Source organism: Mus caroli, unplaced genomic scaffold, assembly GCF_978045245.1.
Source record: "Mus caroli unplaced genomic scaffold, Mus_caroli_1 scaffold_15, whole genome shotgun sequence".
Classification (NCBI taxonomy): domain Eukaryota; kingdom Metazoa; phylum Chordata; class Mammalia; order Rodentia; family Muridae; genus Mus; species Mus caroli.
In genome coordinates this window covers 107914287-107977215 of record NW_028227270.1, presented here as the reverse complement: position 1 = coordinate 107977215, position 62929 = coordinate 107914287, and the positions used below count along the sequence as shown (strand labels likewise).

The 62929-nt window shown below is 46.4% G+C and overlaps 1 protein-coding gene across 1 annotated transcript; it reads right to left on the bottom strand.

The window, feature by feature from the left end:
* Nucleotides 1–12201: 12201 nt before the first annotated feature.
* Edaradd (EDAR associated via death domain) lies at nucleotides 12202–61719 on the bottom strand. Its single transcript, XM_021180847.2, has 6 exons — nucleotides 61234–61719; nucleotides 48997–49055; nucleotides 47916–47955; nucleotides 41205–41263; nucleotides 22269–22314; nucleotides 12202–17249 (listed from the first exon to the last, which is right to left on the bottom strand). Exons 1-6 carry the CDS (start codon nucleotides 61262–61264, stop codon nucleotides 16858–16860), a joined length of 627 nt encoding a protein of 208 aa, XP_021036506.1. The 5' UTR covers nucleotides 61265–61719; the 3' UTR covers nucleotides 12202–16857.
* Nucleotides 61720–62929: the final 1210 nt, after the last annotated feature.

The following is a 62929-nucleotide window of genomic DNA, read 5'->3' as shown; positions in this document are numbered from 1 at the left end:
GTGAGCAGTAGCCAGAACATGTGAACACTGGGTGATTGGCCGCTTATTCTGTGCTGGGGTTTACTACAGGGAACGCCTCCTTAGGAAACAGTTTCGACACTGATGCTCGATTCTGAGCAGAGTAGATGGTCAATAAGCACTGAGCTGCATAGTCAGGGGGCTGCACTGCTGACAGTTTCCCCCGTATTTGTACGAACAAACTTAAATAAAACTGTAGGGTGCTGAGAATGGCTGGCTGAGCTACCTAGTTTCGATGTCCTAATGGCCTCAAGGTCATGTTCTTTTCTAGATATTACCCATGTTTGTTTTTAAAGGGCATGTTTGACGTGGCCATTTGGTCTTTTTCTCTGTGTGTTTTATTTTGTTTTGAACTTGTATTTTTTTTTTTTACAAGCCTCTTAGCAGCAACCTCGTGTTCTGATTCGTTGTTACTTTTTCTCCTTCCTCTTGTCCATTTTCTAAATTTGATTAACTCCTCAAGATCCTACTTTAATAGCTGGAGTTAACCCTTGATGTATGTTGTCTAAGCTCTGTTGTTATTACTAGGTGTGGTAGGCTTCTCACTACACTTTCTGGGGTTTGTAAGAGATAGGGTGTGGAGAGCTTTTGGAGCCCGTTTCTAGAAACTTGGCAGGAATTTATCATTGGGCCAGGACATAGAAGTAAACTCAGGCAGGAATTCGGTTTTGGGCTAGAGCAAAGAAGTAGGCTTCAGTCAAGAATTTGACTTTGGGCTAGGACAGGGAAGTAGGCTCAGATATCTTGGTCATCTTGATAAGCCCCTGCCTGGAAACATTGATCACGGGACTTTGTTCCTTGACTGTTTGAGTTTATAGTCCTGCTTGTCCTTGACCCAGAACTGATATTATTTTGCACGTACTTAAAATGGTATAAAAGCAGACTGGAAAAACATAATAAACCTGACTCAGCCTCCGAACTCACTGGGGTCATGCCTCAGTGTTGTCTTATTGTCTTTTTTCTTTGTAATCCCGACTCCCTCCCTGGAGAACCTGTTGACTGACTGAGCTGGCTTGGCCCATAGGGAACTGCCATGCACATTCTCAACCCTACTGTGATGCCTCTACAGAAAGGCTCCCCAGGCTTGGGCTGAGTGCTACATTACTCAAAAGTGAAGAGCAGTTGAGTATCTTCAGTTTTGCCTGAGTTGACCGCTTCTTTACAAAGTTAAAATAATAAATTCACCTCAGTGCTGGATGCATTCCAAGTTGTGGGAATAGCTAGTACAAAATCCTGGAGCTCCTGAGAGCAGTTGTGTGCTCTGAAAATAAAGATCAGCATGCTGAGGCTGATGGGTGGGAGGAAGGTGGGATGACAGCTTGGAAGTGAGGTCCTTTAGGAGTGCAGATAGAAGGAGGAAACAGACTTGGCCAGAGCCTGGGAGAAAAATCAGGAAAAGAGAGAGAGAGAGAGAGAGAGAGAGAGAGAGAGAGAGAGAGAGAGAGAGAGAGAGACTTTTCTGAATGCTCTGAGGGGGTCAAAGAACAGGAACAGGATCAATGTGTGTCGTGTAGCTGTCAGGCTCACTGGAAACTGACTTTAAAGAAGTGTAGAAATGAGAGCTGGAGAAGCTCTGTGAAGAGGACTCATAAACCTCGCAAAACACTTAGCTGGGAAGAATTGAGAATTGAGCAAGTGGAAGAGTAAGGAAAGATTTTCACTGGGGCAGGAGAGATGCCCACCCTTGCATAAGTGTTTCTGCTCTGACTTCATATGTTTCAATGATTATATTATTTGTAAAACTCACTAGTAGGTTGTAGCCAGACATCCATGAACATTTAATGAAGATTAAAGTCAACTCAGACCAGCTAGGAGAGCCAATTTGTGCTGTCTCACTTGTCTTGCTTCTCAGGATTTTTCTCTCTTAAAAGCCAGATGTGAAGCATTTACCATCATGTGACTGACAACCAAATGTGTGTAGAGGCCAGAGGTTAACCTGGGTATCCTTACTGCAGAGTCACCCATCTTCCTTTTTGAGACAGGACATCTCACTGAGACCTGGAGCTTTTGGGTTTGGCTAGACTAGCTGGCCTGCAAACTCTAGGAATCCTCCTGTCTCTGCTTCCCCAGTGCTGGGATTACAAACACACTCTGCCACACCTAGCTTTTTATATGGATACTAAGATCAAACATAGACAGTTATGTGTGGGAAACACTGGACTGACACCTGTCTCCCCGGCCCCAAATTCTTTCACTTTGACCTAATGTCTCTCACACTTGAGCAGCCTCACCCAGGAACATTGAATCTCTTCCTGTTTAGCCAAGCCTCATTCAACATATTCACAAAGCTTACCTCTTATGTTCTACAGGTTTCATGTCCCACGTCTTAATGTTTGGGCTGAGAGAAGCAAGCTTCTAGAACTAGTTATATCATAAAATAGTAGAATCTTAGTAATGGGAGAGATCTTAGGAAAAGAGTAAATGAAAGCAGCATATCTTGAAGGATGACATACTGTCCTATTTATTAAAATATTTTCCGCTGAAGACTACGATGTGCTAATACTAGAAAACATTGAAATATTTATATGTGAAAATGTATCTGAAATTGTGTAATTAAATTAAAGGCCAAATAAGATACTAAAAAGTATATAAAGATTTCTATTCTCTCTATATATATAATTTAAATATTATAAATAAATAATTATATAATATATAATATCAATTCATACAATATATAAATTAATAAACATATTGAAAGAGAAAGGGAGAGAGAGGAAAAGGGAGAGGAAGACCCAACGTGTGTGCCCACTAGAAGGCAGTGTAAGACCCCCCGAAGCTGGGCCTCCGCTCAAGTCCCGGGATGAGCTGGCCTGCACCCCAATGACTCGGAGAGAAAACCACACCTGATGCAAACTGCAAGAGGCTTTATTATCAGCTAGCTGAGGACGAACTCCTTCTGCCATGCAGGGCAGGGGAGAACAGCTAGCTGAGGAATTGGGAGGAGGTGGGAGGAGTTGGGCTACAGCTCTTCCCTGGCAGGTGTCCTTAGTAAAATTACAAGGCATGAGGAGTGGGGAGTGAGTTGTAGCTCTTCTTTGTGAAATTTTTATCTCCTTGTCCTTCGCACAGGGAGCCAGGCAAGCACCTGGCTAGGTCTTTTTACAATTATTGCATCTCTGGCTGTAAGGCACAGAAACAAAAAGGCTTTTTTCTGGTTATAGAGAACAAAGAGCTTCTTTCTGGCTGTATTTTTAGAGATCAGGGAAAACAAGCTTGGGGAAATGTCCAGGGGCTTTACCTTTCAGGCAGAAACGCTTTAAGTCAGGGTCTCACAGCAGAATTGTACAAATAAATTGACGTTCTTGGAGCTTAAAGCCTTTCAGAGTCAGCTGTATTTACGCATATATTCATTTGATTATGCCCAGTCACTGAGACTTACTAAAAGGATTCCCTCAGCAACCCAGTCTTGGTACTGAATCACACCACTAAATTGTTTGTAAACTCACTAGTAGGTTCACCTACCCTGCTCCTAGCTTGTGTTTATACAGCTCATTACAGTGATGAGTGATACATTAATAATCAATTCAGTGGCAGATCAAAGTGGATCAGAACGCAAGGTGATTTTTCAAATACAAAAGCATTTTTTATTTTATATTTCTCTCTCTCTCTCTCTCTCTCTCTCTCTCTCTCTCTCTCTCTCTCTCTCTCTCTCTGTGTGTGTGTGTGTGTGTGTGTGTGTGTGTCTGTGTGTGTGTGTGTGTCTGTGTCTGTGTGTGGGTATGAGTACATGGGTGTAGGTGCCCCCTGAGGCCAGAAGAGGGCATCAGATCCTGTGGAGTTGAAATTACAAATGTTTCTGAGCCCACTACTGTGGATGCTGAAAACCAAACTGTTTTCCAAACTCTGTGAGAGCAACAAGCATTCTTAACCACTGAGCAATCTCCCCAGCTCCCGAGTGTCCGTGCACTCATTGCCCAGCTGTGGCAGCAATCAGTGTTGCCTGTCTGATTTCAGACAGGTCTCACCCGCTGGCAAGCCCCTCCTACTTCATGGCCACTACTGGCCACTTCACAAGCAAATCCACAAAAGCTTCAGAAGCACTTCTTTTGCTCACACGTTCAGTAAGGCTCCATTTTCAACACTCTCTAGACAGAATTCACAGGGGCCGGAACTTGTAATTGCATTTTCTCAGGAGGCGTGTATGTTTCTTCATCTGTCTTGAGAATCAAACCTGAATCTTGCTTCTAGACTGATCCACCTATTACAAAGTGCCCACCAGTTCTGTTTTGTTTTGTTTTGTTTGTTTGTTTACAGTTTTTTGTAGCTCAGGTTGGCCTTGCTTTCTATGTAGCCGAGGATAACCTCGGCATTCTGATCCTCCTGCCTTTATTGAGTTTGAGAGTGCCCAACACCACCCCTGGTTTATGTAGTGCTAAGGATCAGACTCAGGGCTTCATGTATGGTGGGCAGCACTCGACCTATGGAGCGCCGTACACCCCAGCCTCAGTTTCCACTCCAGCTTTTGATCAGATGATTTTAATGTCTAGCTATTGATGGCCACTGCTTAGCATCATTTTCAATAAGAACCAAAACCAAAACAAAACAAAAAACAGTGATATTTTAATGTATCGTTTCTCCCACCCTTACTTGGGTGGAATTCTTCCATGAGGAAACACTGTCACTTCCATCGACTATGTAAAGTTTATCAGGGGGCTACTGTACTGGATTTTGCCTCTTTCATTAGTGGTTTTCAGGAGAAGTTGCCTCCCCCTCAGTCTGCCAACAGTTAAGCAACTTAGTTTCTATTATCATAACAAAGACCTGAAACAATTAACTTGGAAAGAGCCAAGATCTATCTGAGTTTACTGATTTGCAGGGTTGGGACCACAGTAAGTTGCGCCACCACCCACCCGCCCGGCGCCATGTTTTAGGGGTCTGCGTCAAGGCAGCACATTCTGGTGTGAGAGGGAGGAGAGGACAGGCCACTTTTGCCAATTCACTTAAAGACCAGCCGATGGCCAAGTGGGTAAAGACACTTTAGCTACCAAGCTAAATGCACTTGCTGCCAAGCCTGGTGACCTGAGTCCAACTCCTGGGACCCATGTGGGGGAGAGAGACTCTACTTCTGCATGTTGTTGACCTATGATTGCCAGGAGTACACATGCCATACACACTAAATCATTAGGTAACAAGAAATAAATGACTGGAGAGAGGGCTCAGCAGTTAAGAGCCTTAACTGCTCTTCTAGAAGACCAGAGTTCAATTCCCAGCACCCACATGGCAGCTCACAACTGTCTGTAACTCCATTTCCAGGATTTGGACACCCTCTTCTGCTCCACAGGGTCCTGAACTCACATGGAGAAACAACATGCTGTGGTGGTTTGAATATGGTTGTCCCAGGGAATGAATGGCACTATTAAGAGGTGTAGCCTTGTTGGAGTAGGTGTGGCCTTGTCAGAGGAGCTGTGTCACTGTGGATATGGGCTATAAGACCCTCATCCTAGTTGCCTGGAAGCCACTCTTCTACTGTCTGCCTTCGGAACAAGATGCAGAACTCTCAGCTCCTCCTGCCCCATGCCTGCCAAGCTCCTGCCTTGATGATAATTGACTGAACCTCTGAACCTGGAAGCCGGGCCTCAATTAAATGCTGTCCTTTATAAGAGTTGCCTTCATCATGGTGTCTAACTAAGACACATGCATACAAATATATAAAAATAAAAGATAAATAAAAATAAGTAAATTGTCCAGGCTATGGTGGCAGGAAGAATGCTGAGAGAGAGAGAGTGACTTAAAAGGCTGTTACTTGGAAACCACACACTGGAGCTGAGAGAGGATCAAAGCCAAAGATGTGAGCAGGATCCGGAACCACTTTTTGGGAATCAAAAGTCAGGGGTCCAGGAAGGAAGTCTAAGGAATGTAAGGAGGAGATGGGAAAGTTTCCAACCAAGAGCTGGAAGGTTGGAAGGTGGCAATAATGAATCTGTGTAAGTCTGAAGTAATGGGGATGAATGAAACTGCTCCCCATCCTGTCCCATCCCCACCCCACCCCACCCCACCCCACCCCATCCCCACCCCCACCACAACCACCACTCCACTTCTACCCCACCCCACTCCCACCACACCTCACTCCCACCCCTCCACACCCCACTCTCCCCCCCCCAACTCCCCGACCATTTATACCATTACCTTGCTCACACTAGGCGAGCACTCCACCACAGAACTATATCATTAGCAACCCCAGACTTGTTTTCATTTTTTTAAAAGATTTATTTATTTTATGTACATGAGTACACTATAGCTGACTTCAAACATGCCAGAAGAGGGCATCGGATCTCATTACAAATGGTTGTAAGCCACATGTGGTTGCTGGGATTTGAACTCAGGACCTCTGGAAGAGCAATCAGTGCTCTTAACCGCTGAGCCATCTCTCCAGTCCCTTGTTTTCATTTTTTTTTGTTTTTGTTTTTGTTTTTTGGTTTTTCGAGACAGGGTTTCTCTGTGTAGCCCTGGCTATCCTGGCACTCACTTTGTAGACCAGGCTGGCCTCGAACTCAGAAATCCGCCTGCCTCTGCCTCCCGAGTGCTGGGATTAAAGGCGTGCGCCACCACGCCCGGCTTGTTTTCATTTTTATAAACTATTTTGAGACACTCTCAATAAGTTGAACAGACTGGCTTTGAATTCAATCTGTAGCCCAGACTAGCCTTGAATTTGTGATCCTTCTGCCTCAGCTTCCTGAGTAGCTGAAACTATAGGCTCACGCCAGCAAAGCAGCTCTGTTTAAATTTCTGTTTTGTTTTGTTTTTAAACCTGGCTGGTTACCTGGGTCCCCATGACCCAGGAACACAGCTAGCTGAAGGAGGGCATGGCAGCCAGAACCCAGCATGTGCAGCACACACCTTTCCCGTGCTGCTTCCCTGGGCTGGGGTTGGCGTGAGGTCCATCTTCCTCTAATTTCCACAGAGTTACATCTGCGAACACTAGCTGTGCTCGATGGCAAGCATTATCTGCAAGCCTCTTATTGCAGAGGATATATGAATTTGTTTTCTCTGAAGCTTACCTATAGTTTTCTCTGTCTTCAGTTGATACAAACACCCGCTTCATCCAGTGTTTCTTCTACTACGATCTTCTCTCAGACATATATTTTTATGATTGTCTAGTTATTACTCAGAATGGAGTCTGTACAACAGGAGAAACTTTGCCAGTGCTTTGACTGAGTGGATCATCACCAGACTAGTCTGTGTTAGTCTGATGGCGGAGGCACGGCCTCCTGCAACAGTAGCAGAGAGGAAGGTGAATCTCATGACTTGGCAGCAAATCATCTGTGTCCTCATGTGATCTGCATATCCTCATTTTCTTAATCTGTAGACTAAAATGCATCAGAAAGCTGTGACTAATGTTATGGAAAGAAGCTGGCGGCCCAGGTCAGATTGGGATCTAAACTGTCAGACATGGCTGTGTGTCCTGAGGTGGGGCTTCTAGGGAAATGATTGTCTTTTTTGTTTGTTTGACACAGAGTTTCATTCTGTAGCCAAGGCTAGCCTGGAACTCGCTAAGTATCTCCTAAGTGCTGGCTTTATATCTGTGAGCTACTACACCCAGCTAACAGTGAACCTTGCAAAGAATGAAAATCATCCAAATGATTTAGCCCAAGGGTCAGTGTTTTAAAAGGCTGTCTTCTTTTTTAATTACTATCTCTGTGTATGGTGTGTGTGTGTACACACCTGCCAAGGTGCACATGTGGCCCCTCAGGAAAGGTTTGTGGAGTCCGTTCTCTCCTCCCACCTTTACTGGGGTTCCATTGATCAAACACAGATTGCTAGGCTTATTTGTCAAGGACTTTCACCTGCTGAGCCATTTCACTGGCTTTATTTATTCTCCCCCCTCCCTCCCCCTCTCCCTCTTTTCTCTCCTCTCCCTCCTCTCTCTCCTCTCCCCTTCCCCCTCCCCTCTCCCCTTCTCTTCCTGCCCCTCCTCTCCCTGCCCCTCCCTCCTCCTCCCCATCTTCATATTCCTCCTTATCTTTTATTGAAAACCCAAGCCAGCTTTATCAAACACACACCTAACTTTCTAGACATTTAAGGCAGAACTGCGTGTATTTATCACCACCACCTAGAATCAGAGGCTGCATTTGGGCTCTTGCCCCATCAAACTGTGCATCATGAGGGTAGGTCCCAAGAGTTGCCCATCCTGTAGGGATTCCTTAGCCACTGACTGTGGACCTTCTGGAAGTTGAGGCAATGGCTGAAGGTAGCAGAAGCTGCACTGTTTCTGAAAACAGGGCCATTTGTTGGAGTGGGATTTAGGGTAAAGTTCTAGCCTAAGATGACCCTTGGCACTTCCGGCAGTTGGTATGGGTAGCAATCTTAGCAGTTCCTAGTAATGGCTGGATGAATCAGGATCTATTGACTGCATCTATTGAGGGATCCAGACTCATCTCTCCTGTGAGTTCTTTCAGGATGAGAGAAGGTTTGAGAGAGGGGATTACTGCACACGGCTGGCTCCAGCATCTAGAACTAGACTCCTTAATGGGCTGAGGAGATGGCTCCTTTGGTAAAGTGCCTGTCACTCCAAGCTTGAGGGCCTGAGTCACCCACATGAAAGCAAGGCTCAGTGGGAAAGTCATGCAGCTTTAAAAGCTCTCTCTGTCTCTGTCTCTGTCTCTGTCTCTGTCTCTGTCTCTCTCTCCCTCCCTCCCTCCCTCCCTCCTCTCCCCCTCCCCCTCCCCCACGCTTCAAATATGTGTGCCTCTGGGCAGGGTATGTGTGTATGTCAACTTGAAATGGAGGTGCATTAGCTGAATCAAGATCATAGGTGAAAATTGTAAGTTTGCTGTGTTTTGAATGGGACATGTCCCCTAAAAGATGATGTGTTAGGACTCTTGGTCTCCAGGTAGTGGCAATCTTTGGAGAGATTGTGGAGCCTTTGGGAGGCGGAGTCTTCTAGAGAAAGAGTTGCTGGGGGAGGGAGGGTCCTCCAGGATTAATTATTTTTACCCTGTGTACCTGCATGCATTCAGGCACGCTCGAATGTGTGCACACAGTCACACAGTCACACACACACACAGTCACACACACACACACACAGACACATACATGTCATTGGAGGTACAGTTCTGAGGAGTCTTTTTATGAAGTTACTGACATTTTAAGACATTCAGGATAGAGTTAGTATTTTTTAATGACTTTTGCTTATGTATTTCACACCTGCATGCCACAGTACCTATGTGGAGCTCAGAGAACAACTTGTGGGAATTGGCTCTCTCCTCTCACCAACTGGGTCCTGGGGATTGAACTCAGTTTACCCTGCCTGGTGGTGAGTACCTTCACTCACTGAGCCATTTCACTGTCCTTAAAACTCTTTCTAGTGCAAACATGCTGGCATGCATTTTTCAAAGTGTCTCTTTACTGGTTGCAACAGGCGAAACCTGGCTAGGAAAACAAGCTGTGACTTGATAATTCTGGGGAGGCATCACAAGACGGAGAGATCCCAGGTGTGGTGGGGCAGCCCTGGGCCGGGATCCCCCTGGACCAGCTCCTTGGGATCAACAAGGAATTGGCTCTCTAGAGTTGACAGTTGCTTGAATGGTGCGTGAAGGAGTCTGGCCCATCTCCTCTGAAATCTCCCCAAGCTGGTATTTAAGCGTTAACTCACCATCTCCTTGATCCCCCGCTTGCTCCCAGTTCAGAGACTTTGCCAGGAACAGGTAAAACAATGTTGGTTATGTGTTTTCTGTCAAGTGCTGTGTAAAAGAACTGTCTGTTTTCACGAGTAGAACCAGAGGTGGATCATCATGGATCTGAACAGACTTCTGGGCATGTTTAGCTCAGACTGCATTTTTTTTTTCTTGAGTGTTTAGTTTTTGAAATACAATTAAGTAGCCATGATAAGAGTTTATTGCTAATGCTATTTTCAAATGCCATGATAATTTCAAGGTAGAGTCACAAAGAGTCTCCTCGTTTAAACTGACAGAGATGGTTATGTTTGGATGAGATGGCAGAACAAGGAATTCAAGCAGGTAACAACTTGTTTGGTTTTGATTCTGGGTCGCTCGAGCAGTCGCGTGCATGAAAGATGAGATGTGGAGCAAAGTGAATTGAAAGGGGCAGTTTCCAACACGGAGCAGCTAGATACACTTCGTGGAGAGATGTGGGGATCCTAGTGACTGCTAGGCAAACATGGGCATGTGTGTGTGTGTGTGTGTGTGTGTGTGTGTGTGTGTGTGTGTGTGGCTTGCTAGCCAGTCACCTCAGTCCAAAACCTGAGATCCAAGCCAGAGAGAGATCCTGTCTCAAAAAAATCACGGTGGGTGGCACCAGAGGAATGATGCTGGAGAACTGGAGATTGACCTCTAACTTCCACAGGCATGTATACCCCCATACTATGTGCTCACATGTATATCTGTGTTCTTGTACGTACCACACACACACACACACACACACACACCATACACAGAGACAGTGATAACAAAAACAGCCCAAAGAGAGAAATAGACCAGGAAGAAGAGACTTAAGGATGCTGAAGCTGCTGGTAGATGATTGACACAGAAAACTAGCAGGTCACGAAACTGCGAGGATTAGTCATGGAACAGGTGAGTCTGAAGTGTTCCCGTCAGAGAGGGCAACCCCACAGATACCTAGAGGATGGACTGGGTCAGGAGAAGCAGGTAGGAATAGTGAAATGACCCTTCACATACAGACACAGTACACCGGAGACCCTCTCAGAAGGCTAACTGCTCGCTTTTCCTCCTGCTCAGCGCATCTTGGGCCTATTCCTGGACCACCTTTGCCCACATTCCCTAGTCTTGTCAGCCCTTACCTGCAGTGACTGTCTGTCTACAGCTCCTGGAGTGAATGGTTGGGCTGTTTATCTCCGCATCTCCAGGATCTGGGACTCATTTCAGAAAACCACAGAGTACTCAAGTAACAGAAATAGATAATGGGCTAACAGGACCTATGAGCTGATGACCATGCTAGAGTCCATACAAAGTAGGTATTAGGGGATGGCCCAGTCAAGAAAGTGCCTTTTATTCAAGCATGAGGACACATAACCTATGTGAAAATGCTGAGCAAATAACACTTGTTATTTCCACACTGAGGAGCCTGACATAGGAAGACCTCTTGGGCCTCATGGCCAGCTAGCCTGGTGTAATTCACGAGCTCTAGGCCAATGGCAGACCTTGTCTCAAAAACTGTGAATGGTATGTTTGTGTGCCTGACATCCAAGGGTGTCCTCCTGCCTCTACACGCATTCGCGTACGTGCAAAACGCCCCTTCCCAGAAATGCATATACATTTTAAGGAAATGAGGCACCCACTAGAACTGCAGTTGACATCAGTCTTTAATGTTGTAGCACCCATTATTACGGTTATAAAATCTTTCCAAAAACAGAATCACAGAGGAGGTGAAAATGTAGACAGATTCAAAAGGATAGCACCAAGGTGTACGGATGGCATTCCGAGGAAGCAGGGCTTTCGGGAGCTTTGCCTTCCCAGGCTGAAATGTCTGCGTAAGTTCCCAGGGGGATGCTGCAGAGGACAGACTGGACGGTCACACAAAATGCAACATCCTCTTCCATGTCCAAGAGATCTGGGCAATTCCATCATTTCATTTCCAGTTGTATCACTGACCACTCCAGGGCCTTCAGTCCACGTGATCACCCAGGGATTCCCTCCCAGAGTCATACCCCTCCCCAGCCTCAGGAAGGAAGGAAGCCCACCCTGCTCCACCAAGGTCCTTCAAGTCTAGGTCTTGGGAACCCACTGGTGCTCCATCCACTGATGCTGAGACTTCAATAGCCCCAGCACTCGGCCCAGCATCTTGGCTTTGAGGCAAGACTCCCCCTTCCTTGTGCATCTATAACCAAGGGCCCAGGAGTCCCAGGGTGGGGTCTGAGTCCCAGGCAGGCGAGGAAACTGCAAATATCTCTCAGTGTGCTTCCGGAGGTGTGTGCCTCTGCCTTTGGTTTTGTAGCACCCGGAGCAGAGTGGTTTGGCATTGCTAGATTGATGGCATTGTTGTTTCTGTGTGTACACGTGGCAACATGAAGCAGATGTTTGCTGCCAGCTCAGAGAGAGGAATACTGTTGGCCGGGGGAGGAAGATGACTTGAGATATGCATACAGCTCACTCCGAGCAAGTGGTGTAGACAGCAATATCACGGCTTCAAATGGGAGGGAAATTATAAATCAGGGACAATAGGGTTGATTTAAAAAAAAAAAAAAAAAAAAAAAAAAAGGACCTGGAGGAAAGTCTTTGCTCAAAACCAAATGAGATCTGCTTAACTGCCTACATAGGAGAGGCCAGAAGGGAAAAAAATCTCTTTGGCCTCTGTTATTAATCCTGTCTTTAGAAGCACATCTTTTTGTAATGTAGATGAGACTGCTGCATCCTAGCATCCTTGGGTGCTTAACTGGGAGAGGAAGAGACCCAATAGACATGGCAGCACCCTCATCCCCGAGGAGGCAAGTGCGTCAGTGCTGACAGATGAGGACCAGGCCACTGTGCTGGGCACATCCTGGAGACAGGAGCCTCCACCACTGTATAATGCCTTTGTCTGCCAAGTCACAGAGAAAACATACCCTTTCTCATTCTGTCTTAGTGGGGCCGCCTTGGAAGGCGCCTAACCAAGCCAGACTCTGTATCCTCCAGCAGGGGGCAGCATCACATAAATTACTGTTCGGGATGGCCAGATTTTCTGTATTATTACTCAGTGCTACAGAAGTAGGTGGCTACTTTGTACAAAGGAGTTTGTTTGTTTGTTTTAAGAGGCACAAGTTGGACATCCTAGCACAGCTTCAAGACCTAGCTAGTTAAAAAACCTCTCCATGCTAATATTGCATGCCGTGTTTTTGCCTGACACTCTGGTATGGGTCCCCAGGAGTGTGTCATCTGTCCCTGTGTATATGGCTGTCCAGTGTGACTTTGAGACCCTCCCTTTTGTTTGACTCTCCACTACTGCACCCAAATAAAATGCAACCTATATATGGCCTCATCATAGACCTTTACAGATAGAAATTTCTCTTAAAGAAAAATACTTTGGGAGACATAGCTAAGCAGATTTCAACATTTTAATAGGAATCCAACCTCATTCCCGAGCAGTTCACTTTAATATGGGTGTCCAGGACAGAAAGCTCTTAAGGGTTAATGATGATGGGGTGGAGAAATGGCTCATCAGGTAAGATCTCACACTACTCTTATAGAGGACATGAGTTTAGTTCCCAACATCCATGTCTAGCAACTCCATCTCTGGGGGAATCTGACACCTCAGGTCTCTACAAACACCTATACTCATGTGCACACCTCACACAGAGACATGTGATTAAAAATGATCGAATATTTTAAAAGTGACGACTAAGCTTTCAATAATTATTTAATCAGTTGGTCATAAAGTGACCTCCTCCTCCCTGGCCTCACCTCTGTGAAGTTCCAGGGTATCTATGCTTCCGCAGAACCCACTGGCTATGAGCTACCTTTCAATAAGCTGGTTTGTACTGTAGCTGAGAATAATCCTTGGCTTTCTTTGTACAACACAGATCCAAGTCATCTTACACTTATAGTCAGAGTTAATTTCCGGACATCCTTCAGTACTTCTCTGCTGATTTCGCGATCCTATTATAATTAGAAACGCTCACAAGGTAAATGCTGGGGTGACGGTCACGGAGCAGCACACACGGCTTGCATGACATTCTGTTTTCTTTTTGAAGCAGGGTCTCATATATGGAAGGCTAGCCTCAAACTCACTTTGTAGCTAAGGATAACTTTGAATTTCTGATCCTCTACTTCTACCCCTGAGTGCTGGAACTGGGACGTGTATCATCACAGTGGTTTATGCAATGCTGGGGACCAAACTCAGGCCTTTGGCGCACTAAGCAAGGACTCTACCAACTGAGCTGCATTCTCAGGCCAAGCTTGACATTCTTTTAGGGATTTGCGTGTGTGTGTGTGTGTGTGTGTGTGTGTGTGTGTGTGTGTGTAAGTGTATGCCATGTATGTACGAGTGCCCTTGGAGACTAGAAGAGGGTGTCAGATCCCCAGGAGCTAGTCATGACTCACCCCATGTGGGTACTTGAAACTTAGCTCAAGAGCAGCAAGTGCTCTTAAGTGCTGAGCCATCCCCCTAGCCCTGCTTCACAGTTTTGACCCGATGCTAGGAAGGTGAATTCAGTGAACACTTACAAGCACCGCTGTGTTCTGGAGCTGCATCCTGACCAGTTCAGTTTAGAGGCTGAAGTACTGGCAACACTTCCTGTGAAACACTTCCTGTGAAAGTGATGGCTGAGAGGATTGGCTGCCCCAGGCCAGTCATGAGCAGTATTCACTCTGGATGTTTGTAATGTACGGAACTCAAGGGCTGGCATTTCCCAATGCTCCATCATCCCTCTATCTCTGAGCCTCACCTTCTGAGTTCCTTCCTGTAAAGTGATTTCCAAAGCCCCTCTCGTTTCCCTACAGTCACCTCTGCTCTAAGAAGTGAGAGCTAAACCACGTGTGGGGGCCCAGCACTTGGAAGGCAGAAGCAGGCAATCGGAAATTCTGGGCCATCCTCTGCTACAGAAGGAGAGTGAGAGCACCTTGGGCTAGGAGACCCTGTGAAAACAGCCAGATCACGCCATGGAGAGCTTAATGAGAAAGCAGGCAACCAATCACATCTTCGCAATGTTTAGAGCTCCCCACAACACCCCCACAGGTTCTGCAGGAAGCCTAGATCACGCTCATGATGCTCACAACATCTGACTTTCCTGAGAAGCTATTTATAAAAATATCTGCGTTTAGGGGCTAGAGGGATGGGTTCTGCCGTTGAGCGCACTAGCTGCTCTTGCAGATGTGTTCCCAGCACCCACATGGAGATTGATGAACAGGCATTTGCAACTCCAGTTCTAGGGTATCCGACGCCTTTCGACCACTGCAGGTACCATACACACAGGGAAAATATTCATACAAATAAATCTAAAAAACACTAGGATGTCTGCATTTAATCATTAGCTCCCACTTTAAATATATCTGGCAATAAAGTGGTGTCGATGTGATTAACAGTGAACCAGAACTGATGGGCAAGTCTCACTGTAGATGTGGTTGATTGGAGCTCACGATGGGTGGGAAGCTGGCTTTACCTACCAACAGCCTAAGGGGAAATCTAATTGTTATGAGGAAAGAAAAGTGGTTTAGAAAATCACCTTCTTTTGTGTCCATCTTACTATCTCTGTGCTATACAGTCAGTATACATTCTTCCTTTCTGCTTACTTTAATTGGTATATATGTACACGGGCCTGCGAGCTTGTGTGCATGTGCATGGGGAAGCCAGAGAACAACCCTGATGTTGCTCCTCAGGATACTACTGTTCATCTTGGTCTTTTGAGACAGGATCTCTCATCAGCTTGTAGCTCAGCACATAGGCTAGGCTGGCTGGCAGAGGAGCCCCAGGGATTCACCTGTCTCCTAGTCAGAGTTAAAAGTATAAACCACCATGCCCAGCTTTTTTTTTTTTTTTGTGGGATCTCATAAAAATAAAACCCATTAATAACAGAGGTACAGGTGTAGCTCGGTGGTAGAGTCCTGGCCCTGCTTTTTTTTTTTTTTTTTTAAGGCATGCATAACAAGCAAGTGTGTGTGTGTGTGTGTGTGTGTGTGTGTGTGTTTAAGTCAAAGATTGTCCCTCAGGTATCTTCCTTAGTTATTCTTCACTTTCCTTTTTTGAGACAGGCTCTCTCCCTGAACACAAAGCTTGCCAATTTGGCTATCTGGCTGGCCAGGGAGTTCCTGGACTTTGCTCCCCCAGTGCTGGGGTTACAGGCACATGCTGCCATGTCTGGCTATTATGTGTGTGCTCATTGGCCCATGTCCTCAGCCTTCCCAAAGGGCATTTTAAAAGATGTGTGTGTGTATGTGTGTGTTTGTTGTTGTTGCTGTTGCACATGTATGCAGATGTGCATGTATATTTGTGTGCATATAGACTCCCAAAGTTGATGTTGAAAGTTTTCCTCACTCTCTCTGCACATTGTTCATGGAGAAAGAGTCTCTCAGTTGAACCCAGAGTTCATCCATGTGCCAGGTGTAGCTGGCCAGCTTGCACTGGGATCGCCATCTCTGCCTTCTGAGTGCTGGGATCACAGGTGGGCTACCACAGCCTCCCCTCACTTATGTGGGTTCTGGGGACCCAGACTCTAGTCCCCATGCTTTATGTGGAGGGCACCGTAACCACTGAGCTATCTCCCTAGCTTCCCAAAGGCCGAACTGAGCACTATTCTTTGTCAATGCCATTCCCAAGACACTCTCTTCTCCTACAAACCATATATTTTGTATTTCTTTTTTAAAAAATGCTAAATTCAATGACAGTATTGATAGCCTATAGATTACAAAAGTATTTGATTTAAAAAAAAAAAGAGCCTATACACCTGGGCCACATTATACAGTAGTATCCTTTTGCTCTCCTGAGCCTTTTTCAACAGAAACAGTGACAGTGAACGGGCCGGGGTGACTTCTCCCTGCCCTCTTCTGGCCAGGACTGCAGAGATTCTCTATGGGATGATGCGGACATGTCCAAAGACATTGATATTTTGGGATCCCGCTGCAATCTTTGGCAGTATTTAAGGAGGGTGTCATTTTCTTTCCATGTTGGCATGACTCTGTCCACAGGCTTTGGCCCTATGTGACCTACCAAATATTCTTCCCCAATCCCAGGCTCAAATATTAAATTAAAACAAATGTGCAAAAGGAAACGGATACCTGCCATCAAAACAAAGTGTCTTTCCACAAGCTGCCAGCTTCGGGGATGACCACTGCCACACCTTATCCTGAAAACCTTAGGAGCAGGTACGTTCTCCTCAGGAGCCATGCTGGTCCAATGAGCAGTAGGGCCAATGCCAGAGGAGAGGGGATTCTAGATGCCAGAGGAGAGGGGATTCTAGAAGTGCATAGAGCTGTCCGAGTGTCCCCGGTGGGGCCACTCCTCATCCACCCACCTGCGCAGGATCTTCTCCACATCAGCCCTGTGGTACAGCCGGCAGAGCTCCATCAGTTGGCCCACAGTCCTCTGGCTGTTTCGGAATAAGAACTCCAGTGTGGGGCTCTGGGGCCTCTGTTCCAGGAAGCATAGTTCATCATAGGGCATGCCCCATTTGCTGGCAAAATTCCTCCAGTTCTTCACGGTTGGGTGACATGGATCCAGCTTTATCCTGATCGTATCTAGCAAGTCCTGATCGTTGAGCAAGTCGCTGATGGTGGGGGCCCGGGGGGAGCAGGAAGGGCAAGGGCAGCTGCCCTTCCCTTCCTTACAGGGCTGGTTTCTGCTGACACCTGCAGGATGACAGAGAGGCCACAGGTTACCCAGGGGCCACGTGCACCTCCTGCACGCACGCACACACGCGCGCACACACACACACACACACACACACACACGCACACACACGAGCAATATTCCTTTTATTTTCCTACCATTTTGGTGACATCATCTAAGTGTCACACACACACACACACACACACACACACACACGATTCCTTCCTTGGAATCATGCAGAACAGTCATTTCTCATTGTTCACACGATATTCTTCTTCTCTGTGTATGTAACTGTACACATATGTGTGGAGGCCAGGGAACACCCTTGGGTGTCACCCTCCCGACCACCTCTCTTCGAAGGCAGGGCCTTTCACTGGCTTAGAGTCGACAGATCAGGCTAAAGTGGATGGTCAGGAAGCCTCAGGGATCGACCTGAATCTGGATTCCACTGGTCAGGTTACGGGTATCCCTTGTCTCTGAGGTACCCAGCTTTTACTTTTATCCACTGAGCCTGTTTTTGTTTTTTTGTTTATTTGTCTAAGACAGTATCTCTCCCTGGCCTGGAGCTTACTTAGTAGGGTAGCAAGGCCCAGGGACCTCACCCCCCTAGCACTGGGGTCACTGACATGAGCATGACCACTTGGCTTCAGAGTCGTTCCGCAAGGCAAGCAATTTGCTAACTGAGCCATCTCTCTCGACCCCACGGTGTTCCTCTTTACGACAGTGGGCTCTCAACCTTCCTAATGCTGCCACCCCTTAGTATAGTTCCTCACGCTATGGTGACCACAGTCATACAATTATTTCTGTCGCTACATTATAAACTATAATTTTGCTATTGTAATGTAAATATCTGATATGTGACCCCTGTGAAGGGGTTATTTGACCCATAGGTGGGTCACAACCCGCAGGTTGAGGACATCTGCTTTACAAGATAAGAAAGGTTGTTGAGCTGGGAGCAGTAGCAAGAGTTGGCAGTCCCATCTTGCCTCTTCACCTCCCTGGTTTGCTCTGCTTGAGCCCGCATTTGTGGGCCCATTGGCCAGACGGAGGGTTCCACAACCAGCTCGTGCTTGTGCATAGATCCACCTCCTGCTCCTGATAGCTTTTAAAAAGTTACATTTATCGTTGCTATTGGGGTGTGTGTGTGTGTGTCCTGGTGCATGTGTGAAGGTTAGAGAACAGACAGCTGCAGGAGTCAAATTTCTCTTGTCTACCATGTGGATGTGGGAGCACCTTCCCTACTAAGCCATTTCACTGGCCTCCCTGACAGCTTTTGACACAAAACTTAGCATGCGACAATGTCATTGTGACTGCCTAACCCCTCAGAAGTGCTGGAAGAGAGGGAGCACCGGGCTCCCTGCTTGTGCGCATGCGCATATTTGAAAGCATGTTGGCAGAACGCTTCCATTCAGAATTTATAGTCTCCTTATCGGTCCTCTGCTCTATCTGTTTTCTTTGCTCACACAGGCTCTGTCTGAAGTGTGGCCTACAGCTCTCGGGGTATACAGAGAGCTGGAGGCAGGCTGAGGAGCCTGAGCCACACCCAAAAAACTGGTTCCTTCCCCAGGAGGGCAGCCTCCCCTCTACAGTCCTCCAGCATTGTTTATTACGAGAAGGTAGAAGCGTGATTGGGAGGTGAGGTTTGAGGAGACGAGGTCTCAGGAAGTCACTCACTGAAGCCCATGGTGGTGCCACACTGCGGGCACAGCCACTGAGCAGCAGCAATTATACAACACTGTCTCTGGAGTCTGAATTCGGGATTAAAGATCACAGGCTTGGGAGGTTGTGGGGACGCGACCTTTACTATAAGATGACATGTTACTACACATGATGTCACTGAGTGGTGGCACTGAGTGAGGAATCTGAACAGAGGCAGGCTAGGGCAATGTTTCAGGTGGTAAAGATTTGCCACTGCTAGCCTGAGTACCAGGGCAGTGAGGGCTACAAAGCATGACTTGTCTTAAAAATAAATAATGGAGGGGCGTAGGATGTACAGTAGGCATTAGATACAGTGGCTAAAGCACTTGCTGAATAAGTACGAGGACTGAAGTTCAGACCACCAGACCCCTGCAAATGCTCTGTGATAGCCCAACTGTAACTGCAGCCTCAGAAGGTAGAGGCAGGATCCACAGAGCAAGCTGGCTGGAAAGGTTAGAGTTTGGATGAGAGACTTGCCTCTGAATAAGGTGGAAAAGCAATAGTGGGATCCACAAGCGTTGCTTACTGAGAAGATTTCAAACGGCCTATGAAAATCACAAGCTAAGCCTGCCATGGTGGCACACACCTTTAGTCCCAGCACTTAGAGACAAAGACAAGTCTCTGTGAGTTCTAGGCTAGCCTGGTCTACATAGGGAGTTCCAGGACAGCTAAGACTAGATAGAAAGACCCTGTTAAGGAATTGAAAAGAAAATCAGAAAATTTAACTACTGGGGTTCCTTTCTATGAAATATTTACCCCCTTCCATACCTTAAATATTTCTCATATTTCATGCAATATTATACCACAAAGGGTAAACTTTGAGATATCTTTCTAGAAAAAGATATCTTTCCCCAGAGAGCATCTGTTCTCTTGAGAACAAAGCAAACATCAGACACGAGGGAAGAGTAGATCAAGACCCCGTACCTCTAAGTGATAAGCCCTGGGCATACAGGAGGCTTTGGTAAACGACAGTTACTGTAATGACCATGTGCTAGCCCTTCTTCCAATGCCAAATTCTCTCTGGACATTAAAAATGTAGGGGCTGGTGAGTTGGCTCAGCGGTTAAGAGTATTCACAGACACCTGTAACTCTAGCTCCAGGGAATCTCATGCCCTCTCCTGTCTCCTGGGACACTCTCATTCACGTGCACATAGCTCCACACTGCCACAAGTAGCCACGTAATTAAAAATAAATGATATTTTAGAAAAGAAATTAAAGGTGCATTTGACAAATAGGTAGATACACGAGGACTCTCCTTCTCCAGGGAAGAAGGTCAACTCTCCCAACTGCACTTCAGAAATGGCAGGGAGGATTGATTCCCAGTGAGGGAAGGGGAAGGCAGCCGCCATCCACAGAAAGTACACGGTGATGGGAAACAGTGCAGACTTGGTCTCCAAACACTAAACTGTGGGCCCATTCTAGATCTATAAAGAGAGGAGTTGGTTGAGAAGCAGCTGGCCCTCTATAAAAATCCACTTAGATGCCTTAATAACTCTTGTCCTATCGGTCACTTCTAAGCAAGGGGATGCAGATGTGGCTCAGTGGGTAGAATGCTCACACAGCATGTACCAAGGCCTGGATGCAAACTCCTAGCACTGCATAAAACTTGTGTACACCTGTCAACCCCAGTGCTTGGGTGCAGATAAGAGGGTCAGACCTTCATGGGCCTGTTCAGTTCACCGCTAGCTCAAGAGGAGAAAGCCTTGCTATGGAGAAGGCTCCCTGCGGTGAGGCAGGTCACCTTCTGCAAAGGGGGTGTGGTTTGGATGGTTACTGAGTATGCTAAGCCCCCATCTCACTCCGTGAGCACAGGTAATGACACTGATCTCAGGATTAAGGACACCCATCAAAGCCTCCTTCTACTGCCCAGCCAGCACACAGTGGACAGCATACCATGGCTCTTAAGAAGCAATGGTTCGGGCTAGAGAGATGGCTCAGTGGTTAAGAGCACTGACTGCTCTTCCAGAGGTTCTGAGTTCAACTCCCAGCAACCACATGGTGGATCACAACCATCTGTAATGGGATCAGATGCCCCCTTCTGGTGTGTCTGAATACAGCAACAACGTACTCACATATATTAAATAAATAAATCTTTAAAAAAAAAAAAGAAGCAATTGTTCTTCAACTTCACTAGGGATGGAACCCACTGATCCCCTCCAACTCCTAGGGGAAAAAACCCTCCTCACATCTGGGCCAGTCACCAAGGTCCTATTTTAATCACTGTGGAGTGACAGCAGGGCATGGGGTTTTTTCACAGTTCCCTCGGGGATTTTAGATGTTCAGCTGAGATGGAAACTGTCTCAGGATATAGGAATAGCCGCCAACACAAGAAGGATGCAGGGTTCTGATGGTGGCCTTCACAGACAAAGGGGATGAGGTCAGGTCAGAGAAAAGCCTCTCTAAACTTTTTCAGGACAAGGGATGCGGCTCAATGGCAGAGCACTGCTCTGATACTTGATGAAGGCCCTGGGTCCCTTTCCCAGTGCTGCCCTGGGTGGGTGGGGAGACTTGGAGGAAGACATACTTGACTGTGTACTTGGCCATGCCAAGTTAGGATGGAAAGTTACTCTGTTCTGCATGCAGGTTTGTAAACAGTTCCCTCCCACGATCCCTTGTCCTCTACTGTGTAACTTGGGCCTTTCAGAAGGGATTATATGAAAGTGACAGGGAATTCAACATCACAACACACTCAATAAGCGAACTTCTCTGGCACTCATAAAGATTGGGATCTGTTCATGAAAAAGATGGGGTTCCAAGTGTATGTATTGATACCAGGCTCCACAGAGGTGTTTGAGTCCCCTACTCTACCCAGAAAACATAGCAAAGATGAAGGTCACTGAGCAAGCTCTAGGCTTTGGTTATGTAAGCATGTGCTATTGTTTAAAAATAAGATTACAATTGAGGGGGAGAGACAGCTCAGTCAGTGAAGCACTTGGATGTGCAAGCACAAGCATTCAAAGTTCCTCCCAGAGCCCACATCAAAAACTCAGATGTGGTAGCACACACCTGTGGCCCCAGTCTTGGGAAGGCAAAGAGAGGAGACCTGGCCAGCTGTATTAGCCTTATCAGAGACCTCCAGGTCCTGGTGAGAGTTACCTAAAAAAATTAAGGTATCCCTGCCCCCCTGTTTCTCTCTCTCTCTTGCACGTGTGTGCGTGCACGAACACACACACACATACACACACACACACACATGCTCTCATCAACATGGATAAAAGCTAACTACTGATTGTCAAATAGCTATGAAGCCACACACACAACACATTCACGACACACACACATTCACTGAAAAGCTTTAATGTGTCTGCCCAGCTGCTGCTGATGCAAGGCCAACCCTTTACCTGAAAGGGGATCTCTGGTGCTGTCTGGAAAGTCATTTTCTTCTCCCTAAAATAAATAAATAAATAAATAAATAAATAAATAAATAAATAAAGCGACCTTCATCAAAATCATGGCCACAAGTAAATGACAATATCGATTTTCTTCATTGGCTAATTTTCCACCAAGTGTGAGGGGTTGACTGATGCTCAGGGATGTTTCTGCAATGGTGGTAAGGTAGGAGACTCAACCTCGAATATCGCAGAGGTCCAGAACGCAGCTACGTGAGGAGACACTGGACAAAGGTGAAACAGAACAGGGTCCTCATCAAACATCCGAGGGCATGCAACCATGGCGCCTGTTTTATGTTATCCTTATAACAAGCTATTTCCTTTGGTTTGTTTCCACATTGCCTTGGATTAGACTTGCCAGTCTAGGCTAAAATTCTGGGTGTGTGTGCGCGCGCATGTGTGCATGTATGTGTGCATGTGATGTGTTTGTATATGCATATGGAGGCCAGAGGTTGGTAATTGGATGTCTCCCACCATCCCTCTACATCTTCCTTATCTTTTGAGACAAGTCTCTTACTACTAGCTAGACTGGCTCATTACTCCCGGCTCCATACTCCCACCCCTAGCCAGTGTCAGCGTTACAGATGTGCCAACCACATCAACTTTTGTGTGGGTGCTAGGGATCTGGGCTCAGGTTCTAGTGCTTATGTGGCAGGCACTTGACCCAAGGATCCATCTCCCTAGCCCCCACTTCAGGCCACAATTCTTTGCCTTGCCTATAGATTTCTTTATTCTTTTTAATTCATTTTTTATTTTGTGTGTAATTTGCATGCATGTATGTCTGTGCACAACATGTATGCCTGGTGCCTGCAGAGGCCAGAATAGGGCATTGAATCCCATGGAAATGGGGTGACAGATAGTTATAAGCCACCTTATGGATGCTGGGAGTTGAACCCCAGTTCTCAGCAAGTTTAGCCAGTGCTCTTAATTGCTGAGCCATCTCTCCAGCCTCCCTATGTATTTCTTTTATATTTTATTGCAAAGCAGCTAAAAACCAACTGTGAAAAAGTAGGAGCAAGCCCTGGATGAGTGGAGTGGACTGGTGTTCTGTTTCTACCACCAGAGACGCACTGTCTTAGATGGCAGTGACCATCATCTCCTTGGAGGGAAGAGCATGTGCTGTCCACAAAGCTGTCAGGGAGGGCCAATCCCAGCATGCTTTGCCTTTGGGAGCTGCATCTTTATCCAGTTATAGTCATAACTCCCAGCGTTACCCCTCAGTCCATCACTGGAATAAACCTGCAGTTAGGGCTTTGTCAGTCCAGGCAGACACTGCCTATAGTGGCCTCCCATGTGCATGAAACTTCTGCTAGAGTCCTATAGCTCTACAGGGCTTTTAATTACTAGGCGTCTGAATTTTGTTTCTAAAGAAGTGATAACTTAGCCAGGCACTGTGGCACATGCCTGTAATACCAGCATTCGGGAGGCAGAGGCAGGAAGACTATAGGTTCAAGGCCAAGGAGGGCTTTACAACAAGCAACATATGTTTTAGGAACAACAACAACAACAACAACAACAACAAGAAGCACTAACTCCCTGGTATTTAGTACATTTTGTGTAGTTGCTATTTTCTCTTAGTCCTCTAAGAAGCCATTTTCCTTGCCCCAAACTCACCAATCCTAGCTCTCTACAGTGTATATAAATCTATTAATCCCACGACTTTCCACCTACCACAAAAGCATTCCTATTCTTACCAGCCAGGCCTTCCCCTAGGAACTGAGCCAAGTCCTGCTCTGGTTGTCTGCTTTCTTGCCTGTCCCTGCCTCTTCAGGACTGCAACAAAGCCAGCCTGCTTGGGAGCCACTGGATTTCTGCAGGGCCTTTTTCAGGCTTCTATTAGTTGTGGGAGGGGGCAAGGGTGGGAAGAGAATATGAAAAAGGAGAGACTGAAGAAAGGAAAAAGATAGCGTTTGTGTATTGAGATGTATATGTGTTTGTTGTGTGTGTGCATGTATGCATGTATGTGTGTGTGTGTGTGTGTGTGCATGTGTATATGTGTCTAAGAATTCTAAGAAGTCCCCGAAGGGGCCTGAATGTCTGTCTCTGCACAGCTTCACACAGTCACAAGGTAGTGCCTGAGAGTCCCATCCCCCACAAGGCCACACTCACCACCTTGTGGAGACCTGCCCTTTCCTATCTGCAGAGTTTGCACAGGCCTGGGCAGGCCTGCTCACTCTTACATCAGCACAGTCAATTCTGTTCACTGAATCGGAAGCGTGGGCCACGGGGACAGAACAGAAACTCCAAGTCAGAGAGAGAGAGAGAGACAGGAATGTTAAAGGTTTATAGGTTTCATGGTATACAGGACCCTTCTGAAACACAGTGTTTCCCAGAAGTCAAAGCTGTGTTGCTTAGTTCAGTCTATGTGATTTCTCATTATCTAAAGATTAACAGACCAGTAGTTGGTGAGACTCGCCCTCAGGATATTGGCAGGGAGCTCGATGCACAGTTACTGTGAAATGGATGAAAACAGCAGAGTACTAGTGGCCAAGTCCTATCACTGTGAGGACAGCCTGGGCTCATAGGGAGTTCCAGGCTAGCCCAGGCTACCTAGCAAGCACCTCAATGAAGAAAATGAAACAAAAAATAAGCCAAGATTTTTGTTTCTAGGTCTGACAATTGTGCCACTTGAATGTAAATTTCCCAACAGTGAAATATGAAAAGGACTTATTATATGCTTTATGTATTTTGATCTTGTTGAAACAACGCTCTGGCCTTTGTTTCACATTTGTTTACTGGGCAGTTAATGTGCAGAAGCTGCATGTAGGAACTTATATCCACAGGTCCAAGGACCTGAACCTTTGGCCTGATTATTAGCACTCAGGGAGGTGCTGATAGAGTCCCCTGTAGACTGAAAGACCAGAGAGGGTTGGGGATGGAGCTCAGTGAGGGAATGCTTACCTAGTATGTGTGGGCCCTGGGTTTGATCCCCAGCAATCACAAAATAAAATAAAATAAAATAAACGAAGCCCCAAACTGGATGTGGTGGTTCACAGCTGTGATCCCTGCACTGGGGAAAGCTGAAATAGGAAGATTTGCTGATTGTAGACATCAGTCTGGGCTACAGTGAGAACTTACGTCAACACATACAAACACAAATTGCGTGTGATGGTGCATATCTGTATAATCCCAGCACTTGGGAGGCGAAGGTGAGAGGTTCAGGAGTTCAAAGCCAGTCTGGGCCGCATGAGAGCTTGTCTGTAGGGGAGAGAGTGGGGATATAGCTTAGCTGGCAGAGGGCTTTTCTAGCATGTATGAAGCTCTGGGTTGAATCCCCAACACCGCATAACCCAGGAGCACTGGTACACGCTTGTTACCCCAATACTTGGGGGGTAGGTGAATGCTGGAAGAGGCCAGCCTGGGCTACATGAGACCCTGACTCCAAAATACACACACCAAACACCAAAACCACAACAATACCACCAGAAAACTATAAATAAGATAAACTAAATCACAGATCATTTCCTGGGCACGAAGATGGTTGAGAGTGGTCCTACTGAGGGTCTGGAAAGTGGACGTGTGCAGAAGAGGGCATTTTCCCAGAGCCTCCAGCAGCTGACAAAGACACAGGAAAGCAGGAAATCCTTGAGTGTCACTGAATCACACAGATGACGAGCAAGATGGCAAAGAGACAGGAATGGTCCATGCCCTTGTAGGAGCTGCACTCTGTCTATAGACATTAGGGCTCACTACAGACCCTCACTGGAAGCAGGGCGTGTCCAGGACAGTGTTAGCAGGTACAGGACATGTGGAAGGCAGGGGATACAAACTCTCTCCATCTGGGAGGGGAGAGTGGAGTGAGAGGACTAGAGGTGAAGATGTCACTAGGAGATGAGCAAAGGAGATGAGGAGAGGGCAGGGCAGACTCTGAAGAGGCTATGGAAAAGGAAAGAGGACAGGTCCATGTACAATAGCCCTGAGATGCTGAGAGCAGTGGGAAAGACTGGCTCCTAGGAAAGACAACAGCAAGTGAGAGAAGCAAGTATGCTGAACAGGTTCTGGGAGGAAGATGTGCAATAGGGAGCCAGCTGGGAGGTCCCTGCCTCCAGCATCACCCAAATACCCAGGTGGGAGGGGAACAGAGACAGGGTCAGATAGAAGGTGACGACCCTCCTGAGTTGCTGGGAAAACACCCGGTCTGAGGATCAGGTGAGGGTAAGACCTGGTGAGAGGCCTTATGTCAGTGGAAGTAAAAACCTCTCTGGGTGGGCGGAGCCACCACACTCATGAGGCCTCAGCTGACGCATCACTTCTGCTTGGGGGCTTTCTCCAAATGTCCCGTGTGGGTTCTGTGACCTGGGTCCTACCACTGCATCCTGTAGCATCACCCACAGTGCCCGAGGCTTTGGGATTGGAATCTGTCTTCTCCAGTAAACTACATGCTGCATGGCAAGTACATTGTGTGCAGTGCAGTGCAGTGCAGTGCAGTGCAGTGCAGTGCAGTGCAGTGCAGTGCGTGCGTGCGTGCGTGTGTGTGTGTGTGTGTGTGTGTGTGCGCGCGTGTGCGTGCACGCATGCACTTGTTGTGGGGAAGTGTCATTGGGGTCTGGAACGTCTGTGGATAAAGGGAAAGAAGTGAGCAGGAAACTGTAGACACAGAGTGGAGTCCATGTTTTCCAGACCATTCCACAAGCTGCCCTTTAACACGAGTCTCCTTACTTCTCCATTCCTGCCTGCTCTGGGGCCTCAAATATATAAGCCCTCCTTGGGTCTAGCCTCCATTCCTATTCTCTTAGTCACTGCTAAGCACCTGAGAGTGCTACGTTTTCTCTTGCCTCAAATATGAGGTCATCTTGTCTCAGCTTCTTGATGCCAAGATTACAGGTGAATCACTGTTATAGAAAGCAGTCTTGGAGCCGGGCGGTGGTGGCGTACACCTTTAATCCTTTAATCCCAACACTTGGGAGGCAGAGGCAGGCAGATTTCTGAGTTTGAGGCCAGCCTGGTCTACAAAGTGAGTTCCAGGACAGCCAGGACTACACAGAGAAACCCTGTCTTGAAAAAAAACAACAACAACAACAAAAATAGCTATATAGCTATGAGGATGTTGTCATTCATGTTGGGGTGAGACTTTTCAGTGGTCAGAAGCTCTGAGGCCACCCATACTCCTGCCAGCCACCTCTTGTCCATGCTCCCATGGGGAAGTCCTGTCACCCCTTGGAAAGGATTGTGGCTTTGGTGCCCTGACTGGGGTTAGCAGATGTTGTTTACGTCTCCCCAGGACGAGTTCACATAACAGCCTTCATTCCTGGTTGTGTGCAGATTTTGTCTGATAACTGTGGGCCCCTGGCCAATCCCTGGAGTCTCCCAAACTCCAACCCATCTTGCTCTAAACCGCAAAACCTCACACATTCATGTCAGCTGATCTCCCTGCTCCCTGCTCATCCTAGGGTCCTCCTGATGGTTAATGCTGTCAATTTGGCAGACTCTCGATCACCCTTGAGCCAAGCCTCTGGGCATGCCTGTAAGGGATTTTCTTGTGGGAAGACTCACATAAGGTCCATAAAAATGGGCAGGACCTTCCGCCTGCGGATAGATGGAAGGTTAAGGGAACCACTTTTGCTTTTTGCCTGCTGGCTTCATGCCTTGTTAGCAAGTTCATCTACTGTGCTGTTGCTGCCACTGTTCCTGCTGCCTCTGTTGCCATCTTCCCTGAGGTCGATAAAACAGCTTCTGGACCTCTCCAAGAACCCTTCAGGTGGTAGATTGGGACTGCTGAGGCCTGCAGTCATTGCTGGACTACTCAGACCACATCCTGCAAGCCAGTCTACTAAATCCCTTTTTGCTATGTACTCATTCTGCCAGTTACATTCCTCCAGAGAACCCCATCAAATACACCCACTGTCTATCTTGAGTTTTATCAGGTTCTGATGCAGGTCCCCATTCTGTTCCCTTACTTCACAAAATACAGGCTGAGTCAGTGGACTACCCCCATCCTCAGGGCTCTCTGCATTGGCCTTAAGCCATCATCTTCTTCACTCCTGTGTCTAGAGAGATGGTATCACCATCTCTGATACCTTCCTTTGCTCCTTTGCGCCTCTGTCACAGCTCTGTTTATTCATTTTCTCATCTCTAGTGCTGAACACAAAGGCTGTGCTCAAAATAGGTTTATCTCAGGGTTGAGGATGTACCTCAGTTGGCAGAGTGCTCTCCTTAGCCCCAGGGTTTGATCCCCAAGCGTTGCATAAAATGGGCATTAGTAACACAAGTCTGTAATCCTAGCCCTCAGGAAGTGGAAGAAGGAGGTGAGAGGCGCATACGTGGAAGAGATCCTCAGCAGAGCAGAAAGGTTAAGCAAGTGTGGATGTCACCCAATAAAGCATGAAAGAGGAAAGAGGGGAAGCCAAGAAAGGAGCCCAGCTGGGTTCAGACAGTGAAAGACAAAAGGGATGAAGATGTGTTCAGTAAAAGGATTAAGTAAATGTATTGACAAATTAAACACTATAAACCTAGTTCCATCCTTACGCTGGTGGAGGGTCAGTCTTACCAATGGCATTTATGAAATACGCTATCCCCCCACCCCCCACTGTGTATTTATGCTTCCCTTGGCAAGATTTATGTGGCATAGCTTTGTTGGTTTGCTTCCAGGTCCTCTCTTCTGTTCCATCGCTCTGTCTGTTCTCAGGCTAGTTCCAGGCTGACTTTGTCACTCTGGCTCTACAGTCTGAGGTATTGTGATGTCTCCTGTTGTATTCTTACTCTTTGAAATTGCTGTGGGTATCTGTAGTCTTTGTTGTCCCATGTTAATTCTTGAATTGTTTTTTTCCCCCCTAGGTCTGTGAAATGTGACATCATAAATTTGATAAGTATGCACTAAATCTGTATGCTAATTTTGGTAATAGAGTCATTTTCATAATATGAATTCTGCCAGTCTATGAGCATGGAAAGTCTTCCTACTGTCTAGTAGCTTGATTTCCTTTTTCAGTGTCAAGAAATTTTCATTGTACAGGCCTTTTTCTTTAGCTAGGTGTGTGTTCCTACCTACATTTTTTAAATGTACATTTGGTGTTTGGCCTACATGTATGTCTATATGTTGGATCCTCTGGAAATGAAATTACAGACAGCTGTGAGCTGCCATGTGGGTGCTGGGAACTGAACCCACGACCTCTGGATGAGCAGTTTACGCTCTTAACCACCGAGCCATGTCTCCAGCCCTGCTAGGTACTTTTTTAAAAAGCTGCCTAGAATGGAATATATTTTCCTAGTTTCTTTCTCTGTAGTATATTGTTGGTATATATGAAAGAAATATTGCTTTTTAAAAAAGATTTATTTATTGTTATATGTAAGTACACTGTAGCTATTTTCAGACACACCAGAAGAAGGCGTTAGATTTCATTACCGATGGTTGTGAGCCACCATGTGGTTGCTGGGATTTGAACTCAGGACCTTCGGAAGAACAGTCAGTGCTCTTAACCGCTGAGCCATCTCACCAGCCCAAAATTGCTTTTATATGTTATAGTGATTTTGTATCTTGCAACTTTAGCTAAAGGAGCTTTCTAGTAGACATTATAGGGCCATTCAGATAATGCCATGTCATCTATAAGTAGGGATAGTTTGACTTCTTTGTCTCACATTTTTATTCCCTTTATACCTTTCTTGTGTATAACTGCTAAGACTTCAAACACTGAATTAAATAAGAGAGGGGAGAATAGATGTCTTGATCCTGAGTTTAAAGGAAATGCTTTCAGTTTGTTTCCATTTAATATGATGTTGGCTGTACACATAAATATCAAGAGCTCAGGAGTCCTGTGTTAAAAGCCCAGAGAGAAAAAAGACAACATAAAAGTGGGCAGGGACTCAAGTGAGGCTGAGCACAGGGATTTCTTCACTGAGGATAAAAATCTACAGAAGAACAAAAAATTGGAAGAAACGCCACGGCCATTGCTCAGATGAGAACAAATCTGCAGGTCCGTGTTCACTTAGCTCTTTCTTTTCCTCTGCAGGTTTTCTATACAATGACACAAGCCTGCCACAGCTGGCGTTGAAGTGTGGGTCAAAACCCTTAGCTGTTGCTGGAACCGGGAGGCCAGGGTGCTGAGTGTAATTCCAAACTCACAGATGCAGAGATGAAAGATCACGGGTTTTCTCTTTGTGTATGGAGTAGAGTTGGTTATTGTTCAGGAATATCACAGAACACTTCACAGGAGATTACAGTCGGTGCATGCAAACACAGGTAGACCACAGGACATGGATATTAAAGAGGGGTGGCGATGTCTCTTTAGATCTATTTCATTCACAAACTCCAGGCTTGTAATACCAGTGATGCTGGTAACATGCTGGTAACAGAGACTTGTCGACCATGTAGTGAAGTGTATAACAGCGCACACTGGTTGCTCCGAGATTTTCCTGAGCTGCATGGTAGTGTGTGAGGCCAAGACAGACTACTTTATTCACATGTTAATATGTAAAAAAGTTCACATTTAGATGACTATTCCAGTGTATTTTAAATATTTTATTTATTATTTAAAACTATTATCCTTTAAAAATATTTTTGGAGCCGGGCATGGTGGCACATGCCTTTAATCCCAGCACTTGGTAGGCAGAGGCAGGCGGATCTCTGAGTTCGAGGCCAGCCTGGTCTACAGAGTGAGTTCCAGGACAGCCAGGGCTACACAGAGAAACTCTGTCTCGAAAAAAAAAAAAAAAAAAAGGATTTATTTTAATCTTCATTTACACATACACATTGTATATGTGTGTACACTTGAGTGCAGCGCTCTTGGAGGCCAGAGGCATCAAATCCCCCAGACCTTGAGTGTTAGGCAGTTGTGAGATACACAAAATGGGTACTGGAAGTTGAATGTGGGTCATTTTAACTACTGAGTCATCTCTCCAGTTCTATTTTTGATGTGTGTGTGTGTGTGTGTGTGTCTATGTACACATGTGAGTATGTGCAGGTACCCCAGGAGGCCAGCAGAGGGTGTTGGATCCCTGGAGCTGGTGTTACAGCTGGCTATGAGCTGCCCAACATGGGTGCTAGGAACCAAAACTCTGGTCTCTGCAAGAGCAGCAAGTGCTCTTAACTACTGAGCGAGCTCTCCTGTAGCCCTATAGCTAGAACTATGGTTTGCAGACCTGGCAGTTGGCACCCTTACTTCCTGAGCCAACTCATAGCCTTGAATTTATTTTAAAGTCGGTTGTTGATCAGTCTGTCTGTCTGTCTACCTGTCTGTCTACCTGGCTGCCTGCTTATCTGCCATCTTGGGCTGGACTTGAACTCCTGGTTTTCTGGCTACTGGGGTTATAGGCATGAGACTCCATATCTGGCTTTCTCCCTTCTTTTTAATAGTTTAACACAGTACAAATGTACAACTACTTACTCAGCAAGTCCCAACCAGGAGACCTAGAAACATTGTAACTCCTTAGTTCCCAGCGTACAGTGTGTGTCTTACACTCTGCCTTCTCTGGGGTCCTGCCGGTAGAGCAAGCTTGCTCATTCAACTAGCAATAGGTACAGCTTGACAATTCTCTATAAAATTACATTTCCACTCTCCACAGCATCCGTGTATGAGGGTAGTTTTACTAGACACCTAGAAGAACTGAAACCCAACCGAAATGTGTTGTGACAGTCAACAGAGCTCCGAAGTGACAAGATAGAAGCTTTGACATTGATCAATTAGAAAATCATCCAACTTCATTATTAATTAAGGAAAACTTTTAGATTATCATAGGAAAACACTAAGTTCTAGACACAGTTGACTTATCCATGCCTTTCCACGAATATACATGTATATATATAGGTGTATATGCACACACACACGTATGTTTGTGTATATGTACATGTACAACATATATGTGTATATACATATGTGTGATTGTGTACATGTAAAAATACACACACACACATATATGTATATACTGTGATGATTTGAATAAATGGCCCCCATAGGGAGTGGCACTATTAGGAAGTGTGGCCTTGCTGGAGTGGGTGAGGCTTTGTTGGAGGAAGTGTGTCACTAGGGGCTGTCTTTAAGGTTTTAGAAGCTTAAGCCAGGCCCAGTGGCTCGCTGTCTCTTCCTGCTGCCCGTGGCTCCTTATGTAGAACTCCTTCTCCAGCACCATGTCTGCCTGCATGCTGCCATGCTTCCTACCATGATGGTAATGGACTAAACCTCTGAACTGTAAGCCAGTCCTAATTAAATGTTTTCATTTATTATAAGAGTTGCAGTAGTCATGATAGCAATAGAAACCCTTCATAGCAATAGAAACCCTAAGACATATACATATATGTATGTGCACATATAATTTTTTGTACAAAGGATTGAACCTAGGGCCTCATACATGCTAGATAAGTGCTCTACCATTGAGAAATATCCTTAGTCCTATTTCTGTCCTTTATTAAAAATTTTTTGAGGGAGAGGCTCACCAAGTTGCCTAGGCTGGCTTTGAACTCATCCTGTAGCCCAGGCCAACCTCTAACCTTTGATCCTCCTGTAGTAGTCTCCCAAGTAGTTAGGGTTACAGGCTCTAACAAGGCCTGGCTAACCACAAATATTTGATCTTGACTTGGTCCAAAAAATAGTAATAAGTCAAAGCCGTTGGCCTTAATGAGCCGTATCAAGTCAGAATACCACAGTTTTCTTTTAGATGTTTATTTCTGGGAAGCTTCATTACAGGAAAAAAAGCACCCCTGCTCTGAAACAGTGAGTGACACTGGGGACTGTGGGTTTATTGTGGCACCAATGGGAACCAAGGTTGGTATTCCATTATTCTCAGGAATCAAAAATAGGGACAGTGAGCCTCAGAATTGACAAGGCAGGTTCCCCAAACTTATCAAAATGCCTGACCAGGACATTCACCTGGATCAGCATCAGGCCCCAGAGGGCTGTTGGCCTGGGGATAACAAGAACAACTTTCTATAGCTACGGGCAAGTTCAGAAGGGCAAACAAGGGAGGTGCGGGGAGTGACAAAAAGCAATGGGGCCCGCAGAGAGAGGCAATGCTGGGCAGAAAGAAAAACTGCAGAGTGTTGACTGTAGGACTTCTTTCCTGTAAGGCCATGAACTCTGTAGGACCAGACCACCAGATGGACAGTGCAAAGGCCATTGCAAGTTCAAGGTCTGGGTACACAACTGTAGTCTAGAAAGAGTAAACTGATGTTCTCTAAGGAAGTTAGACACCAGTAGGAGATAAAATCTGATGGCCATTGGGTTAGGACAGAATTATCTTGCTTATCAAAAGATGGAAAGAGCAATTCTATTGTTCACTTCTTGTTGTTTTGGTTTTTTTTTTAAAACATAGATCATTTCATTGTTTTTTATATGTATGTGTGTCTGTGAATATATGCCACATGTGCAGGCTCACAGAAACCAGAAGAGGTCATTAGATCTGTGTAAATGGAGTTACAGATGGATCTGAGGCACCATGTGGGTGCTGAGAATCAAATCAAGACCTCTGTAAGAGGCCACAGCGCTCCTAACCACTGAGCCATCTCTCCAGCCTCTATTTTTTCTCTTGCTTTGCTTTTCTTTGTTTTTTAAAGACAAGGGCTCATGTAGCTCAGGCTAGCCTTGAACGAGCTATAGCTGAGGATGGCCTTGGACTGATTGTCCTTCCTTTACCTCCCAAGTGCTAAGATGCCAGGTGTGAACCATTTTACCAGGCTTGCGTATTTTCATTTATTTAATTAATTTTTTAAAGTTTAATTCTATCCCTCTGTGTGTATCTGTCTGTGTGTGTCCATGTGTATGCAAATGCCATGAGAGTGGATGTCAGAGGACAGTGTCTGGATTCTCTCCTACCTTGTGGCTCCTGCGGATTGAATTCAAGTCACCAGAGTTGGTGGCAAGTGCTCTGCCTACTGAGCCATCCTGCCGTGCAGATTAAGTATTTTTAACACCAAGCCTAAGTTCAAAGGTAGCATCTTCAATTTGACACGAGATGCTTGTCAACTATGAACAACTGAGGTAGAGAGATGGAAAGGCTCTGTAGGGCTGAGCAGGTGATTTCCAACCCCTTGAAATTCTTTGTCTCTTCCAAGATGCCCAGACAACTGTGTCTCAAGAGACCTTTTTGGCCCACCTTAAGGGAAAGTATGGATTATCTGGACTGGCAGGCAACAGAATGCATCTATTATTAGGGTTAGAAATACCGTGTATATAGTCTAAGGAGACCTGCAGTCTTACCTGGTAGCGCTGGTTCCTTGCTCTATAAACTCCATGCTAAAGTAAGCAATTACCAAACAAACTAGAGCTGTCTGATTTCTCCCTCAGAGAAAAAAAAGCCCAAGGACCCGCCAATCTATGAAACAGATCTTGTTGGAGCTTGAAAGGATTGTTGCGTGTCCAGGATTGCAGGCAGGGGCCTGGCAGGCTGAGTAATGGCAGATAGCATCTGCAGCCTGGCTGGTCCCTGCCGTGCCCTGTTATTACCATGCACTTAATGGCTCCGGATCTGCATATCTTCTAGTGAGCCCATGGCTCTGCCAAGGCAATGAGGCTGCTGGCTAGAGTTCTACCCAGTGCCTTACAACCCAGTGCAAAGAAAGGAACAAGCCCTGTGTAAGGGTTTGAGTCTGAAGTGTTGCCTCCCGACTCACGTGTTTAAACACTTGGTTCCTAGATGCTGGGAGCCAAGTTTGAGGGGGCCATGGAACCTCTGGGATGTAAGGCCTAGCTTGGAGGACTTAGGTTACTAGGGCAGGCCTTTGTACACTGTCACCCACCTGGGCTGCTAGCTCTTTGCTTTCTGATCTACCGTGATGTAAAGAGCTGCCCCCAGACACTCCCACCACCAGGAAGTCCAAGTCTTCACGGACTGCATCTCTGAAACTATGAGACAAAACAAATTCTCTCTCCCCTAAGATGTTTCTGTTAGGTTTTTGGTAACAACAAGAAAAGAAAGTAATACACCCTATATTACCAGGTGAGTCCCAGTAGCACCCACACGGGACTGGGCTGTTCTTTCAGCCCAGTGCCCTTCAGAGAAGTGGGGGAGGCTTACAGTCTCTCTAGGTTTGTGTGGACTGGTACACCAACAGCTACCAACTGAGAAATGTCAGGTGGCTGCGGGCAGTGTGGGAATGGCAAAACCAAGCAAGATGGCCTGTCTCTAAAGAGTACTACTCAGCTATTAAAAAGAATGAATTTATGAAATTCCTAGGCAAATGGATGGACCTGGAGGGCATCATCCTGAGTGAGGTAACCCAATCACAAAGGAACTCTCACAATATGTACTCACTGATAAGTGGATATTAGCCCAGAAACTTAGGATACCCAAGATATAAGATACAATTTGCTAAACGCATTAAACTCAAGAGAACGAAGACCAAAGTGTGGACACTTTGCCCCTTCTTAGAATTGGGAACAAAACACCCATGGAAGGAGTCACAAAGACAAAATTTGGAGCTGTGACGAAAGGATGGACCATCTAGTGATTTCCATATCCAGAGATCCATCCCATGATCAGCTTCCAAACGCTGACACCATTGCATACACTAGCAAGATTTTGCTGAAAGGACCCAGATATAGCTGTCTCTTGTGAGACTATGCCGGGGCCTAGCAAACACAGAAGTGGATGCTCACAGTCAGCTATTGGATGGATCACAGGGCCCCCAATGGAGGAGCTAGAGAAAGCACCCAAGGAACTAAAGGGAACTGCGACCCTATAGGTGGAACAATATGAACTAACCAGTACCCTGGAGCTCTTGTCTCTAGCTGCATATGTATCAAAAGATGGCCTAATAGGCCATCACTTGAAAGAGAGGCCCATTGGACTTGCAAACTTTATATGCCCCAGTACAGGGGAACGCCAGGGCCAAAAGTGGGGAGTGGGTGGGTGGGGGAGTGGGGGGGGAGTGGGTATGGGGGACTTGTGGTATAGCATTGGAAATGTAAATGAGCTAAATACCTAATTAAAAAAATGGAAAAAAAAAGAGCTTGGGTCAACCACAGGCCATTACTAACTCTTTAGGTCAAATTTACAATAGGTGATGCCACCTTGTATATGTATATGAGTCTAGAATAATGTATAATTGAAGTAAAATTAGATTTTCATTTACTAGAAAGTACTACATGGGTATCAGTGGAATAATCTCATGGATAGCCCATTTTTCTATTCTGTTATACTGTATTTTTGTCATTAGTAGAAAATCTGGTAAAGATTTAATAAATCCATGTGGCCTTCATCCCAGGGTCATCATGTAGAGTTTGCAAAACATACTGGACTATATAGCCAGGACTGTAAGAAGTCAGGCCACACACAGGAGTGTAGAGGAGGTCTCTAAAGAGCATGGTGTCTACCATTTATAAAAAAATCACAAGCAGCAATGATTGACACAGGCTGTCAGTTCTTCCCAAGGTGATCTACAGAGTCAATTCAATCCAACACAAAGCCCTTGCGAGCGTTTTTGAATCCTGATCAGTTGATACAGAAAGTGTACTTCTCCCCATTCAGAATAATCAGTTGGAGGAAAGGAGTGGGCTGCGATTGCCTAGCTCTAAAACTCACTGTCAAGCTACAGTTATCAAGACAGCGTGGTATTTCCAGGAATCTCATCTGAGGCCAGGCTTCAGCATCGTGGCCTTATAAAACCAGGAACGGGAACTGCAAGGTTCCAATCATGCGTCAGAAAACGGGGATTTGAATGATCTCTAGACCTGGGTAGAGCCTCGATGTTCTAAACAGTCAAGAGGATTATAGGATGTATCCCCCACGCACCCACCCACCAAAGCAGACAGGGTCTTGAGTTTTTCAGGGTCTCCCCAACCTCACTTTGCAGTTGACAATGACCTTGAGCTTCCAGGTCCTCCAGTCTCCATCTCCCAGGGGAAGCGATTACAGGTGAGTGCCACCATGCTGGTTTTCCTGTGGTTGTGGGATGGGGCCCAGAGATTTCTACATGGCACAAAGGGCTCTACCAGTGGGATCCCAGCCCCAACCCAAGGTCATTGCCTTTCTGGAGGTTTTCAGGTAAAGAACAAATAGGTACCACTGTCCTTTCCCTTATGAAAGAGAGGAGGGTAAGAGAACACAGGTGATTTGAAAGTAGAAAAAGAAAGATGGGGGTGGGGAGGCACAAGGGGGGACGGGGAGAAGGAAGGACGATTAACAAAAACAAATTATATTTTGAAATGTCTTTCTGGTCCTATCATTTTGTAGGATTCATTAATTAAAAGAAATAAACAAAATAGTGATTCAAATGGCCTGCCAAACACCTAGATAGGTAAATGCCCTCCAGGAAAGCTGTGTGCTCTAGAGGCTTTTAAATAAGAGCATAAAGTTTACGTCAACATGTAGGCTGGCACAGTGGTGGCCTGTCCTGTGGTCACTTGTAAGAGCATATCCATGTTCAGTGGCCCCTGAGGCCACTGTTCCTTTATACCCTTAAGCATGGCCCACTTCATTCTATAGTAAACCCGACCTGTCTTCTACACTATGTTCTGTGGGTCTCAGATGAATTGTTTCAGTGGAAATCACGAGGTGCGGGGAGCTGGAAAGAGGGGGCAAAAGAGATCTCAGTGGCTGCCCTGACAAGCTACTCAGGAAGAGAGTGCGGTGACAGAAATACACATATGTAAACACTGTCAACTAATGACCGAGGATGTGAAACGTTGACCTTATATGTTCCACAAACCTGGAACAGATTACAGACCACCAGGTAAAACATGCAACTGTAAAACTCTTAGAAGAAAATCTGCACGATCGAGGTGTGCTGACGGCTTTTTCTGTGCAACTCTAAAGGCGCAATGCTTAGAAGAAAGACCCTACAGACTGGATTCATTAATCATACTGTCTGCTCAATGTCTGTAAAGGACCATCTCAAAAAAAAGGGGGAGGGGGCCAGAAGACCACTCACACACCAGCAGAGAATATTTGCAAAAGATACTTTGAATAATGAACTATCTAAAATATTCAGAGAACCCTGAAAACCCAACAACGATAAGGACAAAGAACCAATATAAAAACAGTCAAACTAGGGCTCGAGAAATGGATCAACAGCTCAGAATTGTAATTTCAGCTCCAGGGAATCCTAAGCTATTTTCTGGCCTCTGCAGGGACCAGGCATGCTCTTGGTATATTTACACCCATGTAGGCAAAACACACATAAAATACAAAACACACACATCAGTACGTCTTTAAAATATAAACAAAATCCCTAAACACTCCATATAAAATAAAATGTACAAACAGAAAATTCGCATATTAAACAACTCCACCCACATCACTGTCCTCACAGAAACGCAAATCCTGAGAGGCAATTGCTAGAGAACGTGAGGCAGCTGGACTGTATTGGCTTCTGGTGAGAGCTCAGAAGGAAGCTGTCACTCTGCAAGCCACACTGTGGCTTCTTACAAAGCTGAACTTTCGGGCGTGGTGCACGCCTTTAATCCCAGCACTCCACTCGGGGGTGGGGCTGGGAGGCAGAGGCAGGTGGATTTCTGAGTTCGAGGCCAGCCTGGTCTACAAAGTGAATTCCAGGACATCCAGGGCTACACAGAGAAACCCTGTCTCAAAACAAAACAAAACAAAACAAAAAACTAAAAAAACAAAACAAAAAAACCCCCTGAACTTTCTCGCCCTGTGAACCAGCAGGCACCCTCCTGGACACTTACTCCCAAATCTTCACAAGGACGCTCAGAGCCAATTTTTCCTAAGTGGCAGAATTTCGAGGCATCCACTGTGGGACCCAAGACCTTCACTCTGACCTGACAAATGTGAGAGACTAAAGACAGTGAAGTAGTTTTTATTTTGCAAGTTCTGTAGAAACTGCCATCAGCCCAGAGAAAAGGCAAAAATGGCTAGCACCACTGACTTAGGGCAGAACAGTCCTTTTTAAAGACTCTGACCTCCAAAAAGCTCTGTCTCCTTTGTTCCATAGTCTGGCACTCCGGAGAACGACAGTCTCAGTACTCATTTAGCAGAGCATCCCCCCACCCTACCCCAATTTCCCATCCTATTGGTTCTGGATGCAAAGGTTTATCTAATATATAACCCGAGGGTTGAAATTCCTTCCTTTTTTGATTATGGCTCATCCATGTACCAGGATCCCTGTAACCTTTCAACCCAGGATAAACTGCCATCATCTGGACAAGCTGGTACCAGTGACCAGCTAGAGGAAGCAAGGGCCTAGTGCCTCCTATGTATCTATGACTCTTTGACAAGCTCTAAACACATCCCATACTTAAAATGGAGCAAAATGATTTACTTCTTTCAACCATGATATCCTTTAGTAGGAAAATAGATGATTAGTGGTATATCCAGATACTGGAATATTACACAGCACACACACACACACACACACACACATATACACACACATACACACACACAGCACACACACACAGCACACAGCACACACACACACAAAGAAAGCAATGGAATATGAACCAACAAGAGACAGAGACGATTAAATGCATATTACTAAGGGCGAGAATTCCTATGGTATAATCTCATCTTTAACATTCTGAGGAAGACAAGACATAGAAAGGAGGAAAAGGTCAGAGGTTGCCAGGGGAGAGCAGCTGAGCACCAAGGATTTCCAGTGCACCTACCCCCTGTGAGCGTTCAATGGTGGGTGCCTGGCATTAGTGATTTGGTCAAAGCCACAGGATGCACACCACCCAGAATGAACTTAACGAGCACACTGGCCTGCAGCTATGACGTGTCAGTGTGGGTGCACTGGCAGTGACAACTGTGCCACCGTGGCAGAGGATGTTGGGGTGTGGGAGGCTGCGTATGTGGGCAAGGTGTTAGGTGGGAAATCTCTGTACTTCCAACTCCATTCTCCTGTGCACCTAAGTTCAATTCTAGGAAAATAATTGATTGTGGGTTGTTATTTCCCTGAATGAAAAATAGCCAGAGTTAGTCAGCCCAACAATTAGACCCTCTGTTCTCAAAGTGCAGGAGGCCTTAAAGTCTTCAATACCTGCTAACACTTCTTTTTCCCCACTACCAAGAGAAGCTACTTTCCTGTTTATCAGTCCAACCTCCAACACACTTCAGCCCACCTTAATCTTCAGTCCTTTGCCCGACAAGGCCTTTTCTAGCTCTTCCTTAAAACGCTGTGTTGGGTTTTTGTTTGTTTGTTTGTTTGTTTGCTTGTTTTTTCGAGACAGGGTTTCTCTGTGTAGCCCTGGCTGTCCTGGAACTCACTTTGTAGACCAGGCTGGCCTTGAACTCAGAAATCCACCTGCCTCTGCCTCCCAAGTGCTGGAATTAAAGGTGTGTGCCACCACCACCTGGCTGGCTGTTGTGTTGTTTTTTAAAGCATCGCCAAGCAAAACTTGCTAGGGCTCAGCTTGGTGTGAGAAGGCACAGGCCTTAACATGTCTTAAACGTGTGCACCCTGACATACACAATGCTGTAACTGCAGCTCAGGAGGCTCGCTGTAAGCAACTCTGCTAGTGAGCGTGGAGAACACGAGCAGGTGTGAGCAAGGGACCAGGCACTCCCCACCTTTATTTTTTGAGACAGGGCCTGAGCTTGACATTCAGGGTCCTGTCCCTTTCCCCTGCCACCTCCCTTCATCCTGTGTATCAAAGGCTTCTCACTTGCTCTCAGAGCAATCCCACTAGTCCTGGGACCTGGTGTTCCTGGGACTACAGGCAGCCCACCACATCTACCTGCATTAACACGGCGGGGGGTGTGGGTGGGGGGTGTGGCTGGGATCTAAACTCTGTCTCCCATGCTTGTGAAGCAAAGCAAGCACATTACTCAAGAGGCCACCATCCCAGCTCACTTTCTGTTTTTTGAGAAGGATCTCTCATAGCATGGTTTGATCTTCAAGCCCGGATGCTTTCGTCTCTGTACTCTGAATGCAGGGATTAGGGCCTGCTCCCCCCCCCCCCCCCCCGTACACCCATCCTCGGTTTTATCTTTAATGCTTTTCAGTTCATTCTTATAAAAGTCCTAGGTAGTTACAGTTTAACAAATAGTTAAAATGCTTCTTACCTGAGGTTGGTCATCAGGATTTGGTGGACAGTTGGAATTGACTGTATCACACTCTTTAGCTGGGGTGGGGGAGGGGTGTGAAGGAAGAACAATAGACAGTTTAGTAAGGAACACACACACTCCGCTCTAAGACATACAATTAAAACTCAGCAGTATAAGAGCTGCCTCGATGGTGGTAAAATTGAGATGGATTTGAACAAGGACAAATTCAGGTCTCAACTCTTCACCCAGCTACGTAATGCTCCTCTTGGGAGGAGTGAGCATGACTCTGTTGGTGTTGGAGAGGGAGGATTCCAGTCACTACCAGCATGAAGAGTTATTCAAACAAGGCAATAGCCTTTTCAGGGAGCTAGAGACACCCCACTGTGGAGATTCCACAGAACTTGACTCTCACAGCCCATACTCCAAGTGTCCCATGTTCCTAAGTGCAGTCTGGTATGGCTCTATATACTCTGAGATGTCCTTGTTCCCCAGGTTACAGACATATGAGGCTCTACTACATCCCATTTCCTCTGTCCAACCAGGTACCATGTGTTTGGCTAGCCCCATCAACCCACCTTCATCAATGGGGTACAGAGAAGGCAGTCAATAGATGCCTGATCAATAGAATCAGATTCCTGATCAATAGAATAGACCAGACCATGACCAAGGACATTTGCTGAGAATAGATTATCCACTCTTGACTAACTAACTTCACTGGTGAAGGCTGTCTGGGGCCGACTTGAACTTATGTGGGACAATGAGGCTTTCTCTTGTCCCAGGATGAAAACTATCGTTGAGTAGCTAGAGAGGGGGCCTGGCAGGTTAGTCTCTGGATACCCACTTGTTATAGGAGTCAGCATAGTACCTTGACTGGCCACTGCTTGGGTTCTACAGGATCCTCTGGTTTGTCCAGTGCCTGTTGGTCACATGAGCCATCTGTACGTGGGTTTGTTCTAGATGTGATCTGTGACTGTGCAGCAATGTCCCCGATGAGGTGCAGCTTTTAGGAAGCTCACAGAAGGGAAGGCTTTCTCAAGCCACCTTGGTCAATGTGATTCAGTGAAGAGTAATGACCTGCCTGTCCCTTCATGGCTGTTTCCATCACCACAGCCTAGGCAGTCTGAGGACCCTGCGCTGATCCAAAAAGCAAAGAGGCAGAGCATTGGCTACCAATGCTATCCCAGCCAGTACACCTGCCCTTGGTTCAGCATTGTGGCTTCCATACCCAAAGAGCAAGTCTTACCCTTGAGGAGTCGGATGGCCCCACCCAAGCTACAAACAAAAGTACTCAACTGGATGGAGGCCAGACCGAGGAGACCCATGACTAGTCCCTGGAGGAAGGACCATTGAGGGTTTGTTCCTTACAGCGGCTACATGTGGGGGATGCTGAGGTTGTAAAATGAACGTCCCAGAGGCTGGGAGGAAGTGGCTCAGCAGCATAGTGTTTGCCTAGCATAGCATGCCTAAGGGTCCCCAGCATCACAGTAAAAAAAGAAAAAAAAATTAAATGAAATGTGTATGCTGGGAGCCTTAGCAAAGTTCAAATTCCCTGGGCTAGGGATGCAATGTCAGCAGTAAGTGTTTCCCTACATGCACGTACACTCAGATTCATAAATAAATAAAATAAATAAAATAAAAGGCTCAATCTACCTCATTTTCTTTGCGTTTTACATTTTAAAAAAGATTTTATTGAATTTTTATTTGCATGTGTGTGTGTGTGTGTGTCTCTGTCTGTGTAAATGTGGGTGTCCTCAGAGGGCAGAAGGGTGTGTCAGATCCCCTGGAGCTGAAGTTACAGACAGTTGTTAGCCGCCTGATGTGGGTGTTGGGAAGCAAACTCAGGTCCTCTGGAAGAGCAGCAAGCATCCCTAACCACTGAGCCATCAGCCCTTGCATCTTTAATTTACTATGACTTTTTTTTTTTTTTCGAGACAGGGTTTCTCTGTATAACCCTGGCTGTCCTGGAACTCACTCTGTAGACCAGGCTGGCCTCGAACTCAGAAATCCACCTGCCTCTGCCTCCCGATTGCTGGGATTAAAGGTGTGCACCACCACGCCCGGCAACATTTTTTGAACAGTAAAAGAGAGGCACTCCAAAGAAAATAATCAGGGTTTTTTGTTTGTTTGGGGCTGTGGGTTAAACCAAGTAAGGTCCTCAAACACACTTAGCAAATGCTGGGCCACTGAGCTTGTCTCTAGGCTCCTTTGTTTACTGTGTTTGTGACAGCATCTTACTAAGTTGCCCACAATAGCCTTGACCTCATTATCTAACCTAAGCAGGCCCTGAACCCTCCCTCCTCCTGCTTCAGCCTCCTAAGTAACTTGTATGCAGGCCTGTACCAACAAGCCAGCCAAAATTTCCTTGATTTATATGAGGGCTTATCTGTGTGCAGGTGTCTTCTGCTGTGAACACTCATTGAAAAATAGGAACTATTTTTCCCAAACACATTTCAAATGTGACAGGAAGACACGTTCTCATCAGGATGCTCAAGTTGGCAGTTTCTGTGAGAAGTCAGGAGGTTCCTGAAGAGCTTCTTTGTCAACTTGACTGAATTGTAATCTCATGTAAACACACCTCTGAGTGTGCTCATGAGAATTTGTCGGGAAAGGTCTGCGGATGAAGAAGGGCCCTAAATGACTGCAGTACCACCCCATGGGCTGCTGTCCTGGACAGAAACCAGAGGAGAAACAGGCTAAGTGCCAGATGTTTTCTCTCTCCGCTTCCTGACTACAGATGCAATGTGGCCAGCTGTGCCACACCCCTGTGCTGTGCCTTCTCCACCGTGAATAACTGGATCCTGACACTTTAAGCAAATTAAAGCCTTCTTTTGTCAGGGATTTGGTCTTCGCAACAAGAAAAGTAGCTAACCCAGTCCCCAGTTTCGTGGAAGTCAAGCAGAGCTGCTGGAGAAGAGACCCAGCAGAACACACTGCAGAAACCTGTGGACCCAGAGCGAGGGGCTGACTCTGGAGGGAGCCGTGCCTTTGTCCCAGATGAGAAAGCAGGTGTGATAAATCATATACTGATCGCTGAAATTACCCTAGATTTCCACATGACTTACAGCTAAACCACAGCATTCAAAAGCACTGGAGCTTGGCCTGCATGAAAGAATAGCTCTAAGCCACTCTCGAATAATGTAGGTCTCGTAAGCCTCTCTCTCGTGACAGGATAACAGATGCTAGGAAGCTTGCCTAACCTATTTAGGAAAATGAGTTTTGAGGCCTTTTTCAACCGTAGGGAAATTGTTAAAGCTAATTACCCATGACTCTAGTATTAAGTAAACTAGACACCCCCAATTTACTGGAATGCCAGAATCCTAGCTGATACTTAATATAATTAGATTGCAGTTTAGATTATTTTTAGGTCCACAAATTAGTCTCTTAAATTATTTTATATGGATTTTATATTTCTAAAAATAACCCTCTTTCTAAAAAATTATTTGTCTGTCTGTTTATTTCTTCATTTGAGGAAGCCCAAGGTTAACATGAGGTGTCTTCTTTCTGCTTTATTGCTCTCGAGGCAGGGTCTCTCACTGGACCAGAACTCAGTATTTCAATGAGGCTGGCTTCTCCGCTCCACCAGCTGGTATTAGGTTAGCAGGTTCAAATCCCTACGGCGGTCTTTTATGAGTACTAGGGATGTGAACTCTGGTCCTTATACTTGTTCAGCAGGCACTTTGTGCACGGAACCTTCTCTCCAAACCCTTTATTAACTCTTTTAGTCAGCGTACAAAGTAGGAGCTGTCACCATAGCACATTTTCCTGCATAAGCCTCGTCACACTGCATTCTACATAGTATCATTATACTTCATTTTTACTCCCCCTCAGGCTGTCCTCGTCCACTCCCCTCTCTTCAAAAAAACCAAATTCCATGAGAAAACTATTAGAAACCTCTAACGGTCGTGGTGTCCTCATTCGAGAAATGAAGGGAAACCCTAGCAGAAATTGAATTGCCTTATTATTGAATTGAAACTTTAATAAAGCTTCTAACCAAGATTCATTTACCTCCAAATCGTGCACTTATTTGGAGTATTTAAAAATTATGCACTTTATATTATTTCCTGTGGCACAGAACAAAGGGAAGGTCTGTTGTGTGCCTTCAAAGTCATGCTTCCTGTGAAGGCACAAGGCGGGGCTCAAATGAAAGTGGTATAGAGCTCAGATTCTAGGAGCAACCTGACCATATTTCAGGTGTAGGATCGGGTTGCTAAGCAGTGATCTTTTCCTTTCAAAACAGGAAATCACATTCAAGGGCAAAGAAGAAAAGATCTTTATAACACATATCCAAGTGTACCCTCTAGGCCATTCTGCTTGACAATGCTAACCTGATTTCTGCGGGGTTTTGGCCAGCGCTCCCTCCACCCCTGTCCCATGCTCATGCTCCTTAGAACAGGCTCCAGAAACCTGGATCTCCTTTGTTGAATTCTTTTTTAAAAAGTGTGTATCTGTGCATCCACATGTGTGTGCGTGTGTGTGCTGGGTGGGCTAGACTGGCTGGCCAGCAAGACAAGAAAGATATGCTTGTCTCCATTTCCTCAGCAATGGAATATAAGCATATGATACCACATTCAACTCTTTGGGAAAAAAATTTAGCTATGTATCTATGTATCTGTGTGTGTGTATGTATGTATGTATCTACCTATCTATCTATGTTGAGGGTGAGTGCCACAGGTGTGCGTGGGGTATACGGAGGAGGTTAATAAAATATATGTGACGTGAAATTGAGAGGGAATATCTTGGGCGGGGGGGAAGCCAATTAACTAGAGGAAGCATGGGGTGAGACAGCAAGGGAGGAGAAAAATTAGATTAAAGTATAATGACACATATGTAAGGCATTGCCATGATGAAACTCATCACTTTGTGTGTTGACTTTAACAATTAATTAAGCTAGAAAATTCAAGCACTAGATGAGGAACAGGTTATCAGTGGAGAGGGTGCAGGGCAAGGGAGCTTGCTGAAAACCTGCCAAACACAGCCATAGTTTGTGGTCAAGCCAGGCTTTGGCCTCTCCCCCATTCCCACAGTCACTTAGAAAAGGACTGACATGTTAATGGTATCACACCAAGGGACAGGAGAGTCTGATGCCAGAGAGGGGAGAGAGCAGTGCCTTGGCTGAAACCTGGACTTACCCACTGGGGGCCCTGGGGGGAAGCTCTCCTCTGTTCTCACTATCAGAGTCATATCAGGAAGGCCACCTGGGCAGGGGTTCCATAGGCTGCCTCTGCACAAAGACGAAGCAGCCAGGTGCCCTCCCTGCCTCCTCTGGAGCTGGGATGATCTGATTGTCCCTGTGCCCTTATCTCTGCATTGTCCACAGGTACAAGGTCAGTGTTCTGATATACAAGCATGATGGCTTTGCACTCACCCCATGGGACTGAGCCACAAAAGGCTAGGGTCTGTCCACTTTCTGATCCTTACCATGTTTGAATTTGAGGCTGTGGATTACAAAAGATAACCTTGGGGGTGACTTTCTAGCCTGACAAGAATCTCTTAGTGTTTGTCTGGCCACAGAACATTACTGGGGTTTCAATAAAATCTACTGTAAGCCTTTCCTAGTTGGAGCTTGAGCTAACTCACATTCTCCTTCCTCCCCCTCCCCCTCTCTTCCTCTTCTTTTTCTTCATCTTTCTCCTCCTCCTCCTCCCCCTCTTCTTTTTCTTTTTCTTTTTCTTCTTCTTCTTCTTCTTCTTCTTCTTCTTCTTCTTCTTCTTCTTCTTCTTCTTCTTCTTCTTCTTCTTCTTCTTCTCCTTCTCCTTCTCCTCCTCCTCCTCCTCCTCCTCCTCCTCCTCCTCCTCCTCCTTCTCCTCCTTCTCCTTCTTCTTCTTCTTCGCAGGGTTTCTCTATGTAGCCCTGGGTGTCCTGGAACTCACTAGCCCTGAACTCATAGAGAACTGCCTGCCTCTGCCTCTTAAGGGCTGGGATTAAAGGTGTGCACCACCACCACCTGCTTCCCTATCTTCTTGATGGTAATACTGGTTCAGAGATGGGACTATGACCCCCACTGCCTGCCTGCATCACGGTTCTGGAGAGGCTCTCTGCCCACCACCGTCTTGAACAGTATGATGGTGTGCTGGTGATGCTGAGGTCCTCTTTCTTTCCTCAGCAGAAAATCCTGCCCAAGAGCAAGACAGCAGAGTCACGAGGCCCAGGGCTGAGCCAGGAGCTCCTGTAAATGTGTGGCTCCAAAAGCCCCTTGAAACCCCTGAACTAATAAGTCTTTTCCTTCAATATCTTCTCCTCTCCCTCCTCCTTCTCCTCCCCTCCCCTTTGTTTTTCCTTTTGGTTTTTAGAAAAAGTCTCACTCTATAGCTCAGGCTGGCCTAGAACTCATTACGTAGCCCAGGCTGACCTCAAACTCCTAGCAGTCTCTTGTCTCAGCCTTCCAAATGCTAGGATTACAGGTATAAGTCACCTCACCCAACTCCTCCCCTTCTCCTTCTTAAACAAATTTGAGTCCCTTACATTATTTGAACATAGAACCTGGCAGCTTTGTGGAGAGCTTGTTGATTACACCATATGAAGTTCAAATGTATAATCTGGTATAAAACGATTGATCCATCTTAATTAGAAAGTTCATTTCTAAGGATAACTGTGTAGCTAGTCTCAACCTAAGTTACTGGTCCATTTCTGTTTTACTATCTTCAGTAAGGGAAACTGCACTTTGAGTAGCGCTTTGTTCCTGATACTCAATTAGTCACAAGTAGACGTCCTTATGTTAACTGTTCTTACCTTTAGGGAGGCCGGTGTCTTGAATGGGATACTTGTCTGACTGCAGAAACGGACAAAAGCAGAGAGTTATTTTTAAATGTCAGTTTTGAGATCAAAGTGAACAGAGAGCTTTGTGTTGGGTTTCAGAGGCAGGCTGGGGTAAAGCTAGCTCATCGGCTTGCCTCACATGCATAAGGCCCCAGGAGCTGTCCCCAGGATTGCAGCATGAAGCAAAATTAAACCTTCCAGGGCTTTAGCCTCAGACTTATCAGCAGGCCTGACTCACTGTTTTTCTTCTGAGCTGATGTCAGAGTCTACAGGTTAATGTTGGAACATGAAACAGAATAATCCCCCTCTTAACTTCCTTGGCTCTAACCACTAAACCACACTTCCTCTCTTCTCTGCTGTGCTATTCTTCCTCCCAACTTCCTGCAGCGTTATGCTCAGAGTTTGTCTTGGTACATTCTTAGAGTGTATGCTTCTTCTTGCACTTCTGTGATGGTCATGTCACACACACGTGTTTGGGCAATAATTACTACTGTAGACTCCCTGTCCTGGGTTTGAATCCTGGGACAGGATTTCATGTTAGATATTTTCAGTGTTTAAAGGAAGTTAACTAAAAATAGACAGTATTAAAAGTTAACACCAAAGACCTAGGAACATCTAGGAAGATCACTTGGTTTGCGTGAAGCAAGAAAGGGACCTAACACGATTTTGCTGCTGTTTCAGAGCAGGTATCATATAGCCCAGGCTGGCTTCAAGCTTGCTATCTAGCTGAAGATGACTGTGGACTACTGATCGCCTGCCTCCACCTACAGAGTGCTAGGATTGCACGTATGCAGCATCTTACTGAGTTTAGGTCATGCCGGGATTAAGCCCAGGGTTCCACACATGCTGGGTGGGCACTCTGCTCATGGAATCGCATCCCCAACAGAAGACCTAACACTGCTCTTTGGCCTGGAAATGCTGACGCCACAGTGGATGCCATATATAAGATGTATCTTTGGAAAACCTCACTTTGGAGTTTCTGATCTCCCTTGGAAATCCTTGGTGAGCACCGTGTGACCTAGCAAGGCATAAAGAGTCAGGACTTGCCACCTACCATGGCAAAGGATAAAGTGCTGGGGTCCGTGTCTTCCACTGGCTCCTTTGCCATGTGATCTGGGAAGATACAAAGGGACAGGATGGTCGCTGAGACAAAAACACAAATGAGGCCTTCCCTGTCATTTTCCCATCAGCATGAGCTGCCTTTTCTGAGCAATATAAATGGACTCTCAGTCATGTGCATGGTCAAGAGAGACCTGCTCATGTTACTTCAAGGAAGAGAGCAAGGAGAAGAAACAGAAAAAAACAAAACCACAATGCCCAGGACTTCTAAACAAACAAACACAAGTTACTTATAAACATGTTCAAATACTGGGACTTAGAACCAATGACAAATTATACAAATATCATACCAATCCCTGCAAGTCTGTGCATATGTGTTTAGGCCAAAGGACAACCTGAGGTGTAGTTTGTAGCAATCATCTGCCTTCTTATTTTATAAGCTGGGTTTTCTCAGGAGCCTGGAACTCACCGATTAGGCCCCTCCCTAGTGCTTGGGTTGCAAGTAGGCACTACCACAGTTGGCTTTTGTACATTGGTTCTAGGGTTCAAAGTTAGGGCCTCAAAGCATTTACTGACCAAATGTCTCCCCAAAATGTCTCCCCAGGTACCAACGCCTCTACTTGTTTAATTGGATGTAACTTTATTTAAGGATTTTATTCTGAATTTTGAATTTACTAGTCTCTGTGACTTGCTTTTTGATTTGTTGTTGTTGTTGGGGTTTTTTGTATTTAAAGAAAAAAGTCCTTTTAGGAGGCTGGAGTGATGGCTCAGTAGCTGAGGAACACTTGAGCCTCTTGCAGTTTGGTTCCCAGCACCCAATTGGAAGCTCAAAACCATGTATAGCTCCAGTTCAAGGGGATCTAATACCCTCTTCTGGCTTCTGCAGGTACCAGGCATAGACACACACACACACACACACACACGCCTTAAAAACACACATACACATAAACAAATCTAATTAAAAAATATTTTTAAACATTAAGCTTTCTTAGACTGGAGAGGCGGCTCAGCAGATAAATCATTTGCCATGGAAGCACGAGGATGGAAGTTTAAGTCCCTCAGAACTCTCATAAAAACCACTCAGTATAGCTGCTGTCACCCCAATCAGTAGAGGCTTGACGTCCCATCCCTGAAAGGGCAGAGACAGAGGATCCTCAGAGCAAGCTGGCTAACCAGACTAACTCAGCGAATGAAGGGAAGGCCCTTCCTCAGTGACTAACATGGAAGAACAATAGAGGGCAGTTCTCAGCATTAACCATAGGCCCCTACCTGCACATGGGGGAAAACGGCCTGTTTCTGAGACAGACTGAAATGGTCTTGAACGGCTTTTCTCAACTTTCCCAATGCTGCGACCCTTCAATACAGTCCCTCGTTGTCGTGGTGACCCCCAACTGTAAAATTTGTAATTTTGCTACTGTTATGAGTCGTAAGTAAATGTCTGTGTTTTCTAATGGTCTCGGGCAGCCCCTGTGAAAGGATTATTGACACCCCCAAATGGGTAGTGACCCACGAGTTGAGAACTGCTTGTCTAGAAGCATGCATTAGCATCTGCACAAGGGTTCTCCTATAATTAAACTTCTGGGATTGGTGGCATGTGGCTGATGCCAGCATTTGGGATCTGAGTTAGGAGGATGTGAGTTTGAGGCTAGTCTCAAAAGTAAATAAATAAATAAAGGTATGAGGAAAGAAGGACACAAGAGGAGGGAGTGACTCTGACAGCTGGGGAAAGGAACAATGTCACCCACAGCTGCCAGCAGCCACCATGAGAAGCAAGCAGGGCAATAGTGCACAGCCCTGTGTCTGAGGCCTGGAGCCTCATCTACACTCCTGTTGACTTTGGGTAAGCCTTGTGGTGTGCCTTGGGGGAGACTCTAACTAACCTTAGATGAAGCCTACAGCGTGATGTTGGCATTGGATGGGCTTTAAGCTGCCTACGCCTTAGACTCTTCCTCTGGGACATAAAATTCAATTCAGGTCCTCCACTTCCTTGATGCCACAAGACCGGTCCAGACATTGGAGGTCACACGGGGCAGCTGACCTCCTGCTCCTCAGAACCTCACTTGAGGACAGAGATAGGAGAAGGCTGGTCTGGGAGACTTGAGGCCTATTGCGGGTTTGCTCTCTGAAGCTCAAGAAGTTCCCAGAAAACTCAGGAGAGGTGCACTGTGAACTGGTACAAGAGGTATGTTCAGGGGCTGGTGAGATGGCTCAGCGGGTAAGGGCACTGACTGCTCTTCTGAAGGTCCAGAGTTCAAATCCCAGCAACCACATGGTGGCTCAAAAAATCACCCATAATGAGATCTGACACCCTCTCCTGGTGTGTCTGAAGTGAGCTACAGTGAATCTATGTGTAGCCGGGCATGGTGGCACATGCCTTTAATCCCAGCACTTGGAAGGCAGAGGCAGGCGGGTTTCTGAGTTCGAGGCCAGCCTGTTATGTATAATAATAAATAAATCTTTTTTTAAAAAAGAGGTATGTTCAGGTCTTTGTTGTTATTTTTGGTTTGGTTTGGTTTGGGGTCCAAGCTGGCCTTGAACTTTTGATGTAGGGGAGAATGACCTTGAACTTCGATCCTCCTGTTTCTACCTCCTCAGTGCTGGGATGACATTAGTTTGTTATTTCTCCTGGTTTGGGGGTTGCTGGGGATGAAACCAGGGTCTTTGAGCCCAGCACTCACTCTCCCGGCTGAGCCACACCCTCAGCCTCTATGGCTTGTCTCATTTTCATTCTAAATGCTCTGACTGCCTTGGCCTTCGCTGTACATTAGTCAGCTCGAGTTCTTTTTCCTATGTCTGTCAAACATGTTCACAGACCTGGGTCCATGGTGGTGCCCCACATGCTACCTCTGATCTAGTGCCTTCTCCCCCCACTCCCACCCCAACACCCCACCCCGCCCGCCGCAGCTGTTTTAGGTCAGGCTCTGCTGCTTTTGTTCTCACAGGCCCAGAGCTGTGTGTGCCAAGGAGGTTGTGTGGGGGAGGGCTGTTCCTGGTTACTTGAGACGGATCTAGAAGTAGAAAGTCTTCTGAAAAGCCTTACCTGGAGGCCTTGAAGTTGAATGTTTACAATATGATTAAGTATAAAATCAAATCGTTTATCTAAAGCTTGAAAATGTTTGTTTTTACAAGCCCGGGGTATCAGCAGGTTGAACCCACAGGCAACACTCCAGTGCCAGATGGGATGTGGGGCACCAAGGGGCCTGAAACAGAAAGGGGGGATATGTGAGCCCCAAAGAGGGCATAGCTAGTTTCTTTTCTGGGGTGATAGGGACATTCCGCTGCCCCAGCTGTCACCCACTGTCTGGCCAAGTTTCCTTCCCAGAGTTGCCTCAACCACTCCAAACAAGCTGAGATCACCCATCAGCCTGCGGCAGCTGCCCGATACACTAGCTGATGTTCTTCCCTCACAAGTTCCTTCTAGAGAGTTCTACCTGACAAACCCATGCGTGTATGTGTGTGTGTGTGTGTGTGTGTGTGTGTGTGTGTGGTACCTGGAAGGGTACCCGTAGACCCTCAACACCCTGATTCAGTCCACACCACATTCAGAATCTCTGGACCACTTGTCCATTACCTGTTATATTAGGAGTTAAAGAGAGCCAGCCAAAAATGGAGGCAGGAGGCTCATGAGTTCAAAGCCAACTTGGGCCACATAGCGAGCTACAGACCACCCTGAGCTATATATAACAGATTCTATCTCAACAAAGAGTGACAATGAAAGAATAGTCCCTGGCAGTGACTATGGGACCCCCAGAGGGAAAGGCACCTTCAAGCTAAAAGTGCCCAGCCCTGCAACCTGAAGAAATAGCTGGAAATTCTCCTTCCCTCACGTCTGCTCTGCACCACACTAATGTGTACAGTCTCTGTGATGTCTTGACATATATGTATCGTTTTCTCCCCTTAGATCCTGGTTGAGAGTCCCTTCCCCAAGGCAGGCCACCCAAAGCCAACGTCTTCCACCTCTGTCTGGGAGCTGCACAAAAACTCTCTGACCTTGTGTTTGAGAAAGTCCCTTACTGGGGGAGGGGTTAGGAAAGGGCCAGGACGATGTGAGCTGAGGCCTTCCTGCGGAAACCTCAGGTTATCAGCTTTAGAGTAGCCTCTTTGTCAGCTCATGTTTTCAACATACAGGGGTTTTTTGTTTTTGGTTTTGGTTTTGGTTTTGGTTTTGGTTTTGGTTTTGGTTTTGGTTTTTTTTGGCTTCATTCAAGCTCCTACAATGAAATTTCCCCATAAACTCAAAAAGAAGCATTTGGGGTGGATGGAATGGCTCAGTTGGCTCAGCCCTGGCTGTCCTGGAACTCACTTTGTAGACCAGGCTGGCCTCAAAATCCACCTGCCTCTGCCTCCCGAGTGCTGGGATTCAAGGTGTGTGCCACCACGCCCTCTTTATCCATCTCATATCAAGGGTTGAAGGGATGGATAGTTCTGTATAGAGCAATAAGTCCCATCCTCAGTGCCACAAAAACAAACAGAAAAAATAGTAAAGGTGAGTACTAAGCTGACTGGTCAAGCATCATGCAATTGTCAGAGGCCCAAGCTCACCAGTATGGGGCAGGGGATCTTAGGGGAGGTGGCAGTCTTAGGGACAAGCCCTCAATCTATGCAATCTTCTAATGTCTCCATGTAGTATCAGAATTAAACTGGATGAGAGGAACCCCTGCTTTCTCTCTTTCTCTGATTTATTTATTTTTATTTATATGAGTACATTGTAGCTGTCTTCAGACACACCAGAAGGGGGCATCAGAAGGCATTACAGATGGTTGTGAGCCACCATGTGGTTGCTGGGAATTGAATTCGGGACCTCTGGAAGAACAGTCAGTGCTTGCTTGCTTGCTTTCTTTCTTTCTTTCTTTCTTTCTTTCTTTCTTTCTTTCTTTCTTTCTTTCTTTCTTTCTTTCTTTCTTTTTTTCTGAGACAAGTTTTCTCTGTGTAGCCCTGGCTGTCCTGGAACTCACTTTGTAGACCAGACTGGCCTCTAACTCAGAAATCTACCTGCCTCTGCCTCCCAAGTGCCACCGCCCTGCCAGTCAGTGCTCTTAACCTCTGAGCCATCTCTCCTGCCCTGACACCATACCTTTCATGGTCACATAAGTGGCTTGTGAGACAGAACCTCAGCTAAGCCTGAGAAAGGTATGAGAACCCTCTTCTGCAGTGTGTGTGCTCTCCCCAGTGTGCACTCTCCCCAGTGTGAACTCTCCACAGTGTGCACTCTCCCCAGTGTGCACTCTCCCCAGTATGAGCTCTCCACAGTGTGAGCTCTCCCCAGTGTGCACTCTCGCCAGTATGAGCTCTCCACAGTGTGCACTCTCCACAGTGTGAGGTCTCCCCAGTGTGCACTCTCCCCAGTGTGAACTCTCCCCAGTGTGCACTCTCCCCAGTGTGCATTCTCCCCAGTATGAGCTCTCCCCAGTGTGAGCTCTCCCCAGTGTGAGCTCTCCCCAGTGTGAGCTCTCCACAGTGTGCACTCTCCCCAGTGTGCACTCTCCCCAGTGTGAGTTCTCCACAGTGTGCACTCTCCCCAGTGTGCACTCTCCCCAGTGTGCACTCTCCCCAGTGTGCACTCTCCACAGTGTGCACTCTCCCCAGTGTGCACTCTCCCCATTGTGAGCTCTCCACAGTGTGCACTCTCCACAGTGTGCACTCTCCCCAGTGTGCACTCTCCCCAGTGTGAGCTCTCCCCAGTGTGCACTCTCCACAGTGTGCACTCTCCCCAGTGTGCACTCTCCCCAGTGTGCACTCTCCCCAGTGTGAGCTCTCCCCAGTGTGAGCTCTCCCCATTGTGAGCTCTCCCCAGTGTGAGCTCTCCACAGTGTGCACTCTCCCCAGTGTGCACTCTCCCCAGTGTGCACTCTCCACAGTGTGCACTCTCCCCAGTGTGCACTCTCCCCAGTATGAGCTCTCCACAGTGTGCACTCTCCACAGTGTGAGCTCTCCCCAGTGTGAGCTCTCCCCAGTGTGAGCTCTCCCCAGTGTGCACTCTCCCCAGTGTGAGCTCTCCCCAGTGTGCACTCTCCACAGTGTGCACTCTCCCCAGTGTGCACTCTCCCCAGTGTGCACTCTCCCCAGTGTGAGCTCTCCCCAGTGTGAGCTCTCCCCAGTGTGAGCTCTCCCCAGTGTGAGCTCTCCCCAGTGTGCACTCTCCACAGTGTGCACTCTCCCCAGTGTGCACTCTCCCCAGTGTGCACTCTCCCCAGTGTGAGCTCTCCCCAGTGTGAGCTCTCCCCATTGTGAGCTCTCCCCAGTGTGAGCTCTCCCCATATGCGGAAGAGGCAGGCTTTGAATCTAAGACCTCTAGGTTGTCTGATTTGTTTGTTTGTTTGTTTGTTTGTTTGTTTTTGCACCAGAACATTTTAGAAGGGGCTTAGACCTAGTTTACCAGACAGACTCAGCTGGAGTCATCATGCCCAGACTTGTCTTATTAATTTTCAATAAAGCTTTTCATTTTTAATATGTATTTATTATTTATTGTGTGAGCATTCACATACCATCATACACATGTGGAGAGTGGAGGTCAACTTTATGGAGCTGGTTCCCTCCTTCCATCTTTACCTGGGTTTAGGGGATCAAACTCAGGTCACCAGGCTTGCGCAGCAAGTGCCTTTACCTGTGAGTGAGCTATCTCACTGGCCCCATATTGGCAAATGATCTACTCTTAGGACTCCAGTTCCACTAGATTGCCTTGGTAAAAACTCTGTGCTCAAAAACGGTTGTGTTCTGAGGTACCAGTGTTGAAGTCAGTATCTCATCTCCTGACATGATGGGGTTAGGACTTTGACATGCCTTTTCAAGGGTCACAGTTCAGTTCACATCCTACTCCCCATTCCAATCCTGCCTCCCTCCCCCTCTCCCCAAGGACTTAATCATTGTAACATCAGCTCTTATCTACTCATCCTCAACTTGGGGCTCTGACCTCACATCCAGAGTCATCCTGAGAATGGGGGGGGGTACTTAGCACCCCAAAGCCTCTTTATGAGGAACCCAGCTGCAGTGTCCAAAACAAGAACAAAGTGACATCTCCCTTTACCTACCACATTCTGGTCTCAGGAACTTTAAATATCCCCCAAAGATGTCTGTTTGGAGAAAATAAGCAGGAATCATGTTCAGTTCCCAGTTCCCCAGGCAAGAGTGGGGCCCTTTGTGCCGAACTGAGGGCAACTCTTTGAACTTGGGATTTTAAGAGCAAGTTTATTTTTTTTCTTCTTTTCTATCTTTCTTTTTATTCCCCCTTAAGCTTTCGCTCACCCACAGCTGTTGTCATCCCTGCTTGTAAAGATTCCGGATCACAGACACGCTCAAAGCCGCAGAAGGTGCTGACAGCTCCCTTCTCTTCTGTCTGACTGAACCAGCCAGGGAAGGGGCCTGTGTCAAGCCAGTGTGTTCCTAGGGGGTCCTTGGAGAATGGCCTTCCCTACTGACCCAGTGACAAGAATCCAACCAATCAGGGAAGAGATGAAAGGCTGTGGCAGGGAAATTCAGAAGTGGGAGAGTTATGAAAAGTTAGGAAGCATTGTAAATAAAAGAAGCAGGCCTAGGAGTGCTGGCTTGTCATTCTGAATTCAAGATCGGTGTGCCACTTAAAGAGACCCTGCCTCACAAAAAGTAAACTGAGGGCTGGGGATGTAGCTCAGAGATAAACTACTTGCCCAGCATGTGCAAGGCCACAACATCCATTTCTAGTACACACACACACACACACACACACACACACACACCAGGACTGGAACAAAAGGAAAATAAGATGAAGGACACATTAGGAAACTCCACAGAGTGAGAGACAGGAAAATCTCAGATGCCCACTCACTACACACTTGCTTCTTGTGGTGGGGCTGGAGAAAGTAGCAGGCAGAACCAGCTTTGTACACACAGCTGATTATGGAAGTGGTTCACCCTGGATTCGACCAGAACCCGTGCATACATATAGGAGGCTGAAGAAGGGCTGAGGACAGGTGAGACACCTCCTGGCTGATGGCCAGGACCAGGACTAGAGTTCCACAGAATATGCACAGGGACAGTGGGACCTTGAACAAAGGGAAATCTACATGACTGTACTCTGCTACCATGATGCTTATGTAAGAAGGTGTCCTCAGCTGGACATTCTGCCTTGATAGCCACATAACATGAACGGCCAGATTTTAGTCCATTTGACAGACAATGGTCGATGAGTGATGGCGGTTGAGGTTGACAGCTACGCCTCACCATCACTGCCATCGTCTTTCCCTGGGACCTCAAGCACCTTGTGAAGCTCTTCAAAATGGAGGTTGATTTGTTTGTTTGTTTGTGTTAAATTTACTTCATGGGGACTGGAGAGATGGCTCTGTGGTTAAGAGCACCCTCTCCTCTTCCAAAGGACTTGGGTTCAGTTCTCAGCACTCACACGGCAGCCCACAATCATCTGTAACTCCAGTTCCAGAGGATTCATTGCTGTCCTCTGCTTCTGAGCATACCAAGCACACAAGTAGTATGCATAAATAGGAGCAAAACACCCGTGCACATACACATAAAATAATTTAAAAAGTTAACGTCACGCCCTGGGAAGATGGTTCAGTGGTTCAGTCTTTTGCAGAGAACCCAGCTTCAGTTCCCAGCATCCACACAGGGGCTCACAATTATCCATAACTCCAGCTCCAAGGGAACTGACAATTTCTTATGATCTCCACAGGTACATATGTTCATACAGGGAAAACATTCATACACATAAAGTAAAATAAATAAATCTTTTAAAAGCTTAGTTAACTTCACAATACAACATAATAACATTTCTCTTTCTTTCTGTGTCTGTATATGTCTGTGTCTGTGTTAGAGAGAGAGACAGAGAGAGAGAGACAGAAACAGATGAAGAATTGTACCTAGGGCCACATGCACACCAAGCAAGTGCACTCTACCACTGAGCTATACATCTCAACTATGTAAGTGAAGAAACAGGGTTGGTTGGTTGGTTTGTTTTTTCCCTTTGCAAGATAAACTCAGTTGACACGTTTTACTTGATGAATACGTTCCTCAGGGACAAATATAGAAAGACAACACCCCGCCCCACGGTTTGAAGCAATTGCCATAAATTCTGTTTCATCATCCATCCATTCGTAGCTCCACTCAGGGGAGTGAAATGTGTTTACACAGGGCATTGTGTGTACTCAGTAGTGTGGTGGGAGTCAGGGAAGAGATATAGGCAAGACAGACATGGGTTCTAGATAGAGCTCACTTTCCAATGGAGATAGTAACAGTGGCCAAGCAGAATCTTGTAATAGTGAAAGGAAGGTTTCAGAAGAGTTGAGAGTGATCTTGGGCTGAGTCCAGGTCATCTCTGAGAAGCAGGGGGTAGTGGGCAGCCAAGGATGCAGAGAGCTTTCCAGGAAGTGGAAACAATCTTCCCAGGATCAGAGGCCAGGAAGCACATGGAGCCTTTCAAAGGAAAGACAGAAGGCAGTGTGACTGTCACACCTAAGCAAGTGACAAAAGGTATTGATGGGATGAGTAAGGATGTGCTAGGATGGGTGGTCTGAGAACTCGTCCAGAACTGAGTCTAAGTAGGATGGACGAATATGACCATTGACAGGAAGCATGCATCAATGTATAAATGTAGATATAGGTGTAGAGCATGGTTTGAGGTAGAGAGGTGAAATCTTCAATTGGCCTTTGAACTCCTTAGCACTGGCTGTGTTTGCACTTGAGAAATGGAAGAGCCAGGTAGAAGGAAGTACACATGTGTCAAGATCTGTGTAACATGGAGAAACCTTTTTGATTGATAGATTCCCAGAATGGGATGGAATATTCTTAGCATCTCCCAGGCCTGAATTATGTTCTTCACCATTCTCTGCCAAAGGGATCCCCTAAAGGAAGCCTCCTACCTCTTTGTGGGGAGCCCCATTCCATCTTACCCTGAAGAGTTCACCTAGATAGAGGTTTGGGTTGTACTTAGTGAAGTGAGAGATAGATTGCCTACAGGACACCCTCTGTGGACATCAGTTCACACATAGAGATTTGATTTGATGCTCCCTTTACTACAGGTTGTGAGCATTTGTTCTAGATGGGCCAAGCTAATTAAGATCGTAGCTGCAATTCTAGTCCTATAATGCTGTAACTGTCTCCTAAGTTCATATATCTACCAGCACATACACATGGCTTTGTGTGTGTGTGCTTATGTGTATATGATCACATAGGTACAGTGCACACATGTGCAGGTGCTCATGCACATGTGTGTACAGACGGGAAGTCAACTTTGGGTGTCTTTCTCAATTACTGTGTGTGTGTCCAATGTATGTGTACATGTATGCCGACATTTGCATGTGTTTGTATGGAGGACAGAGGACTATGCCAAGTGTCATGCTTTATCATTCTCTACTTCTTGAGACAGGGCCTCTCACTGAACCTGGAACTAAGCTGGTGGCCAGCAAGCCCCAGAGACCTCTCCACCCCACCCGCCACAGCCCTAGCATTGAAGGCATGGGTGCCATGGCTACATTTTTATGTAGGTACTGAGACCTTAAACTCCGATGAGAACCTAGGTTCTCATGCTTGAACAGCAAGCTTTCTCTGCCTGCTCAAAGAGCCATTTCCCTAACCTCTGTCCACATTTATTTTTTTATTTTTTTTATTTTTTGGAGACAGGCTCTCACTGAACCTGCAACACATCAAGTTGCTTTGGCTGGCTGGCCAGTGAGCTCCAGGGATTAACTCAAACAGTCCTCTGAGCACTGGGGCTCCAGATGAGTACCACTCTGCCTGGGTGCTGGAGATCAGAATGCAAAACCTCATGCTTGCTTGGCAGGCACTTCACTAACTGAGCCACCTCTTCAGCAACCCCCCTCTCCCGGAGGCTTTTTATGCTGGTGTTACTGCTGAACTGGTTGGTTTCCACGCCTGGCCCTGCCCCCATTTTCTCTGATGCAGTCCGGCTGAGAGGCAAATGTTACCTGTATCCTTATCCAATGAACTCCTCTTCTCCATCTCTTGAATCCAGTATTATTTACTAAGTCTGGGACCATCATGACTAAAATCAGTCCCAAACACCCCTTGACATCTTATTCATATAGTCCTCAGCACAAGGAGGACAGTGTTATACATAGCAGCAGGTGCCCGATGAGAGAATTGTCCCCTTAAGTCCCCTTCTGTTCTTGCAAACAATGTGAGGGTTGGCCAGTTCACCTGATAACCTGTGGGGCGTGCTACGTTTGAATAATTTAGTTCTTTTTTTGATGTCACTAGTAAACAGTCCCCTTCCCAAACCAGCACTTCCAAGATGCCAAATCAGAATGGCCACTGGGCTTAAGCTTCTGGCCACTGCCAGACATGGTATCTTCTCTGTCAGGTCAAGCCGGTAATCAGAGCTGAGCCCTTGAACTCCGTCCCTACTCCAGCTCAAGAAATGAAATACGAAACACAAGCAATCACATCGATCCCAGCAGTCTGGTCTGGTTCTGTGTGGCTCTTACCAGAGTGTCCAACCTCACCAAAACCAGAGAAAGACCTATCGTACTCAAAGGGACATATCATCCTTTCATCCACAAACACCGATGGAGTTTGTAGCTAGATTACAGGAGGACAGAAGAGATTCCTGGACGTTGACGTTTAAAGGGATTTTCCTTAAATGCAGGGAGAAGCGATAGAAAATTCTAGATTCTGACCTCAGATATCAAAGCACATTTTTAATGTACTACGGGGACTAGAGACCTCCACAGGTGGGGATTGCGCATGTGGGCTCAGCCTCGTGGCTCTGTGGACAGTATAATAGTTGAATAGTGGCTCAGAGAGGTTAAGACTTGCACAGAAGCAAAAACACATCTCAGCAAAGTGAAGCTAGGAGGGAGAAGAGGAACAAGAAAATGTGTGAGTGGAAAGCAAGGGAGAGCCTGGAAGGAAAGGGGTGAAGAATCCTCCCTCCTATGTTCTTTTCTATCAAAGGTTGGCTGACTTGTTTCAACCAGGCACCCGCGTGGCCCAGAACAAAAGCGCTCGGCCCGGCCTCCGCGTGGGGAGAGGGACCACGCACACCTTGCAGTGTGCAGGAAGCGAGCGATCAGCTGCTGCTCACAGAGGGGCAAGCACAGGGGTAGGATTGGGAGAGGTAAGACGCATGCCGCAGCTGTTCCCATCCAGCCTGACACACATCTGGCGCCCTGGTGTCCAAAAAAAAAAAAAAAAAAAAAACCGCTCCCAGGGGATGACTGAAGTTCAGTCTCATAAATCCAGCTGGTGGTCACACCCCAAGCGAGGGCGCGGCACCTTGCCACTTTACCTGAGCGCAGAGGGTCATCCGGAGAAGCCATGAAGACCAGGAGAGGACAGATGAGTGTTCGAGCAGGGGTGGACAGTCTCTAGGACCCCTGAGAACAGCAGGATCGCAGGGACCCAACCTCTTGTGGCAATGCGCGACTCTGTCTGCGCTCTGCCCTGCTGCTGCTGCTGCTCCTCCTCCCCTTTCCTCTTCTTGATCTCTGCCACTTCTTCCTCGTGCTCACTTCCTGCAATTAGCAAAGCCCCTTCCCGGCGCGAGTCTCTCCAGAACACTGGAGAGGATTCCGTGGGTTGCGGTTGGGCACGAGAGGACACCGAGGGGCCCCCGGAGCACTTGCCCTGCTGGTACCTAGGGCGTAGAACCCTGGTCTTACCACGGGGGTCCCACGCGATCGCAACTGGGAGAGCCTTTCAGCTAGTCTTCCCCTGGCTGCCACACGCGCGCGCGGGTGGCTTTCCCGGTTCCTAATCTCGTCCTCAGCTGGGACACCAAAGCACTCCCAGCGTGCTCCTTGCACAGGCCCGGGCTGAGACGCCTGCCGGCGATTTGATGTTTGAACAGTTTCCTAATCTTCAGGCAGCCTGAACGGCGGCATGACCGCACACGCTAGCACTTTCTAATTTGATGTTTCTTTGGCATTAGTTACTGCCTGACCTCCTGGGTGAGCAGTACACAAAGGAGCGGGAAGAAAAGTCAGTCTTGAGGTCTCTGGTTCACTCCTCTGAAGGAAAAAGCAAAAACCAAAAAACAGTATAGGGTTCTGTTAGAAATGCAGAACCCATGGGCCCTTAAACGAATTAAGATTTAGCTTAAATGGGATTTTATTCTAATTAAGAGCAGAGAATCTGATCTTTTATTTTTTGATTTTTTGGGGTTTTTTTTTTGGGGGGGGATTTCGAAATAGGGTTTCTCTGTATAGCCCTGGCTGTCCTGGAACTCACTCTGTAGAACTCAGAAATCCACCTGCCTCTCTCTGCCTGCCAAGTGCTGGGGTTAAAGGCATGTGCCACCACTGCACGGCGAATCTGATCTTTTAAAATGGCTCTATTTTATTTAAAAGTTTAAGTTATTTCTATTATTTTTAAATCATATGGGGGGTGGTATGAACACACAAGTATAGTGCCTACAGGGCCTAGAAGGTGGTGATAGCTCCCTTAAAGGTGGAGTTGCTGGTGGTTGTGGCCTTGCTAGGAACTGAGCTTGGGTCTTTTGCAAAAGTGATAGCACTTTCAAGGCTAAGCTGCCTCTCCAGCTCTGTGGCAGTATCTTCACCATCTGCCATATACAACGGCTACAGACAAGTTACATTTAATAGGAATCTCTGAAAGGAAGCACATAATCTATATCTGCCCTTGGATATAAGCATAGAACTTTTTTTAAAAAAGGAGTTTAAAGGAGATGCCAGCCAAGGATGTAGGTCAGTAGTAGAGTGCCTGGCATGCATAAGCCCCAGCCTGATGATATACGTTGTAATCACAAGAGACTGAGGCAGGAGGGGAGTCTGGAGTTTGAGACCACCAAGAACTTTATGGTGTGGGGCTTTATTAACGAAGAGGAGGAAGAGGGGGGAGGAGGAGGAGGAAAGAAAAGAAAGAGTATTTCAGTATTTACTGGACAGTTTCATTAACAAATTACCCAATTCAGATTAATTAATAAAGTGAACATTTCAGGGAAACAGCAAATGCCAATGCGCCTT

What these genes read in the sequence shown, in the direction of transcription:
- Edaradd (XM_021180847.2), bottom strand. Translation starts at nt 61,264, where the DNA reads ATGGCTTCTCCGGATGACCCTCTGCGCTCAG. An exon ending in GCACTTTATCCTTTGCCATG is followed by an intron (nt 47,956 to 48,996) that starts GTAGGTGGCAAG and finishes CCGTTTCTGCAG; the next exon opens with TCAGACAAGTATCCCATTCA. An exon ending in AGACACCGGCCTCCCTAAAG is followed by an intron (nt 41,264 to 47,915) that starts GTAAGAACAGTT and finishes CCCCCACCCCAG; the next exon opens with CTAAAGAGTGTGATACAGTC.